At 43.8% G+C, this 54450-nt stretch overlaps 7 protein-coding genes, 1 long non-coding RNA gene, 1 other non-coding gene and 1 pseudogene across 10 annotated transcripts in view; 6 read left to right on the plus strand and 4 right to left on the minus strand.

The window, feature by feature from the left end:
* The first annotated feature begins 870 nt into the window (after positions 1-870).
* LOC117841876 (heme-binding-like protein At3g10130, chloroplastic) lies at positions 871-3410 on the plus strand. Its single transcript, XM_034722248.2, has 7 exons — positions 871-1311; positions 1417-1487; positions 1617-1718; positions 1824-1928; positions 2053-2188; positions 2906-3015; positions 3112-3410. The coding sequence occupies exons 1-7, from the start codon at positions 1041-1043 to the stop codon at positions 3190-3192; spliced, it is 876 nt and encodes a 291-aa protein (XP_034578139.1). The 5' UTR covers positions 871-1040; the 3' UTR covers positions 3193-3410.
* A 982-nt stretch (positions 3411-4392) lies between these two features.
* Positions 4393-10922, plus strand: LOC117855174 (alpha carbonic anhydrase 1, chloroplastic). The gene is made up of 6 exons (XM_034737469.2): positions 4393-4796; positions 5695-5903; positions 9432-9538; positions 9628-9730; positions 10501-10683; positions 10776-10922. The coding sequence occupies exons 1-6, from the start codon at positions 4718-4720 to the stop codon at positions 10920-10922; spliced, it is 828 nt and encodes a 275-aa protein (XP_034593360.1). The 5' UTR covers positions 4393-4717.
* Positions 10923-11251: 329 nt separating this feature from the next.
* TRNAC-GCA (transfer RNA cysteine (anticodon GCA)) lies at positions 11252-11323 on the minus strand. The gene has a single exon. It is a non-coding gene; the product is annotated as a tRNA-Cys (tRNA).
* Positions 11324-11895: 572 nt separating this feature from the next.
* On the plus strand, positions 11896-13150 carry LOC140222517 (uncharacterized). The gene has a single exon (XM_072293264.1). The coding sequence runs from the start codon at positions 12122-12124 to the stop codon at positions 12767-12769; it is 648 nt and encodes a 215-aa protein (XP_072149365.1). The 5' UTR covers positions 11896-12121; the 3' UTR covers positions 12770-13150.
* Positions 13151-15353: 2203 nt separating this feature from the next.
* LOC117852837 (uncharacterized) lies at positions 15354-16461 on the minus strand. The gene is made up of 3 exons (XM_034735120.2): positions 16006-16461; positions 15822-15920; positions 15354-15688 (listed from the first exon to the last, which is right to left on the minus strand). Exons 1-3 carry the CDS (start codon positions 16198-16200, stop codon positions 15662-15664), a joined length of 321 nt encoding a protein of 106 aa, XP_034591011.1. The 5' UTR covers positions 16201-16461; the 3' UTR covers positions 15354-15661.
* A 284-nt stretch (positions 16462-16745) lies between these two features.
* On the plus strand, positions 16746-20829 carry LOC117852825 (N-carbamoylputrescine amidase). Its single transcript, XM_034735105.2, has 9 exons — positions 16746-16931; positions 18782-18830; positions 18994-19085; positions 19189-19340; positions 19421-19467; positions 19608-19641; positions 19763-19929; positions 20081-20177; positions 20271-20829. The coding sequence occupies exons 1-9, from the start codon at positions 16840-16842 to the stop codon at positions 20435-20437; spliced, it is 897 nt and encodes a 298-aa protein (XP_034590996.1). The 5' UTR covers positions 16746-16839; the 3' UTR covers positions 20438-20829.
* A 236-nt stretch (positions 20830-21065) lies between these two features.
* Positions 21066-22284, minus strand: LOC117852832 (protein FANTASTIC FOUR 3). The gene has a single exon (XM_034735114.2). It carries the CDS (start codon positions 21931-21933, stop codon positions 21247-21249), a length of 687 nt encoding a protein of 228 aa, XP_034591005.1. The 5' UTR covers positions 21934-22284; the 3' UTR covers positions 21066-21246.
* Positions 22285-22853: 569 nt separating this feature from the next.
* Positions 22854-25606, minus strand: LOC117852845 (uncharacterized). Of its 2 annotated transcripts, none has more exons than XR_004639960.2 (2): positions 23832-25606; positions 22854-23264 (listed from the first exon to the last, which is right to left on the minus strand). It is a non-coding gene; the product is annotated as an uncharacterized lncRNA (long non-coding RNA). The 2 variants fall into 2 exon arrangements; XR_004639959.2 differs by having other exon boundaries at positions 22854-23314.
* Positions 25607-30388: 4782 nt separating this feature from the next.
* On the plus strand, positions 30389-34523 carry LOC117863546 (N-carbamoylputrescine amidase-like; annotated as a pseudogene).
* A 17903-nt stretch (positions 34524-52426) lies between these two features.
* The window catches only part of LOC117866337 (beta-fructofuranosidase, cell wall isozyme), a 4072-nt gene continuing 2048 nt past the window's right edge, over positions 52427-54450 (plus strand). The window contains exons 1-2 of the mRNA XM_034750530.2: positions 52427-52987; positions 53545-54398. Coding sequence (XP_034606421.2) covers positions 53550-54398 — 849 coding nt within the window. The 5' untranslated portion in view covers positions 52427-52987; positions 53545-53549. The remainder of the gene's footprint in view (positions 52988-53544; positions 54399-54450) is intronic.

Below are 54450 nucleotides of genomic sequence, written 5' to 3' on the forward strand. Positions count from 1 at the left end.
TTTGAAACATCATTGTTTTATTAGAAAAAAAGTCTAAGCTTCACGACCGTTTCGATGTTTTAAGTGACATATATTTTGAATTGAAGGGATTAAAGATAAAATGACAACATGTCAACATTAGCTCTCTACTACGCTGCAATAGGCTAAAAAATTTACCTCCTCTAACAAATAAAAATTACCATCTACTAATTTTTCTATTGCTTGTGGTTCGCAGAGGTTGGTTGCAAAAAAAATTCCTTCATAATTTGACTGCTCCAGTGTTCAAATCAAATGCTACTTCCCTCTCTTTTCAATTTGGAACAATGCAACACTCAATTTGTCCTTAAGAGTTAAATCGATCCTAAAAAATTCAAAAAAAAATTGCACACAATTAGCATCTATCTATCACTACAAGAGCACAAGTGATGCATTACCAGTATCATTAACCTTTTTTATATTATTTAATTTAATAACCAAAGGCACTTATGCTAGAAAGTATCATTGGTCTTCATATTACTGAATTAAGTAAGGCACATCTCGAAACCGGTCTGCTTGAGCTTTCCATTTAAAAAATGTGCCATTTGTACTTTAGATAAAGGATTGTCCAAGCGTCATTGTTTGGAGACTCCAAACTCTCTTTGGTGTAAATTTGATGTCGTTATATTAAAGGATTTTGTCGTTGCAAGAATCTGATATTTTACAAATTAGAGTTTGTGGTTTAATTAAAAATTGTATAACTTCAGCTCTTCCAACGGTTTTTTTAGCAAAAAAAAAAAAGCAAAACACCATCCAAATTCATGTCTTTGACGCCATCCACGTTGGCGGTCGCGGGGCACCTCGCGCTTGCCAAAGGCAAAGAGGCGAAAGCCCACCTCGGCACCTCGCGCTCCCGGCTCCCGCCATCCAGAAGCCCCAGCGTAAAAATCTGCCGCGGCATAGCAACACCGGGAGGAAACGCAGCCGTCCCTCTCTCTCCCACGAGCCCACCGGCCAGTCCACCACCGCAAGACAACAGGCGTAGCTCGCGGACACCGCGCCGAGAGGCGAGAACGAGGAATCGAATGGCGCCGCTGTGCTATGCTTCCCCGCGGCCGCTCGAAACCCCAGGCCAGCCTCGCCGCCGCGGCGCACGCCCGCCGCGGACGGTCGCCGTGGCCGCGGGCGCCCGCACCAACGGCGCCGAGGCCCGCGCGTCCCTGGTGCTAGCCCTGATCTCGCAGGCGCTCGCCGCATCGCAGCGCCGCGCCGCCGACCTCGCCGCCGAGGCCGCCAAGTACGCCTTCCCGTCCCGCCGCTTCGAGCCGCGCACCCTCGAGGAGGCCCTCATGTCTGGTCAGTAATTAATACTTACTAGCAAGCTTCTGCTCCCAAAATGGTGGAATCGCAGGGTTTCAGGGCTCGATTACCGAGTGAGATCGATGCGTGTGCATTTTGCAGTTCCCGATCTCGAGACTGTCCCGTTCCGCGTCCTGAAGCGCGAGGCCGACTATGAGATTAGAGAAGTGGAGGTAATTGTCGTTATCAGTTTTCACCCAACGGTTAAAATTGTGCATGAGTGTAAATGGAACCCATTTTGATATGATAGTACGTATCAGGCTCACTGAGTAATGTTGTCTTTTGTTCTGAACTCTGATCAGTCATACTTTGTTGCTGAAACAACGATGCCTGGAAGATCTGGGCTTGATTTCAACGGATCATCTCAGTCATTCAACGTGCTGGCGTCTTATTTATTCGGTAAGGTATTTGCCACGTTCCCATTATAGCTCAGCTGTTTCCTTGATCATTGTTTAGTCTGAATTGTAGGGAAAATACACGATGTTTATTGTTAGGATGCTTGTCTGCAGAACACAGCTTCTGAGCAAATGGAAATGACTACCCCTGTTTTTACTCGGAAGGGGGAGCCCAGCAGTGAAACGATGGAAATGACCACCCCGGTGATAACAAAGAAGGTGGGCGCTGTATGGCATGTGCTGTTTTGAGCTGTATTTGTTTGGTGATTCAGGATAATTTATTATTGGTTAGGAAGTGATGAAGTTTTACCTTTCCTTTTAATTTGTGTGTTCTCACATGCAGTCAGCTGGTGAAAATAAATGGAAGATGTCGTTTGTGATGCCAGCGAAGTATGGTTCCAACTTGCCTCGCCCAAAAGATCCTTCTGTGACCATCAAGGAGGTGCCCAGCAAAATCGTTGCAGTTGCAGCATTCTCAGGTCCGTATTTAGTACGTCTTTGTCATATCCGTCATCCAGTTCATGACTGTAGATTTTACTTCTGCTCTGGTTGATTGAGAGGCTATCTAGTTAAATTCAGAATCAAGCAGGTGATGCAAAGATGTTCTATGAACCTTTCCTGCTGTTGAAACTGAAGACCTTTTGCTGGAGAAATCATAGTGATAAATAATGAATCAGTGAAACATGTCTGTGCTGTGGTGCCTTGCATTATTACTAAACATATGCTTTTATTCAATCAGGAAATAATTTAGAATGATAGGACATGGGAGTTGTGATGTTCTTTCGCATTCGAGAACACTAATGCTATCTGTTTCATGATAAACACAAATACAACCAGATTTTTTTTAAAAAAGTTGTCAGGATAAAAGGTCTACCTATTTACAGTTTACCAAGTATCTTACCTGAGACCCTGTAGCGTATTTGTCCCCCCCCCCCCAAAAAAAAAAAATACTAAAAACACAATCAACTCTATATTATTACCATTTTACCCTCAGATTTTATTTCACTAGAGAAAGTATTCATGGGCGCAAGCATCTCCATTTTTTTTCAATGTTCTGAAGCTAAAATATGGACACTCTCTCCTAAGTTTTTAGGATATCATCACTTACAAACTCGTATGTCGTAACTATATGCCAATGTAATCTTTATCAACCATGCTGCCGTGTCATGATCCATACTCCATTGGTGTTGAAACAGGTTTGGTTACGGATGATGACATTAGCCAGAGGGAATCCAAATTGCGTGAATCTCTTCAGAAAGATGCTGAATTTAGAGTGAAACACGATTCAGCGGTGGAAGTTGCACAGGTATAGCTTCTAATAATATTATTATGAGCCACATTTTGACCCAAGTTTATATGAGGAATGTTATCAGAGCCTGATTCTCAGTTTTCTGAATTGCAGTATAATCCCCCTTTCACACTTCCATTCACAAGGCGTAATGAAATAGCATTGGAGGTTGAGAGGAATGATATAGCCTTCTGATGTCCTAGATTAACAAATAAATTGTTAGAATTTGAGAGTATATGCAAATGTCCATTGTCCCTGATGTGTATATATACCATATCTATGTTGCCTGTTTTGTATATATGTAGACATGTTATTTATCACATGCATATCTTACAGAATTGTAACTAAGTTTGTTTTAAAAATTCTGGTCTCTTCATTTCTTAGTATGATAGTATCAAAGCAGAAAGCATCAAGATTACTGTCATAAGGTCAATTTTGAATTTTAACCAGAAGCCTTTTTCTGGGCATTTGGTAAAAATTTGGGCCTGCCCTTTTCTTTCTCCATGTGTAATGCTTTTGACATTATATTGATGTGGAGTAACTTTTTTACCCAAGGAAGTAGTTAACAAGGGTGCCCATGGAGTGGCAGTTATCGGTAGTTCAGTATTCAGCTCTTCAATGTCCATAACTTTGTATGTTATTTCTTTAATCCAAACTCTGGATCATTTATAGTTGTGATCTTTGTGCAGCACTGGGTGCAAAGGGAATACATTCTAGCAGTTAAATGATTTACAGGATTCTTGTTTCTAAATCATTCTGTGATTGAGGAGAATAGTAAGTGCTTTTAAGTTTAACCTTGTTAGTTTTTTACCCTCAAGTTCTGGTTTCCTGTCAGCGGGTAAAGATAACTCTGCTTTTAAGTCTTAACACAACAGCCTCTTTATAAATCGATTGAGGCAATCTGTGTGTGACATATCTTCTTTTTTAGCAAATATTGCTGCAGCTTCAAAGTTCATTGGAAACTCTTATCCAATGTGAAAATCTCATATGATCCTAGGTCCCACTAGCCATCCTCGCATAATGATACTTTTCCAACTTAATCTCTTTATGACGTCACTGAACTAGTTCAGCTTTCATCTCATATATGTGCTAAGACCACTTGTTATATGTGTTAAGACCATTCATCTCATATATCGGATTGGTTTTGTAGATGCGTTTGTCAGCAGTTTTGCCTCCACCAGTCATAAATACACTTAGGATGCTTTTGTCTTTGAAAATACCAGTCGTGTGTATATACTCTCGTAGTTTGAGTTGTGACCACTTCCTTTTTGTTTGTGTGCGTGTGTGAACACATAATGTGCTATCTAGGTTTGGCTGTCAACATTGTTGATATCAACTTCTAAGCAAGCAAAATATGCCTACATTGTTTTCATCACGGTATAGTGATACATTTATAGTTACTAAGAATGGTTCTTATGCTTATGTCTGGTGGAGAAGTTACCTTCTGCTCGAGCTGACATTAGACTAGAGAAAATTATGTAATCATCTGTGATGCTACAAGAGGTATCTTGTTATTTCAACTAAATAAGGGCAACAGCACTTTGCTGGTGCCAAAATATAAAGCCATTGAACTGGTCCACTTATTATATCAACAGGTAGGAGTAAGCTGGCTTATACAACTCTGCTAGGCTTCCTATATATTTGTGCGCTCTGCTTGTGGTTTGAGCGCTTCTTGTTTTTGGTTCTCTGCATCTATAGGTAGGACACCAGAAGTTAACAGATGGCGACTGCCAAGAAAAGTGCTTTCTTTGCTGCACTATTGTATGTTTGCTTCCTTGTGAACCATGCATGTGACCATGGTACGTGCTCTATTTGTCCTGCATTCTCATAAGCAGCTTCATAACCAAAAAGTGTCATTTTGCAGCTAGTTCATTGTTTCTCTGTACTGCGTTGGTTTTTTTAAGCTAGCTAGTTGTTCTAGTTAGTTTAGCTGCGTTTATGGTAATCTTGGCGACCTTGCTGAGAGATCATCTGCCAGTGTTGAATATTAAAGCTCCAACTGTCCTTTGCTGTTTGTAGTTTCCTCCTTTTTACTATTTCATAAAGACCATTCTCCTGACGTTCCTATTGAATGGGAACATGAAGGTCAACAAAAAGAGCTGCTAAGGCTGTCATAGAAACTATAATAAAAAAGAAATGACTGATCCCCCTGTTTTTTTATCAAGATCATAATAGTTGCAGGACATTTTCAGAGGAAATCATTGAGAACCAAAAAAAGAAAAACTAAAAGAACTTAAAGAGATTGTGAGAAAGAAGAAAATCTGAAAGAGAAATGCTTTGTTTAGAGAGTCTTCATGAGCTGACAAAAATCTAGTTGAGCTGGCTTTATGTCTCGTTTAAAAACTGCTCCAGTTACATTCGTTTTTCTTCTAAATCAAACTTAAGGTTCGGTTCTGTTTGAAGTTGGCTCTCTAATGATACAGGAAGCTATATAAATAAGAATAAATAAAGTTCAAATAAGGCTCAGGAAAAAGTTGAATTGGCTCGTTATTCACCCTCAGGTGATGGCAGCCAAGAAAAAAATGTTTGGTAAAAGTAAATTCACACAGAACAGAAAAAATGGTGAAACTGAAAAATCAGAAGAGTGACTTTATCACTTGTGCTCATAGAATTTGCACGAAAAAGGCGAAAAGCCTAATAACCTAACAAGGTTTTGTGGTTGATATCTGATGAGGGCCTAGTTTTGACTTGAAGCAGATGGTGTGAGGTTTGCTTACAGTGGGAGTACTGGTCCAAACTATTGGGGGAGCTTAAGCCCTAATTTCACACTTTGCTCAAAAGGAATCAACCAATCTCCAATTGACATTGTGAAGGATGAAGCAGTTTACAATCCACAGTTGGAGCCCCTTGAAAGGGATTATACTGCTACAAATGCAACTATTGTTGATAACGTCTTCAACATCGCGGTTTGTTCTGACCCAAATAGTTACCTTTTATTGTGCCAACAACCTAAAAAATATACATACAACTATTGGCTAATCGTCACTACGGGAACATATCATTTTAGTTTTGCGGTCGATGGCAATTTCCATTTGTGCTATTCCTTCTGCATGTTATTGTGTTTTTTTTTCTCATTAGTGCATAAGGATTTGATCTCCACCGAAGAATTGTGATCTTTTACATATACTAGCAAATATGCCCGTGCGTTACAACGGGGAGAAAATTGACGACGTCGAGTCTAAACATGGTCGGCTCCTTTTGTGAGGCGAGCTCCCAAAGCTAAAATCACTCACTCTTCAGGTTAAGTCCTTCCGAGAGACCGAGACACTTTGTGTCACCAAGCCCCGATCTGACTCCCTCTCTCCAGAAAGGCCACAAAGTTCCATCTTCACATAGCAGGCTTGTGTCACCAAGCCCCTTTTAATTAGAGAGGCGGCATCGTCCTATGGTAAAACCACATCTTCCAGGGGCTCATCATGCCCTGCAAGAGAGCTGTAATTTTGACAGCTTGCTATGTTTTGTGCATGTTTTCATGATATAAATAAATCAAAACGAGTGGCCGCGCAGTCGTTAATCTTTCTTATGACGATACCCTCTTAACCGCCACAATCTACTAAGTACTAAACACATCAAGATTAGTCCATAATATTTTGATGCATATAACTCTCTATTGTGCATAATAAAATAATGCTTATTTGTTGTTAAAAGCAATAAATCATCATACCTTGGATCTAAGCTTCTTGGACACTCATATATTTGTGGTGAATTTTTCATGAATTTTGGACCAAGTTTGATTTTTTCTAAAATTCCAAATCAAATTCTAAATCTTTTTCAAGGCTCCTTTCTTAACCTAGGCCGTCATCTTGGCCTGTTTTCTTCCTCTCCATCTTTCTTCAGCCCAGTCCGGCCTTCTTTTTCCTCAGCCCAGTCCGGCCACTTCCTTTGAGCCCAACTTGGCCCACGCTTGCCTGCTCCTCCCTCACGCTCTAACCCCTTCCGGCTACCGCACGCCGCCGCCTCTCTCGCTGTCTCGCATGTGCGCGTGCTCCGCCATTACTCATCATGGAAAGCTCAGCAGCTGCAGGTCAGCCCCACTCCGCAGTTCCTCATTGACACGCCGATGATACGCTCTGTCCTATGCAGCACCCTTCACTGTTCGTTTGGCATCGACCGAACACCTTCGTCCTCGCCGCCATGCTGCCGTCGGGCTTGCGTTGGCTCGAGCTCGCCATCGGCCTCGTCCTCGCTGCCATGCAGCCTTCGACCTTGCGTTGGCTCGAGCTCGTCATCAGCTCGCGTTGGGACGTTGTCTCGAGCTTGACGGCTGAAGCAATTCTCAGCTCACCTTGCCGATCGCCCGCGCTCTCTCCTGTGTGTTGGACGCGGCAACGGTACGGTATTCCCTTTTGTTGCGGGCTAGGTTCACCGTCTACCTTTTCTCAGCGGTGGTGGCCGTCCTGGAGCTCGCGCTGCCGGCCTTGTGCTCGGTGAGTCGGCGTACTGTAGATCGATGTGGAGCTGGGGCGGTCCAAGAGGTTATCGTGCCGTCAACCTCGAGCTCAATGCCAGGAGCACCGACGCCCGCCCAACTCGCCGACCACGATGGCAGCAGCCAGCCCCGTCTCGTGGACCTCCTCTCCTTGCATTAACTTGATGTCGCGTACACAGACGTGCGGTATCTGAACGGGAAGGGGCGCATGCGCAGGGTGGACTTCAGCGTGAGTCGAAGACGCCAAGACGGTACGGGGAAGGTGCAAGTACGTGGACGGAAAGGAGTAGACTGGCTCGGTATGCATGATGTTTCTGAAGGAACATCATTCTGTGTGCATAGTAAATATCTGAAGGACAAGGTGTGGGTAGGTGGAAAGGATGATTGGCTGAACAGGTGGTCGTTAGAACTCGTGAACCTTGTAACTGGACAAACGGTTCCCATGCCATCGTTCTCCACGGCTGATAGGTTCAAATTCGACCAATACTCCAAACATTTAGTTATCTATGGCCCTTATATAGGATCTCTCCTTCGAGTTGTGCTATGCCAAACGCCGTGTAGCAGCACAGGCCACTTAGCAATTGTTTTATTCGATTGCGATGTGTTAGGGGGTGTTTGGGAGGAAGGGGTTAAACTTTAATCCTATCACATTAGATGTTCGGATACTAATTAGGAGGACTAAACATAAGCTAATTACAAAACTAATTGCAGAACCCCTAAGCTAAATCGCGAGACGAATCTATTAAGCCCCTAATTAATTCATCATTAGTGAATGGTTACTGTAGCACCACATTGTCAAATCATGGACTAATTAGGCTTAATAGATTCGTCTCGCGATTTAGCCTAGGGGTTGTGTAATTAGTTTTGTACTTAGTCTAGATTTAATACTCCTAATTAGTGTCCAAACATTCGATGTGACGGGGGCTAAAATTTAACCCCCTCCTCCCAAAAACCCCCTTAGCTTACACGTCCAAAAGTAGTGGCACATGGACCTTTCTTGCCCATCACTCTCCCTACAACTATTTTTCAGAGCTTTACATGGACGCCATAAAAGGGCAGGGTGGTAGCTGTAGTAGATACCGAAGGTTTTGTTTTTTCATGGCACATAGGTGACCAGGACGAGAATCCAGTGAGAATAACTTCAGCGGAGATTCGTTTCGATGAACTCCAATATAATCGCATCTTCTACTTAGCCAAGTCACCTGGTGACGAGCTTATACTAATCTGTGTGCAAGGGAATGGAGATTGGTTCAAGCGTCCATACTACAGGGTTCTCAAGAGTGCACTTGATAGGTTTGAGTTCGTTGATGAAATGAAACTATTCGAGTTTGATGATATAGGAGAGACGTGGCGATCGACCCATCCATACCGCTGAGATTGGCGCAACCCTATTTGTTGGTCTAAACTACCCATTCCACGGTACATGGAGTGGTATCAAGTCTAACAGTGTGTATGTGGTTAACATGATCGACAATGGTGTGGTCATATTCTGCATGCAGGATGAAGCATACGTGCCAATCGAGAAACACTACTATCCTGTCAAAAAGGATGCTCGTTTGTTTGTAAGACAATCAATGCGGACTCCTATAGTCCTATGTGGTTTCGTCCAACACTTCATGCAAAGCAACAACGGATGTAGTTTGATTTCTACTTTGTTAGATGAACAATAAGATGTTTTCTTTATTAGATTTTTATTTTTTTAATAAAGATTTGAATTTGGATTGTTAGTTATATGTTATTTTAGTTTCAATTTCAATAATAATATAGTAACCATTTATTATTACATTATACATGGTCATGTACGCAATCCTTTTTATATCACCTACGTGCCGCACTGCACTTCCAATAGTAACAGGTAAGATTAGGAACGACTATAACTCCAGAATCAATATATAAAAGAAGAGGAAATGGGGATATTATTCGTTCACATTTGTACATGTCGCCTTCGAATTCTTAGTTGTGGGCTCTTCAATATGAATCATTCGGTGGAAGTTGAATGATGCAGCTCCGTTACAATGACACTGCTGAGACCGTGAAGGTGGGTGGGATAAAGTATAAGCTGAAGCAATTGCATTGGCATTCGCCCTCGGAGCACACCATCAATGGCCAAAGGTTTGCATCTGCACCCTGATGAGTTGTACATCATGGATTATCTGCTGCACTAAGTGCATGCACCTATGCCTACTCTGAGTCCATGATAGGTTTGCAATGGAGCTCCACATGGTTCACGTGACCGACGACGGCAACATTACTGTTGTGGCGATCCTTTATAGATATGGCAAGCCAGACCCTTTCCTTTTCCAGGTAAATCTTTGTGATAGGAATAATGACTGGCTATAACATTTATCAAGATCCATGCGTGATATCAAATAGTGAGATTATGCAGTGTAGTGTAGGAAAGGGGAGACTAGTTTGACGATTTACCTGAGTGGGAGCGTTATATTATTTCCGTTATATGGTGAGATGTCCTTGGGGAATTCACCTTGTACTAGTTCATGTATTTTTTTCATTTTGGTCATAAAAAACAAAAGCATCCGGACTACAGTGAAATAAGGTACATATTCTAGGCAACATCAACATGAGGTCGATGTTTGATAGGCAGACTTGAACTACTCTGTATAAGGCTTCTCCAAAGATGCCATGTCAGCTAGCTCATAGGATTAAAATACAATATTTTGTCTAGGTGGAAGAGGGAGAAAAAAAAGAGAGGGGAGAGCTATCTCTTGATCAAGAGATATTCTCATGCACATATTCCAATACTATGTGGGGCTGGTATGTGGGTCCATTTATATTTTAAGCTATGTGCTAAGAGTTGGATTATTGGACAAGTTATCTCTTATATCATTTTTTATTGTATGAGCTAGTGGTTAACTCTAATTGTTAGAGGATGCCTGACCAGCAGTTTTTTTACCTGTTCACGAAGCCAGGAACTGATGAATGAACTGTTCGTGGCTAGTACCTCTCTCAAAAATTGACGGCTTGTTCATGATCTACCATTTGCATGTGAACCAGACCACTACTGCTTTGGTGCAGTTGCATGCTTGGTATTTGACTATTTATTTTGTGTGATTCAGATAAAGGATCAGCTGGCTGAATTATATTCGGAGGGCTGCAAGGCTGAGAAAGGCGATCCTCTCCCTGTTGGAGTGGTGGACATGACAGAACTGAAGCAGGGCGCGGATAGATATTACAGATATGTTGGATCCCTCACTGCACCTCCATGTACCGAGAATGTGATCTGGAACATCCTCGCTGAGGTAAAACCTATGTCCTCTACTAGACGCATTGTGGAGGAAATTCTTACCATTTAATTTGTGCTCTGGAAATTACGGATGCCTTCATCTTACAGGTGAGAGAGATGACCAAGGAACAGGCTGTTGATCTGATGGCCCCTTTGGAGGGGAGTTACAGGCGCAACTCCAGACCGCTACAGGCGTTGAATGGTCGCATGGTTCAGCTCTATGACAGGTCACTGAAAATCCGGAAAATGCTGTAGCCTACTGCAGCTGGATCCATTGATGATAATGCACCGGTGCCTTTTCCAGTCTGAACATCCCTCTCCACAAGAAATAAGAAAGAAAGAAAGAAAGAAGAGTGATGAAAAAAATATAAGTAGGAATCACTTGGCTAAATAGCGAGTGAGTAAAAATAAGTATGAATCACTAGGCTAAATAGCCGGATTAATAAAGAGAAAAGAATCACTTTGCTAAATAGCGAGTGAGAAACTATATATAAGTATAACCACTAGGCTAAATAGCCGGCACGATAATAAAGAGAAAGAAAGCCAAAATGAGAAAAGAGAAAGGTATAAAAAAATGAAAACTAAGGGCCCATCCGGGTTCGAACCGGAGACCTATCGATCTGCAGTCGATTGCTCTACCACTGAGCTATGGACCCTTGAGCGAGAAGCTTCTACTGAAATTTTATATAACTCTAATATAAATATACTTAAACATGGACTAGCTTATAAAGCTTTTCTGTCGATGTGAGCATAACTTCCACCCTGTGCCGTCTTAAGAGTTAAGACCCAGTTTCTTCCACGACAACACCGCTTAGTCTTCAAAATGGACATCATCATTTGTCCAAATTAAAAGAAGTATGCTACCAAAACATATGCACGAAACGCCAGGCCGATTCAAAACAAACCACCTCAATCGAAGCAGCGCGTCTAAAAAGGCAAGAGAAGCTTCCACTCATCGATCCTCATCTCGATCGACCACGGCTGGTGGCGCCAAGCACCCCTCCTTCCTCGCGCCCGGTACCCATCCAACAGACAAACCAAGAAACTAGGCTACTAGACATTTCATTATTAGCTAGGATGGCGGCTGCTGGCTGCTGGTAGACTCGTGCTGTCGTGCAGATGAATTAACCAAACTCGATTAGCTTAGCTCAGACAAGACAAGCACAAGAGCACGCGGCAGGGTTCTCGGGAGCACCCAAACACAGGTTAAATTACTCCAAAGCGACCAGCCAACCCCCCCGGATTAAGCTAAAGCCGCCCCCACCCAACCCGTGTCACCTTTTCAAATCCCCACCTCCAAACCATTGGCGCCTCCGATCCCCCTCGCCTCACCATGACGGCACGACACGACACCTCTTCAAAATCATACCCAGTTGCCCTCCTCCATTTTCACTGCCGCCTGTGCTTTGCAGACACACCGCACAGCCATTGAGTAGCCTACATTTTCTTGCGGGATGCCACCGCTCGACCTCGACACCCTCGTCTCGTGCGATGGCGTAGGCGGCGGTGACGCCGAGTTGAAGGCCGCGTGTGGTTGCGACGCCGCGCTGTCCGACGGCTCTGGCACCGAAAAGCGCGACGATGACGACCCGTACGCCCCCGCGCAGTCCCTCCGGCTGAGGATCGGGGAGGACATCGAGTGGAGCGACGTAGTCGGCGCCGCAGCGGTGCTGGAGCGGGACGACTCCACCAAGGGCGCCGGCGCCAACCCCAAGTGCGCCGCGCGCAGGAGCGTGGCGGCCGCCGCCGCCGCGAGGGGCTCGCTGCCGCCCGCCCCGGCGCCGAGGGCGGTGGCCGTGGTCATTGGCGGGCTGCCGGGCAAGGTCGCGCGGGAGCACGGCGGGCGGGGGCGCTCCCCGCGCCGGCTCGGCGGCCGCGCAAGGAGGGTGTTCGCGGCCGGGGAGGCGGCCGCGGACCGGCTGGCGGAGCCCGGGTCGCCCGAGGTATCCTGCCTCGGGGGCGTCCGGTCGCAGCCGCGTGCCGCGGCTGAGGGGTTCAGCAGTGGCCGCCGGTGGTGGGCGTGGCTGGTGGCCGACGTCGCGTCCTGCTGCTGGAACGACCGGCGCGAGAGGAGGCGGCCGAGGGGGAGCGAAGCCGACTAGCGACGGTACGGCAGTGGCCGGTGGCGGCGTCACCACCTGTGCTGGCCGCGCGGACGTGGCATCGGGGCATCGGATCACCAGATCGATTTGGTGGAGTAGGTCGGGCCTGTCACGTAGTGTCGGCCACATGCAGATTTTCGTCTTCTTCTAGTTAGCTCTGGATTGTTTGTGGCTCTCTCTCTCTGCTCTGTTCATGGTCGGCCCGGCCGGAGTAGCTCGTGCCTTTCCTGTACATGGGACCTTCACCAGGTGTTCAATTTGAATTTAAACTTTGTCATGGCCCTCTGCCTCGCTGCGTGTCCACTGTCAAAGCCGAAGGCACCTTGTTTTTTTGGATCCAGATTGCTGAGTAATGCTATTTGTTCACTGATTTGGAGCTTTTGTTGATGAGCAGCCTGTGTTTGTTGGGAATGTCCTCGTATGGACGTATGGTATTTGTCCTAGTTGATTGTGTTCGTGACCGTGATTACTGATCGTCCTGAGTAATCGGATGATGTATGCCGCGGTTCAAGCGAGTCCGACTTTGAAATGTCGTGTAATATGAAATGTTATTGAAATTGCCATCTAACTTATTTATCGGTTTCACAAACGGTTTTGGATTTGCGGGTGAAGAAGTTTTCCCAAACGGCCCCCTTCACGTAATCCAATTTCTTTTTAGAAAGCACGCACGTATTTCAAAAATTGTACAGCAGTGCTCTTTCAAAAATCTTGCTTTTTTAAAACAGAAAATGTTAGTGAGACATATCTTTTTAGACAGCACGCACATATTTCAAGCTGGGACCGACCGCGGAGGCGCAGCGCTCAGGAACTTGGGTTCTGTTTCGGCTGCGAGCCATGCCGGCAGTGGCATTCTGCACCGAGCCCGGAGCCACCGCGGAACGCATCCAGCGCCGTCCCTGGAGCGCGCCCGCCGCGTGCGTGACCCGGCCGAGCGCGCGGCACACCGAAGCGGTTGCGCTGCGACGGGGCACCCCACCAAGCTGGCACGGCGTCGCGTGGTCGCGTGGGGTGCAGCGCAGGCGATTGGAAGAACGAATGCAGCCGGCGGCGACACAGGATCAGTTCATGTCACTGCTGCGCTTCCCGTCAGATTGGCAAATCGCACACTGTTACCTTCTCCTTTTTAAACTGCACATTTATTTTTTTAACGGTGCCTTCAAGAGGGATAGTTACGTCTGGCTAACAGTAAAAGCAAGAAAAAAAGACTCAAAAAGACTATACAAAGGAAGCACGCTAGGAGGCCTGCAAGGCTTTTAGCCCCCGGCTGCGATCCACAGGCTCGCCTCACCCTTGATTTTTGCCAAAATATTTTTTGCTAAAATTGAAGGTACTGTTGATTCCCGATGCTAGAATACCAGGTACTGTTGATTCCCGATGCTGGAATACCACCTCCCAAAATTGAAGGTACTGTTGATTCTTAGTGTTGGAAGATTCTTGAGTTCCTTTCCTTCCATACCTCCTAAATTCCCGATGCTGGAATACCACCTCCCAAATTTATTGATTCCTAGTGCTGGAAGATTCTTGAGTTCCTTTCCTTCCATACCTCCTAAATTCCCGATGCTGGAATACCATCTCCCAAATTTATTGATTCCCAGTGCTGGAAGATTCTTGAATTTCTTTCCTTTCATACCTCCTAAATTCCCGATGCTGGAATACCACCTCCCAAATTTGAAGGTACTGTTGATTCCCGGTGCTGGAAGATTCTTGAGTTCCTTTCCTTCCATACCTTCCAAATGATCACTAACTTTCCTCCCAAATGATCAGTAGCGTATACTGCATCTGCATACCTCCTTTCGTGAAATTCCTGACATCGATCATTATTGTGATGTTAGACCACCACATTCCTCGTACTCTGAATACGAATCATTATTATGATGTTAGACCACCACATTCCTCGTACTCTGAATCCATTCGTATTCAGACTAAACTTTAATTCCTATCATTCGAAACTTTAATTCCTGTAACATCAAATGTTTAGATACTAAAAGTATAAACATAAACTATTTACAAAACAAAACTCATTACACATATGAAGCCTAAACGACGAGACGAATCTATTCATTACACTGATGAAGTCTAAATGGCGAGACGAATCTATCCAGATGAAGCTTAAACAGCAAGACGAATCTATTAAACCTAATTAGTCCATGAACTATTAAGCCTATAAGCCTCATTACACAGATGAAGCCTAAACGACGAGACGAATCTATTCATTACACAGATGAAGCCTAAACGACGAGATGAATCTATCCAGATGAAGCCTAAACAACGAGATGAATCCTAATTAGTCCATGAACTATTAAACCTATAAACCTAATTAGTCCATGATTTGAACTACAATAACGGGTTATTTGCTAACGTACTAACGATGGATTAGTCCATGAACTATTAAACCTATAAACCTAATCAGTCCATGATTTGACAATATACTGCTACAATAACGGATTATTTGCTAACGTACTAACGATGGATTAACTAGGTTAATAAATTCATCTCCCGTCCATCTGTGTAATTAGTTTTATAATTAAAATATATTTAGTCCTCCTAATTAACCTTCTAATATTTAATGTGACACGAACTAGACTTTAGCTCTGGATCCAAAAGATCCCATACTCTGCACATTTATTCATTATCGATGAACTATGTACATGTAAGAGGCTGAGCAAGCCTCCATTTGCCACGCCAAAGCACACACACCACCGCTTCAGAGAGTTCACAGTAGTGATGGTAGGGGGATTACACACCACAAGCAGAGTTTCAGACAAGCTTCTCTCCACAGTGCACAGCACGACACAGTACGAGTAGTAGTAGTAGTTCTATCTGCATGTAGCATCAGTTGTAGTCACTGTACCCACACCACGCCATCACACGAGCATCGATCTGATCCAGCGATTAGCTTGGATGGTCCTCCTCACCCTTCTGCAATCAACCCGACCGAAAAAGACCACAAGCAGATGATCAACACGGATTCCAGAACCCAAGGCAAATTTGGGGGGAAAATCACAAGTAATCAAGCTGGTGGCAAGATCGAAATCCCCGGCGTGTAGGTTACCTTCTTCTCCCCTTTGGCGGCGGCGGCCCTCTTGGCGGCCTCGGCCTTGTCCTTGTCCGCCTTCCTCCTCAGCTTCTCCAGCTTCTCCCGCTCCATCTTCTGCACAATCGATCAACCCAGTTCAGTAAGCACCAACCAAATCTCCCACCATCGCGCTGCTTAAAGTCAACGAAGCAGCCGTCACCTGTATGTAGACGTTCTCGGCGGCGCGCTCCTCCTCGCTGAGCAACCTGCCGGAGGCCTTGTCGCTGAAGTAGCGCGGCACGCGGCGGCCGCCGCCGCCGCCCTCCATCCTCCTCGCCACGGCCTCCGCAACCGCCGCCCACGCAGGCAGAGGAACAAGAGCTCTCCCAACGCCCACGGCCCTTCTTGTAGCCATCACCCCCGGCCCACGGTCTTTCCTCTTCTTGCCCCGCAAGAACACACACCGCACCACCGCGTCCTCTCTTATTTCTCCCCCAAGAACACGACGACGTCGACACGTTGCCGGTGACTCGCGGATCTGGATCGGCTCGCGCTGTCGATCTATTTCTAGTAGACGCCTTCGCCTTTTCTCCTATTTCTAGGAGAGTCTGTCAGTGTCCGGCCGATGATCCGAACCTGCCAGATTCTCACGTGAGTGAGGATAACCGGATAAGGATGAGCCACGGATAGCGGCGAACACGGTTTCTTGAAACCGCCAGACGAACAGTAGTATTCCGAGATCTACATTTTCCGATTTCCCCGTTCCTTCCGACGATGGGCTTTTGGGCTCAGCAAAACTGTACTGGGCCCTGCAGCCCCGTTAGACCGACCGACATCATATGTAGTCGTCTGCAGGCGTCCGGTGCTCTCGGCCCAACGAACCGCCTCAACAACCCCATGGGCAGGTGGGCCCCAAGGTGACTCTTTTTTTCTCCTTATAAATGCTGACCATTTTTCTCTGCTTCAGACGGACGACACAAGCAGAAGCAGCCGCAGTCCAAGGCTCAGCGGGGAGGGGGTTGGTGAAGTGGGAACGCACCGAGCGGACGGGAGGATGGCTGCGGCCGGCGGGAGGAAGGTGGCGGTCGCCGCCGTGCAGTTCGCCTGCACCGACGTCGAGGCCGAGAACGTCGCCACCGCCGAGAGGTATGGCCGCCTGCACGCCTGAACCCCTAGTTAATCCCGTTCCTGGACTCTGATTCCGGCCCCAAGAAGCCAAAAATCCTAGCCGTTTAGTTTAATCGCGGTCTCGCAGACGTTGAAGTTTGCTGGAGCTATGATTTCTAATAACATGTTGGTCCTAGTATGTTGGTGGTTTGTTGCCGAGAAGAGAAGGGGTTGATTTGTGATGACTTATGCTGAAATCTGCTTTCGATGCGCACTCCTAGCACCGTAGCACTTGATTAGCCCGCGGAAGTATACTTTCAATAACGGTGCGTTAACTAGTTCCTCTCATTGACATTATAGCCTTGTTTTACCATTACGTATATATCCCATCCTGCTAAACACTTCAGTAGCAGTCTAGACGAGTAATCTAGTCTGATCCCTAGTATCCACTAAATATAATTTGGTTTCGTTTAAGATGGCCTAAACTTTTAAGTACAAAACCACCTCGAAGAAAACTGTAATGATTTTATATCTCAACTGCCCTGTTTTTGCACAATGGATTTCTGTGCCTTCTACCTTTGGATTGGACAATCCTGTCAGCTACTTTATTCTCAACTCCCTGTTCCGTTGCCATTCCTTTTTTCTCGCAGCTACTTTATTCTTGCAGTGAATTATTGAGGCATCTGCCTTGTTGTTTGGATTCGGCTATGTACCTTTTCCTGGTGTCCTTTTAGATAATGCTATGAAAATATACATTTCTGTGAGTCAAAATTATAAATGCTCTAATACAATGATACTGCTGCCTGTGCTATTGAGAGCTTCTCCAAAATCTGGATGACAATTTGATTCTTATGTTTTCAATCTGTTCATTTTGTGAGGTTCAGCTTACTATGTTACAGGATCTGCTATATTCTAGTATCGCAAAGTGAAACACTTTCCAGTTGCACAAGTATTCTATCTTTCTACTTTATATGCTGATGACTGCAAAAACATATCCAATTACCGCAGACTTGTTCTCCTCTTCACATTTTAACCAATGTGTCTCAAGCCACCGGTGTAGTTCTAACTTCTAGCTACTGTATTAGAACTGAAGCATACTTTTTTATCACATTTTGGGTAAATTAGCAACATATATGTTTAATGAGTCAATTTTACACCCTTGCAGTGTTTACTCTTTTACCACCTTTCCTGCAAGTCACGTTGTCACTTTCCTGATGGGAATGACTCTATTTTTCAATTTGTAGGCTGCTACAGTTACAGTGCGCTATATTTCATTTGGGTATTCATGTTAGTGAAAGGAAACTATAAATTCCAAAAAAAAAGAGAAACTCCGTCTTAACTTTGTTCGCAATTCTATTGCACCTCATGCATCATAACCAAATTATGATTCATCACGCTGACCGGCAGTTCTTTATCTTACTATGTTTCCTGTTACTTCATTTTCATATATGTAGCATATTTGAAGGCATATCTTTATTTGAGTGCATCGTTGGATCACGAAGCTATTAGCTACGAGCTTGCTGGATTCTGTTCGAAATCTTTATTGATGGTTTTGATTTAGAACTCACCATAAGTGTTGGTGGCTTTCATTTACTTTCACTGCCATTCTTGGCTGGATAGTCCATCAGTCAAACTTCACTAGTTTTGGAATTATTTTGGACAGCATCTCGTCCTGTGTGTGCAAAATTCATCAGTTTTAGAAACTTTATTTCCACCAGCATTCCATTCTTGAAACAAATTCTGACTCTGGTAGGAAATTGAAACATGATTGATTAGAGTTGTTTTACTTAAAAATGACAGGAAGTGTATGCTTTGCAATTTGCTCTATCAATCTGTTTATCTTTGTTGAACAACCTGCAAAACATGGGGACTGATCACTTGTATTACAGGTTGATTAGGGAAGCGCACAAGAAAGGCGCAAAGATTGTACTCATTCAGGTAAATTTATATATGACAAATAAACATATTTAGCTATGAATCGACATTATTTACCTAAATGCTTTTTTCAAAACCTAAAGCAGAAAAAAAAGATATGAGTTCGTGCAGATATTCTTGTTTTTTGTATTACTTAACTTTACAGTTCTCTGTATTCTTGTCCTAGGAATTGTTTGAGGGGCACTATTTCTGTCAAGCTCAAAGGCTGGATTTCTTTCGGCGCGCGAAGCCTTATAAAGGCAACCCAACTATCATAAGGTAGACTTTGTTGTTCCTGCCAGCAGTCAATTACTAATGCATTAGTTCAATTTCTTTAACATTAACACTTACACCTTTGTGCCCCCATCCCCCGGGTCCATAGGATGCAACAGCTTGCAAAGGAATTGGAAGTTGTGATACCTGTCAGTTTTTTTGAAGAAGCAAACAATGCCCATTATAATTCGGTGGCCATTATCGATGCTGACGGCACTGATCTTGGCCTCTATCGTAAATCACACATTCCAGATGGACCAGGTAATAAATGTCATTTGTATTTTTCCTGTTCCACTATAGATTGGGTTATCTCATCTAAAGAAGCTACTTCTGTTTGTCAGGTTATCAAGAGAAATTTTATTTCAACCCGGGTGACACTGGCTTTAAGGTAATTGCTTATTGTTCTAGGTTGCACTCCAACTTTATGTGTATATTCCTCGGGAGAAAATATGAATTTATATATTGGAACTGGAAACGTGTTTGTTAACAGAAAAAGTTTACTAAATTTATTTACTGCTATTGATGCAGGCTTTCAGAACCAAGTATGCAACAATAGGTGTTGGTAAGTTATTTGTGTTCTGCAGTGATACTAGTGCTTATTCACTGTACGTTCAGTAGCACTAATAGTAATTAATGTGACATAATCTCACTCATAAGTAATGCCATCATTCGTAAACTTGTAGGGATCTGCTGGGATCAGTGGTTTCCGGAGTGTGCAAGAGCAATGGTGCTTCAGGGGGCTGAAATACTTTTCTATCCGACTGCAATTGGATCTGAACCCCAGGATGGTAACCTGGATTCCCGTGAACATTGGAAGCGTGTCATGCAAGGCCATGCTGGTGCCAATTTGGTACTATTTGTTGTTTTATATAGTTCATAATGCACTACCAACTTCATTGCGGAGTCATGAAGATGTTTCTTTGTTTGCTATTCCTCTAAGTGATACTGGTGAAACTGAGTCTTTTCTCTGATCATGTCATGATCTACCTTGAATTATCCAGGTTCCTCTTGTTGCTTCTAACCGGATAGGCAGAGAAACTGTTGAGACTGAGCATGGCAAGAGCACCATAACCTTCTATGGGAATTCCTTCATTGCAGGTAATCTAGCTTATGCATATCTTTATACTGGAAGATAGAAGAATCAAAGAATTAGAAACATGAGTTTAACTGAAGATATGTGGTTCTCTGCAGGACCAACTGGAGAAATTGTGAAGCTTGCTAACGACAAAGATGAGGAAGTGCTGGTGGCGGAATTTGACTTAGATGAGATAAAGTCAACCAGGCATGGTTGGGGAATATTCAGGGACCGCCGCCCTGAATTATATAAAGTGCTATTGACGCTGGATGGTGAGAAATAATCATACGCTCCACTTTCGTCTGTGCATCTATCCTTGAATAGGACCTGAGCTCCACATCATTGGGAAGGCACAGGCTCCCCGAGTGTTGCCACCACATCAATGTTAGATTTTCCCTATCTTTCCCTGTCCAAAAGTGCTTTGCTTGCATCTGTACAAGCCACCTGTGTGATTGGTGATATTTCACCATTTTCACATTCTGCAAAAATAAATAGTTTGTCATGCAATGCAAGGTTTTGGCTGAAAAAATAGAGATCCAATTATTAATATGCAATCGCATCAATGCTTTCTTGTTACTCTTCAATTTATTCTATTGTAAGTGCTCGGTTACTTGAAAAAATGAGAAGAGATCAATACAATGCTGAAGCTGCAGAATCAGCATATTTGATTCCAAATGCCACTCGGCGATCGCTTTAACTGACACCCGTCAGCTAACTTTCACATGTGACCTGTTCCTTTCCCATCAACACTAAGCTCAGGATTCTTGTGAACTCTGTTTTCTGTGTGCCCTAAAGTGCTCTGGTGCACAAAGCTGCAGCACCAGTGCCACGCGTGATGCTTAGTTTCTGTACTTGGTTACATTTTCTTTGATGATCCCTGCCACATAAGTGCTTGGACTGAATCAGCATAGTATTGCAAGCCGTAGCAATGGATTTGATGATTGGCGGAAGGGACACAAAACCGAACACAAATTCCGCTATATTTACATCTCTCTGTAAGTGAAAAACACACGCGCGCGCGCACTCACACCCTGGGCGTGTGGAACTTTGTTGGCGAGTGCTGATTAAACCTCAATAATCTAAAACCCTGTTCTATTCGTTCCCTTCCTGCCTTTTCTCTTGCACGATTGCATCTGCTGGTTCTTGATCGTGGCATTGGTGATGATGGACATCTTCTGGTTCTTCCTCCTCCGGCTGGGGCTGCGTGAACTGGAGCTTGAACCGGCCGCCCTCCCGGCGCGCCTGGAGCAGCTCCCGGGACGGTATCCTCAACTCCCGCAGCACCAGGCGGCCGCCCTCGCGGTGAGGCCGGAGGTAGAGCCACGGCTTCCCGCCGGCCCCGATCACCGAAATCGGCGGTGGGAACAGCGCCGGCCTCCCGCTCCTCGCCCTCCCCGGCTCGTCACCGTCGTCGTCGCGGTGCTGCCTCTTGCACGGCATCACGGCCTGCCTGAGTTCGGCGCCGGCGTCGTCGCCGTTGTTGTTGACGTCGTCGGAGAGGTCGCTGAGATCGATGTCGCCGGAGCTCTCGGAGCCGAGGCCCTCGGTGCAGATCCCGAGGTGCCGTGAAAAGAAGGACGGAGGCGCCTTGGACGACGGTCGTGGCAGCGGCGGCGGAGGAGGGGGAGGTGGCGGCGGTGCTGCTTCTGTGTCATCATCGAAGTTGATGAGGAACGGGCCCGGTGGTACCTGTGAGGAGGATCTCGCCGGCGCCAGCGGCGGCGGCGGCGGCGGGCCGGTCGTCCCCTGGTACCCGTATGCGCACGCGGTCGCGGCCATGCGCGCGCGCGTGGTGAGGCGAACTCGCTCTCTTCCTTGATGTGGCCGGGCCTGAGCCGTTGGCGTCCAGAGATATAGGAGGGGAGGCGATATGGGAGCCCGGGACTCGTGGCCGCGCCCTGGGACGCCTTGAAGAGGGCGGTGGCCAGTGGCGGCTGCTGCGGCGCCCCTGCGCGCGGGGCAGCGGCCAGCGCGGGGGTGGATGGGCCGGACTCGGGGTTACGATCAGATCAGATCGGGGCGCGCGGTTACGCCTCTCGCCAAGCGATCCCCCTGCTGGATTCCGGGCTGGAAAATCGCGTGCGGGGTCACGGTGATCCACTCGGTTTTGAGCTGTTTTTATCTTTCGGCAACGAACGTTATTACGGCGGATGTGGATCGGGTTCCTGGAGACCGGCAGGGTTTCGCGTGGCTCGCCTTTTGACCGGGCGCCCGCGGCGACGCGGCGTAGCGCAAGCAAATGCCAGTCGATGGCTGCCTGATTTTGCTCGATCTCGTCGTTGCACATGCCGGATTTAATTAGCGAAATCCGCGACCTGCTGGCCAGTTTGGGTTTGGCACCTCATCGTATCGACGGTTTGTATATCTGGGTGAGAGAGGTACGGAGCGAGGAAGGAAAGACGGATCGGGATTCAACATGGCAAGCAACTGACGAGTGGGGGAAGTGATGGTTCGATTCCTGATCCGAGGAATGGAGCTGATCGATGTGGGGCGCGGGTGGATAAAAATGGTCCGGCTAGGGGTTTTGCACCCACAGTTACCGTAGTGCTGTTGTAAAGGGAAATGCTTTCCCATGCAGCTCGCTAGCCCTTGACTTGATTGATAAGTGAACCAACTACCCAGATGATCGAGCCAATTGATCTTCTGGTTAGAACACGGTCATACAGAGGGATTGTACGATATAGCAGGAAAACATCTCATTTAAGCAATTGTGGCTGCTGGTATTTCATTTTATATTTTCATTCATACTCAACGCTGTGTATTTTCATACAAGGGGATACCCTCTACTAGAAACTCGGATGCTCAGGCACGCACATACTTTCAGCAATGATGGATCGATCCCTTGTTGGAACTTCCTGCAGAGGAGGTTCACAAGGCACAGAACGCCATCCACGGGCGGACCTTTTGCCGCTCTACCCTAGCCAATGGCAACCGACGAAGCACTGACCCGGCAACGCAGACCAATTATTGTATGTCTCCATCGACCCCGTCCAATTAATTTCGGATCTTCTGTTCACCAGAGTCAGAGCTCACCTTCGCCAATTACAAGTACTTTGACAACGAAGGAGGTGACTGTGATTGGGCAGAAGCTATCTACCGACCGATGGCACCTTTCAGTTTCATGTGAAATGGGGAGAAACATGAAAATGAGTCCCCTGAGCTGTTTATTTGATGCACAACTGAATTAGACAATCCTCTAAAAAACACGTTTGTACTTGTAATGTGTTTTCAAAAAAGATCTAAAAATTTAGAGCATATACAGAAAAATAGAGAGCTACTACTTTCCCAGGAAACATCTTGAGTAGCCAACATCTAGAAAATTATCAAGGTAGTTGTGCTCAATTTCAGCATTAATCTACTATTTACATGCAACTTTTGATGATGGATGATGTACTAGTTACACATGTTTAGACAAAAGATGCACCATACATGCCCTTAAATTGCCTAGAATGATAATCTTGTAAATTTAGTTATCTAATTGTGTAACTTGGTTAACTGATATACAGAAAAGGGAATCAAAAGAATCCAAGTCATATAGAGAGAAGTTAACATAATGTCACTGATCCAAAAAAGATAAAAATGTATCCATACAGAGAGGCATGCAATTTACAGACACATGGATAAAAACAAAAGCAAATGAACAGATCAGAGAAATGACACAAAAAAGTAGTTCCTACCTGAGTTCTCCCTCCCAGAAATCCTCAGCTCCTCTACATACAAGTATAGCAGTGATAAAAGCATATTGAGTCCATACCTTGTAAGCCAAGGCCATGGCAAGCAAAAGCACAGGCAGGCATACCTTGTATAGCAACCATTTATGTAAAAACTACATAAGCATGGAAATTACCAAGTACTTAATAAGTAAAAAAAAGTACACACTTATATTAAATTATTTCTCTTCATTCAAAATCACAAAAATAAATGATATTTCACCTAATTAGAACAAAAATAGCTTCATACTTTCTTAGTCGCAGCCAAATCAAAGATACGCAAGCGGATATTGTCCAGTCAGTAGGTTGGGCCGCTTAACAAGTATGACTTACATTTTAAATGAAATAAATCTTGAGAGTTGTTACTCACGAAATGGAGGCGAAGGAACAGAACATAACTTTTCTCAGAAACAAAGGTAAGATGTATTTTCTCCCTGCCAACCCCAAATTTGTGACCTGCTTGATTCATGCCCCCAACACAAAATTTTAGCTCGACTCCCTGGGAAGTAAAACAAACAGGCCCATCGACAAAATGTTCTGACAAGAACTCGAAACTGTATGTATCTGGTATAAACTTGAAATAAAGGAAAGATCAAAGATAATTTCTGTATCACACTAGACACAAATTAATCTGAACTCTTAACATTCACATGCACGAATCAGTCTAGCCTACATTGTTAAATGTACTCGTGAAACAACATTTACACTCGCATCTTCAGAAATGGGCGTGATATGATCACAAGAATTTGCAAATGTTCATGCTCATAGGCTGCAACAATGTGCACAGGTGATGTATAATAAACTAGCAGTCTCACCTCCCTTCCTCATCGTCTATTGATCTATCTTTCACTATCCATCCTCTTACACAGAGCAACGTCTAGTGGGAAGGCTCACAGTAGACGCTTCTCCCCACTTGCTTCTCTTGAAACTGCTCAAGTACTACAAAGAAGGGATGTCCTACAGGCAGGAACTACAGACAAATGATGTGGTGTTCTAAAAAGAACAAAAGATTTAGGAGTGCCATATCATAATCTTTACAGGAACAAAAGTATTTTCAGGGTAGCAGTTTGGTGCTTCCCTCCTAAAATTGGTTGAGACCTAAAGAACAGGAGAAGGCATTTGCACCCCATGGACAACATCATCCTCTGTGATTGCTAGTAACAACAGCAAAAAAATTCTGAAAGGAAAAAAAAATCACCGCTGCAAAAGGTGAATGAACTGGACTAACCTGACCTATCATCCCCAATTTAACACAACCTGACCTAGAATCAGACATAGTCTGCCCTAAAATTCCCAAATCGAACACCTACAAACCACAGATCCAACCTAATAGGCCACAGATCAGGCACAAACCGAAGAGTTCGACAAATCGAACACCAATGGGCCACAAATCGAACCATGAAAAACAAAAATTCCAACGAATCCAAGGGGAAAAACACCGTGCAGCAGGACGAGATGGAGATGAACTACCTGGTCTGCTCTGTTTGCTCAGATCAGATCCACCGCCGACCGCTCGTTCCCACGCACATAGCGGCACAGCCAACATACAATCACCTCCTTTGCTGGCTGGGATTGAGAAATGGTGGAGGAACGGCATTGAGATGTCTTCAAGATCGAGATGGAGTCCATGGAGGCGAACAGGGGAACACGAGCAACAGAGCAGCAAACGGGCACAACTCGACTCACAAGCAGACCCGATAACAGCAAACCGGCACAACATCGGACAGCTCACAACGAGGGTGTTCGAGAGACGGGGGGTTAAAACCTTCGCATTGGATGTTCAGTGCTAATTAGAAAGATTAAATATAAGTTAATTATAAAACTAATCGCAGAACCTCTAGGTTAAATCGCGAGACGAATCTATTAAATCTAATTAATCCATCATTAGCAAATGGTTACTGTAGCACAACATTGTCAAATCATGAACTAATTAGGCTTAATAGATTCATCTCGCGATTTAGCCTATGGGTTGTGCAATTAGTTTTATAATTAACATATGTTTAATACTCCTAATTAGTGTCAAACATCTGATATGACAGGGCTAAAGTTAAGCCCGTGTCTCCCAAACACCCCAACATCGACTGACGGATAAGCAAATTCTCACACACCGGGTGTTTGGTTGTACGTAGTCCCTGGCGTATCGAATGTTTAGATACTAATTAGGAAAATTAAATATGAGTTAATTATAAAACCAATTGCACAGATGGAGGTTAATTCGCGAGATGAATCTATTAATCATAATTAGTCTATAATTTGATAATGTGATGCTACAGTAAATATGTGCTAATCATGAATTAATTAGGCTTACTAGATTCATCTTGCGAATTAGCCTCTATCTGTACAATTAATTTTGTAATTAATCTATATTCAATACTCCTAATTAGTATCTAAATATTCGATGTAACAAGGACTAAAGTCCGTGGAACCATACACGCCTAAATCTCTAAAAGAAGTGCTATGGGTGTTAAAAGGTTGTTTTTTTTGGCTTTGACCGATGCTTGATCTAAGATAGCGTTTGGTTCGTAAGTCGTAACGTAATGCCGGTACAAATCCGGTTAAACACGTTTGGTTTGATGTAGTCAGTAATCAGGTACCCTGTAATCGGATACTGCGGTATTCATATCTGGTTCCCCCCGTCCACCGTTGTTATCAGTTCACGTTACCGCTCCGAGAGTCCGAGGCGCCGTCTCCACCATCTCCTGTTTGCTGGCGGCGCGAGGAGTACCGCCCGTGACCGCAGCGCTGAGGCTCAGGAATCAACCCTCCTCCGAATACGCCCGTCCATCTCTGGCGCGCGAGCAGCTCCGCCCCCTTCGTCTTCCCCTGCGCAAAAGCGGCTGCGCGAGGAGCTTCATGTGTGCAGTGCGCTGTCCCGCGGCAAGAGCAGCATCAATTACTTCTTCCCTCTTCGTTCAGATGTGTTTCTTCTACAAGGCCGGCTTCCTGCTACCTCGGTGGGAGCATCGATGCAGTGCAGTACGCAGTTGTTCCCCAACGAGCTGAGCAGGATTATGCAAGCATCTATCCTTTTTGGCAGTCAATGCCGGTGTGACATGAGGTGATAGACACTGTAATCTGATACTGTTACATTCTAAAACCAAGCACTTGTTTAATTTCTAAATTGGGAGTGGCAAAGTTTGCATTTTACCATAAATGTGCAACTGTAGCATTTCGTTTGTATTTGTGAATTATTATCCTAACATTGACTAATTAGGCTCAAAAGATTCGTCTTGCAAAGTACAACAAAACTGTATAATTAGTTTTTGATTTCATCTACATTTAGTACTCCATGCATGTACCGCAAGTTTGATGGGATAGAAAATCTTCCTTTTATATAGTGTCAAAGTTGGGAAAAAGAGGGAACTTACGAGGCCTAAACAAAGAAGGCCTAAACAAAGAGTGCAATAGAGTGCAACAGGTGATCACACGTCTGATTACGCTGCAACTTGATTCTATTTTCATTTACGTTACCGCTGGTTGAACCAAACGCCATTGAAAAGACGCATAAAAGTAGGTGCATAACTGCAGATAAGACAAATGTGCGAGAGCAAGACACAATTGCACGCACGCACGATTCATGAAACTAGGATGATCGAAGCCTGAGGTGAACAATTAAACGCAACGCATGTACAACCAGAATGTTAGGACTTAGGACCATAAGCAATTACGAGGATGGAGGATCTTTTATACAACTTCAGAATTTAGAGCTATGTTTGTAACCCCGCGTATAACAAAGTGTATTTCACGTTAAAAACAATAAATAAAAAGGCTGTGAGTTAACCTCCGAAAAAAAGTCTTGTACTGGATGATAACAATTTAAACAAGTGGTTGATAGTGTGGCGATTGTCTTATATAACTCGCAATGTAGAACATTGCATTTGCACCTCCTATTGTATCCTATAGATGAACATGATACGAGATGACGTGTTTGGTGCTTCATTATGTGGGCCCCACCGGCAGCAGCCTTGTGTCCTTGTGCTCAGTTTTCTCTGTGGGCTTCGTTCTTTTACAGGCATCACTAACGCGTTGCGAACGGACTTGTAGGCCGGCTTCACGTCAGTGCAATGTCGCTTGCACGTTGGCGAGGTGGGACTACCACAGAGGATAGGATGCTAGGTGCTGCCACTGCTCACTGCCGTGCTATACTACTGCTATGATGCGGGACAGGCAGACTCACGGGTGTTTGGATATTTATTCCGGAATAAAATTCATATCACATCGAATATTTGAAGACTAATTAGGCTAATTATACAGATGGAGGCTAATTCACGAGATGAATTTATTAAGCCTAATTAATCCATCGTTAGTTAGCACATATTTACTATAGCATCACATTATCAAATCATGGACTAATTAAGCTTAATAGATTCATCTCACAAATTAACCTCCATCTGTGTAATTGGTTTTGTAATTAGTCTATGTTTAATAATCCTAATTAGTATCTAAATATTCGATGTGATAGGAATTTTAGGAGCCCCTAAATAACCAAACACCCCCTTAGTTCACATGTAATGTGGCCCAGTGCCTGTGGTAGCCTCCATGCTTCAATGCGGGTGGGTGCGGCCCACTAGGGGTGTTTGGCAGCACTTCACTTTAGGAAAATTAGCTCCACTTCACCAACTCTAAAAACTCACAGCCAAACACGTCTAGCTCCACCAACTCCAGCTCCAGAAAAAAGTGGAGCTAGGGGTCAGATCCACGTTTTTTTGCATTACCTCAAGGGGTGCTAAAAACTCCAGTTTCAGACCTCCTCATGGAGTTAGTGAGTATTTACCTAACATTGCTACTCAATACACAACTTACCGGTTCGCGAAATAAAAGAAAAAATCTCGTGGCCCCCTCATCCCGTCGCTCCCCCACCTCCCACGAACCCTGGCAGCCTTGGCACGCTAGGCCATGGCAGCCTTGGCGACCTAGGCGCCGCCGACTGAGCCTCTTTGGGCGGGTCCAGGGGTGGCGGCGGCTCCTGCGGACTCCGGCCGTTACAGAGCAGAAGCACCTGCAGTGCTAGCACCATCTCGCCCAGGCGGCAGGCTCCATGGAGGTCCCTCATCGACGCCTGCTCCCACAACGGGACCTCAATTTGGCTGCGCCGGATCTCGATTTGGCTATGCCGAACCTCAATTTGGCGAGCTCGATGTGCAATGGAGGGGAGCCGGGTCGTCGTGTGACTGCGTGAGCTTGTTCCTGTGTGGGCACGAGGCATATGAGGACCCCCGCGCAGGCTCCACAAGCTGGTGGCAGCTGAATGATTGGTAGAAGAAGAATAAGATTTCATCTAAGAGGAAATCGAAAAAACACAAATCGATTTGAGGCAAAGAATCCACGGGGAAATCAATAGCTCCAAGAAAATAGAGATTGAAGCTAATAAATAGGATTGGGTGTAGGCCGTGGCCGTGGCTGCAACCTTCTAGGCATATGAACTAATTTGTAATGACGAGGTTGATTTTTGTACCGTATTTGTTGCGCCCTTTCGTTCGGTATAACATTATTTGGTTGAACGTTTTTAGTGAACATTATTGGATGGAACATCTCATTTTATATCTTGCCATGCTCATTGTTGAGCTAGTTTTTTTTCCCAGCGATAGTACTGTAACAGTGGGCAAAAAACAAAATAAGCACTATCCAGAATACTTAAAATACAACCAGCCATCCACTGTGGGCAAAATAGAACATTCCCACCAAATTCTCATATTTCTGGAGCTGGAGCACTACAATCTGTCAAATACGTACAATATCTTCATATTTTTCTGGAGTTGGTGGAGTAGAGCTGGGAAAGCGTGGAGCTAGTTTTTGGGAAGTTAATAATAGAAATTAGAATTCACGAGAAGCTGGCTCGTTTGCTGTTTTTTTTCCATTTCTTTCCCTTTTTCATGTTATTTTTTTCTTTGCAAGTCCCTACTTTTGGTTTGCCCAAGTATTTCATAACAACAAAAAATAATATTTATGGGTAATATATCAAGTCAAATGACACATTTCATGGATGAATATGTGCCAAGTCAAACATTATAAGTCTGATCCATCCACCTTCCTGGTATCATGCTACGTGATTATAACTAGGATATCATCTATTGTTAATATGGTTTTTAAATATAAACTACTAGTAGTTGAAATTTAGACTCATTTATATAGCATATATGTATATTTCAGCGAGCGTAGCTCAACTAGTAAGGTTTCTTATGGTGGAACCTGCTCATCAGGGTTCGAGTCCTCGACTCGACACTGGCGCTCGCATTTGCCTGTCGGCAGCGAGGCGTTAGTGGTGACTTCGTCAATCTCGAGGATTTGCTAGCTTAGTCTTTTGGATGTGTTTATAAAGGTAGGGTTGCGTGCGTGTGTTCATAGGGGCAAGTGTGCGTCCTGTATGTTTCAAAAAATATATGTATGTTTTCATAAGCTACCCAAATCCGAAAAGAATATGAAATCGACAATACGTATGACCGTAACCCTACCCAATCATATTACACCCCTACCTACCCCGTTTCCGATGGATCGTGGACCGAAAAAAAATACGAAATCGACAATACGTCTCTCGCTCGCCAGACTCCAGTCGAAACAGCAGCGTTCACCATAGCCGAAGCAGTCCAAGCTACCAGCAGCAGGTTCACACAGAGAGAGAAAAGGGAGGGAGGAGATGGCTAGGGACGGCGACGAGGGGAGGAAGGTGGCCGTCGCCGCCGTCCAGTTCGCCTGCACCGACGTCGAGTCTGACAACTTCGCCACCGCCGAGAGGTATGACTGCATCCGCAACCCATCCCTGTTCTGGTGTCTCGTCCCAAAGATCCAATGCCCCGTTCGGCAGCGCTAGTTGTGGCTACCGCTGCTGGCTTCTGCTGCTAGCGGCTGCATAAAACGTTAGCTGTCTCCTGTCTGGTTTAGCTGCATATCGGTGCACTTGCTTTGATTCAGTCGTGATTTGAGGACCCTATACGAAAATGCGGTTAGCACTATGCAAAAAGAAGATTCCTCATCACATCAAATTTGCGGTACATGCATAGAGTACTAAATGTAGACGAAATTAAAAACTAATTGCACAGTTTTGTTGTACTTTGCGAGACGAATCTTTTGAGCCTAATTAGTCAATGTTTGGACAATAATTCACAAATACAAACGAAACGCTACAGTGTGCTACAGTGCTGGCACAGTAATTTTGGCACTCCAAATTTTGGCAACTAAACAAGGCCTACGTGCTCCACTGCTCCTAGCCTCCTAGTATACCTTTTGGTGTTTCTGCTAGGATTTGCGACGATCTCTATGCTGAGGGGGTGTTGGGATACTTAGGTGCTAAACTTTAGTAGTGACACATCGAATGTTCGGATGCTAATTAGAAGGACTAAACATGATCTAATTATAAAACTAATTGCAGAACCCCTATGCTATTTCGTGAGACGAATCTATTAAACCTAATTAATCCATCATTAGCAAATGGTTACTGTAGCACTACATTGTCAAATCATGGACTAATTAGGCTTAATAGATTTGTCTCGCGAATTAGACTCCATCTGTGCAATTAGTTTTGTAATTGGCCTATATTTAATACTCCTAATTAGCATCCAAACATCCGATGTGACATGTGCTAAACTTTAGCATGGGGTATCCATACACCCCTGAACTACTGCTTTCGATAGCTGTGAACTTGTTTGCCTCGATATTCTGATTCTGTACATGTTCTGTGACTGGATAATGCAGTGAGAATATACATGCCTCTCTCTGTACCATGACTGCTGATGTTGTTGCAGAACAATAGTATTAACCAATGGCCTTGCTACTTTAGAACTATCCAAAATCCTGACACTAAGGGCGCCTCGAGCTATTTTAGCTCGTGTCACATCGAATATTCAGAGGTTAATTAGGAGGACTAAATATGAGTTAATTATAAAACTAATTGCACAGATGGAGGCTAAACGGCAAGACGAATCTATTAAACCTAATTAATCCATCATTAGCAAATATTTACTGCAGCACATTGTCAAATCATGGACTAATTAGGCTTAATAGATTCATCTCGCCGTTTAACCTCCATCTGTGTAATGAGTTTTGTAAATAGTCCACGTTTAATACTTTTAATTAGTATCTAAACATTCGATGTGGCAGGTGCTAAAAATAAGCAAGTGAAACCAAACGCTCCCTAAATATAGTGTCTCTGTTTTCATTTTCTCATTCTGTTAAGCTTTGACTTACTACAGTACAGGACAACTATGATGTATGACAGTGAAAGCGCCATCCATTTGCTTAGGTCGTTCAAACTCTATAGTATTGGTTTGTACGCTAACCACCACAGTGCATATCCAGCAAGCGTATACTTGTCTCCCTTACCGATCTCAAACTATTTTCTATTTCTCTATATATTTGAACAAATCTATTCCAAAACCTTGTACTGTTTTGACTTGGAGCCACCGTGAAAGAATTGAAGCGCATTTTCCTCATCACCTTCAAATAAAAGCCATTTACGTTGATGACTCAGTTTTGACACTCTGATAGGAACAACTCTTTTTCTTAAGTTCGTTTATGTCATTTTCGCAATAGCAGTTCCCTTTGAATTGTTGTTACTGTGCCCTGTCGTTTCCATTGTCATTCAACCCTGTGGTTCTAGTTACCTGTTACCCTGGGTACGGTGAACTTGCACACCTATAAGCTTGAAAAGTGAATGAAAAAAGCAGATTCGTTCATATGCCAATTACCTTCTTGCAACACCATTGCACCATGGATTTAATCGTATGGACATTTAACTTGCAATATTTAAAATTATGTTTCAACTATAGCTATTGGAAATCCAATTTCCATGATTTGAGCTGTTCGACAGAAAAGGACTAGGAGCAAGTTATCATGTACATTTCTTGCTGTTAACCTTTGGTCCTATCACAGTACCACCCTGTTTGCATTAAACAATAAAGGTTACTGGGTTGGTCATTTATATTGTAGGTTGATTAGAGAAGCTCACAAGAAAGGCGCAAAAATTGTACTCATCCAGGTAAATTATATGATAAATAACTTTATATTTAGTGATGAACCATTGAACTTCAGTCTGCAATGTTCTGTTTTTCTTAAAAAAAAAACCTTCACATTGGAAGAGCTAATGAGTATGAATGGAGATACTCTTTATATCTAAATCCCTATGCGTGTCCTAGGAATTGTTTTAGGGTAAATATTTGTGTCAAAGCCAAAGGATGGATTTATTTCGACATGCTAAGCCTTATAAAGGGAATCCAACAATTATAAGGTATATTTGCCTCTTCATGCTTGAAACATGTTGAAATTTAGCCAGTAACAGTTCATTATATCCTTTAAAATACACGCACATTTTCCCTCGTGGTCCACAGGATGCAAAAACTTGCTAAGGAGCTGCATGTTGTAATACCAGTCAGTTTTTTGGAAGAAGCAAACAATGCCCATTACAATTCGGTGGCTGTTATCGATGCTGGTGGCACTGATCTTGGCCTATACCGTAAATCACATATTCCAGATGCACCAGGTATGCCTGCCATTTTTTTTTTGGTCTGATACACTATAACTGGGATTGTGTCATCTAAACAAGTTATTTTGTTTGTCAGGCTACCAAGAGAAATTTTATTTTAACCCAGGTGACACTGGCTTTAAGGTAAACCTGCTATTTTTGAACTAGGCTACGCATCAGTTAGATGCATATATATCAGCAAAAACTTGTGTAATTGATGTTAATTGATTCAGGTTTTCAAAACTAAGTATGCAGCGATTGGTGTTGGTAAGTTAATTATGTGTTGTGGTAGTACTAGCTTATATTTCCCTTAGGCACAATAGGACTACAAAGAAGTCATTTGACATTTAGGTACCTCACTACTAATAATTGGTATCATAACCCATGACCTGGAAGGAATTTGTTGGGATCAGTGGTTCCCAGAATGTGCAAGGGCTTTGGTGCTTCAGGGGGCCGAAATACTACTCTTTCCCACTGCAATCGGGTCTGATCCCCACAATAGTGACCTGGATGTTGTAACAAAGGATTCCCGTGAACACTGGAAGCGTGTCATGCAAGGCCATGCTGGTGCTAACTTGGTACTTGGATAGCTCTCAGCTTCGTTTACGAATCATAAGTGTTTCTTCTATTTTCTGTAAGAATCCTTATTAGCAAAATAGTTTCGCGTTATTTCTCATGATTCACCTTTGAATTATTCAGGTTCCCCTTGTTACTTCTAACCGGATAGGCAAAGAAACTGCTGAGACTCAGCATGGCAAGAGTACTATAACCTTTTTTGGGAACTCACTCATTGCAGGTAATCCAGCTTCTGTGTCTGTTTTTATTGGGAATAGAGGAATATAACAACAATAAAATCATCATCATGATAAAAAAGATACATGGTTCTTTGCAGGTCCAACCGGAGAAATTGTTAAGCTTGCAAATGACAAAGATGAGGATGTCCTTGTAGCCGAGTTTGACCTGGACGAGATCAAGTCGACCAGGCACGGTTGGGGGCTATTCAGGGACCGCCGCCCTGATCTCTATAAAGTTCTATTGACATTGGATGGAGAGGGATCAGCATAAGCTCCACAACATTTGGACCTCTTTCTTTCCCATACTCAAGAGTGCTTTGCATGTGAGCTAGATCTATTTGATTACTGTTTTGTACATGTTATCGCACCATTTTCTTATTCCCAGCAATAAAAAAGATAAGTGACATGGTATGTAGTTTTTTAGCAAATTAAAAATTCAGACGTTAAAAAATAAATGCTCGTGTCCCCAGTTTCCTGCCAATCTTTATTTTCTTCAAAGTCAGGAATACCCCATTGTGTTAAAGAAACAGAATCACCGGATCGATTGGTTCAGTTTCAAAATATTTGCCAAAAGCTAATCATGTAACATCTAGCAGGTGAAGAAAATATATCATGCTACATTTACAAAGTATAAACTGAAAACAAGGCATACATATTGCGAGATTTTCCGTATTATCGATAATTTTTTTAAAAAAAATATATGGATAAAGTTTATAAAGTGGTCCAGAGCTCATTAATCCTATGCATTTTTTTGTAGAGTTACAAGTAAACCCAAATTATTTGCACTAGTCCATCAACCCGTGCTCCCGCACGGCTAATGTTTTTAAGTGTTATTGTATTTGAATGTTATTTAGAAATTAAACTCCTAACTAATAATCAAAATTGTTTACCTCCTACTCTCTCATTTTTTCAATACTTCGATCATTATCTTTGTCCAGTTATGATCGAATTTAATTAGTAATTACTCTATACACTTTTTCATCCACATTTATATTTTTTTTTCATTTTGTATCTCACCCCCATATATTGTGTTTAGTAAAAATCAATATTTTTCATTATTTCCTCACATACATGTATAAATGGTCTACATGGTGACACTTATCATATGTATATACCTTAACTTAGTATTTCTATATTAATAATGATATAAATAGGTAATTTAGAATCATATATTAGTTTACTTTTGTACATTTCTTGTATGATGCACACATGAGAATTAAATGAAGATTTAGGTGTACTTTAAGTTATTTTTATAACAACATAGGTGGGTAACTTAGATACAAATTTAGAATAGCATTTTAAGTTATGCTTTATAATGATATTCATGAGTAAATTAGATGAAGATTATAGGTTACTTTATATTATTTTTATAATAGCAGAGCTCGGTAATTTAGATATTGGTTTAGGGTTTATTTTATAATATTTTTATAACGATACTGGTGGGTAACTTTTTAGAAAATATAATAGACCAATGGCAATGATTATTAGAGTTTACATGATTGATGTTTGATGTTTCTGATTTTTTGAGAATTTCTAGAATTTATCTTTTTTTTTCTAACGTGTCTTGTAAGAACTAACGCAAAGTCTCCAATGAAAAAAAAAGAGATCACATTGCTACAAAACTATTACCTTGAGCTGTCTCATTTGTTTAATATTCAAATACAATACTAATATAGATATATACTTATTATCTTCATCCGATTGTGATAGATTTAGTTAGTAATTACTCTATAATATTTTCATCCACATTTATAATATTTAACTTTTCACTTTACATCGCAGGTATGCGCTTAAATGTTTTTAATGAACCCTAAGTTTGAGCTATAATTTGAACATAGAAACACATATTCTCATCACTTCCTCTATATCTTTATTGACCGAAGCTTCCTCTATATCTTTATAAATAGTGACACAGATCATGCATATATACCTTAATTATTATATCATATACCAATAGTGTAAGAAATAGATGATTTAGAATCACATGTTATATTGGTGTATATTTTTAGTTAAGGTGGTTTGGATTCAAATTTAGTGTTACCATATGTCATTTTTAATAATGCTATATGTGGGTAATATAGATGGAGTTACTTTAAGTTATTTTTTAAGCATTAGTGGTGGGCAATTTAGTTGCAAATTTAGGAGGTTATTTTAAATTATTTTTATAATGTTATAAGTGGGAAGTTTTTATGAAGATTAGGGGGTTATTTTAGTTTATTTTATATAATGGGAGAGGTGGGTAATTTAGATGTAAATTTAGGGATTTAAACTATTTTTATAATGGTATAGGTGGGTAATTATTTAAAAAATATAATAGATGCAATGAATATGATGATTTGAGTTTATCGATTGATGGTCAGATGTTTTGCTTTTTTGTGAAAATTTCTAGGATTTCTCTCTTTTTCTAGAGTGTCTACTTAAGATCCTGGGTGGCTTCACCTGGAGGCTCCAAGCCTCCAATTAGTAATAATAAGATGATGCATCTACCTGGTATAAAAGCCATTTGAGCATATCCATTTATCTGGCCAGCTATAATAACAGCTTATTATTACTTAATGCATCAGTGAAAGTTTCAAATTAATGTTATGAAGAAATAGCAACTTAAGTTAACATCGTGACAACAACATTAGCAACTTGCTAAATTTTGATGGCTCTTTTGTTCATTTAATTGAGATTTTAGAGTATTCTGTAATTGATCGTGCGGGAGCCTATCAAATCAACAATTACATAATACTCTAAAATAATTCGTCCAAACACACAGCTCTCTCATCATGATCCACGACCGCGAATATAATTCTTAGTCCTCCGGATGATCCACATTTTGCACACACACCCTTTTTTTTTTGTCGCGCACACTGCACACACACTAACTGAACATGTCTGATCAGTTGCTCTGAACGTACAAGACTTGTTTTTGAGAGAGATGCAAAGATGCGCAGTCTGGATTCTTGCCCTTTCTGGTCCAACAAAGCATCGTTTCAGGCCCAGCTAGGCCTTATTCCAAGCCGCATCACAGGCTTGGACATTCTAGTTGTTGAGTTGGGTTGACTAAATCCTGGCTGCTCCCAAGTTTCGTGACCGTGCCTTAGCACGTATTTCATTAAGAGGAGAAGAAAAATTTGGTTACAAGAACTTGCAACGTCATCTGGGATTAATGCTAGCGCATACGAGAATTAAGAAGAAATTACATTTGCACCTTGCTGCGACCCTACTAACAAGTTACCAGGTACGACGTTGGGGTGGATGGCTGCTGTAAATGGCGCCAGACAATGAAATCCTGCCAAAACTCAAGCCATCGCCTCTTCTATAATCTTCTGGAACAGCATCCCCGTTGTCATCTAAACATGATTGAAAGTTCTTTCATTTCTTTCCAACCAAATGGACCAACCCACCAGGATAATGAGAGAGTCTAACGTTTTCTTGGCCGACCTATCCACCCGTTTTCTCACTGCTAGCCACCAGTCAAGAAAGGAGGACTCAGAAACAGAGGGTGCCAAGTGCTGCCAATTCAGTTCCGATAGAATAAGATGCCACAAGTCCCTTGCATAGACACACCGAACCAGCAAATGGTTTATGGTTTCAGACTCCTTGGCACAGAGAATGCAAGTGTCGTCATTTTGAAGATTATGGGCCTGTTTTCTTCCACCTTGCTAAACTTTAGTTGCTAAAGTTTAGCAACTTTGAGCTGCTAAACTGCCAAACACCCTTGCTAAAACTTGCTAAAGTTGAGTTGCTAACTTTAGCAAGTTTTGGGTTGCTAAAACTTGCTAAAAGGTGGGTTGGACACCTTATACCCCTCATTATTGTCTGGCAATCCCGCACTCCCGCACTGGCACCCCACCCGCATACTCCATTCCGCCCTACCCCTCCCGCAGTCGCCAGCGCACGCCCTCCTCTGCTCCTCGCATCCACCCCCGTCCCTGCCACGCATCGACCGCCGCCGCCGTGATGCATCCACCCTCGCCGCCGCCACGCATGCGCCGCCGTCGCCACGCATCGACCGCCGCCGGCTCCTGGAGTCCAGCCCCGCCGCCGCCCTAGCCGTGACGCATCCATCGCCGCCGCCGCCATGCATCCACCGCCGCCGCCCACAGCATCGACCGCCACCGGCTCCTGGAGTCCAAGCCCGTCGCCGCCGGCTCCTGGAGTCCGCCCCATCTTCCCCCTCCCCCCACTCCCACCCCGGATCCGCCATCCCATCGTCCTCCTCCCCCCACTCCCACCCCGGATCCGCCATCCCATCTTCCCCCTCCCCCCACTCCCACCCCGGATCCGCCATCCTCGCCGCCGCAACTCCCAGATCCGCCATACTCGCCGCCCCTCCCCACCACATTCGCCACCTCCCCTTGCCCCATTCCCACCGCAGCCGCCAACATCCCCCTGCACCATCCCCATCCCCACCGCAGCCGCCAACATCCCCTTGCTAAATCCCCATCGCCGCCGCCAACTCCCCTTACCCCATCCCCACCGCAACCGCTCCGAGCAATGGCCGGATACCGTGATTGGTTATCGCAGGGTGCTTCATCCTCGGCGGCCCCTTCGTTCCCTAATCTTGCTGCCATACCCGATCCAGACGAGTTGGAGTTCCTGTCCCAAGGCCCGTCGCACGCTCGGGCGGCTCCATCTCTCTCGGTTGGGAGGGTTAACATGCAGGATCTTGACCTGAACTTCCAGGATGAGGCATTCCCCTACCTCGATGAGTACATCGATATTCTGGAGTCTGGAAGAGGACGCGGTGATGGTGGTCGTCTCGGCTCGTTTCAACCTCCCCGTCAGACCGATGGTGGTGTGCCAATCGGCCGGGGAAGGGGTGCCACCGCACGTGGTGGCCGCCGTGGCCATGGAAGGCGAGCTACTGCTTCACTTTCGCCGCCTTCAGGTACTTTGGCCGGTTGCTTCTGAATTGGTGGTTGTTGTTGATGATTTGTCGTTGCTGGTTCTGATTGTTGCTCCTCTTATATTTCAGATGCTATTCCTCCTATCCGGCAACATCTTTGGGGGAGGTTGGGACGAGGCCCAGCCCCTGCCGCCTTTTCTTCATCCATGAACACAGAGGATGTTGAAGAATTGGACGAGGAAACTGGGGACGATCCTTATGTAAGCGTCCTGTCCTCATAGTGTAGTGTGCTTCTCTCTGTTTTGTTTGTGTATTTATGTTTTCCATTTTCTGTTAGAACAAATTTGACAAAGCAAACTGGAGCGAAAAAAACACAGGATTTTTTTGTGAATTAGCTGTCGAATAAATCCGTATAGGCAATGTAACAGGTGGGGTGGTGAATTCTAGAGGTTTCAAGGAAATAGCTGCCAAATTCATGGAGAGGACTAACCTCAGGCATGAAATCAAGCAATTCAGAAATAGGTGGAATCAATGCAGGAAATTATATGAATTTTACAATTTGACGATGAAACAATCAGGTTTAGGTAGGAAAAGTAATGGAGCAATTTCAGCTGATAAAGACTGGTGCAAAAAAAACAGCAAGGTAGATAGTTTTTTTTGTTTGTGCTGTTTACTTTTTGTTTTGTTCCTGGAGTACATATAGTTTCTGAATTCCTCTGTCATTGGATTGCAGTCCCCAGAATGCCGTAAATTTAGCAGATTGCTACCTCACTACCTTGAGCTACTGTATGAGATGTACCACAAAAATGTTGTTGATGGATCAACATCGACCATACCTGGAGATGTGGATGAAGATAAGGAGGAGTTCCCTGAAGAAGATGACTTACAGGTGGATGAAGAGGAGTACCCTGAAGAGAGCCCTTTGAGTAATGGCAGCCGAAAAAGGAGTACCAATACAAATGATACAGCAACAAGCCCTCCAAAGAAGAGTAAAGGTCCTTTTTTCAGCATGTTCAAGGACCTCATAGACACTATGCAAGCTAGCAGCTCTGAAGATAACAATACCATGAGGGTTAAGATGGAGTTGCAGTTGAAGCAGAGGGAAATGGAACTGCAACAACAATTGAAGCAGAAGGAGCTGGAGTTAGAATTTAGAAGGCATTCTCAGGATAAAGAAGAAGATGAGTTGAAAGCAAGCCTTCTTTTGGCACAGGAGTGTGGAGCATCAGAAGAGTCAGAAGAGTACTTTGTTGCTATGGAGTTGTTTACCATTAGACTTAACAGAGTAGCTTTTGGCACATTGAAGACAAAGGAAGCAAGGTTGAAATGGTTGCAAACTAAGTGTGGGAAGACCTTTGGCTGGTCATGAATTGTAGGCAACAACAAGTAGCTGTCATGTAGTGTTGCTAGTCATGTTAGAACTTTTAATAAATTTGTGTGAACTATGTTTCTGTCATGTGTGGAAAATTTAGATGTTGTGTGGACTATTTGATTGTCATGTGAGATGTGATTTCCTGCCTTGTTGAGAACTATTTCATGGCTGATGTGTGGACTATTTGATTCTCTGTACAGGTTGACTTATTTGATTATGTTGATGACTGGTTTCTGAAGAGGAAAAGGATAAGAAGAGAACTTGTTGCCGTTGGTGCTTTGCTCGGTATGTACTATTATGACACATACTTGAACAGATCACAATATAGGGTTCCTACAGAATCAGGATATGAATGGGTTATCAAAACTTTAGGAAATAGATCATCTTGTTACAACATGTTCAGGATGAATAGGGATGTATTTGATAGGCTTCATAATCTCCTTGTACAGTCTTATGGATTAAAGTCTACAAGGAGAATGACATCAGTAGAGTCTTTAGCTTTATTCCTATGGATGTGTGGTGCCCCCCAAAGCATGAGGCAAGCCGAAGACTGTTTTGTTAGGTTAACTTGCACATGTAGTAGGAAGTTCGATAAAGTATTACACAGTATTTGCAAGCTAGCAGGGGATATCATTAGACCAGTTGACACAACATTTAGTACTGTGCATCCGAAGTTGAGATTACCACGGTTCTCTCCATACTTTGACAATTGCATTGGAGCTATAGATGGGACACACGTGCCTGTTGTTGTGCCAGCAGATAAGGTTGTCCAACATACGGGACGACATGGGTACACTAGCCAGAATGTGTTAGCCATATGTGACTTCGAAATGAGATTTACTTTTGTCGTTGCGGGATGGCCTGGATCGGTTCATGACATGAGAGTCTTCAAAGATGCATTGAACAAGTATAGCGATAAATTTTCACACCCCCCTGAAGGTACTTACTTCTTCTATGCTACAATTCTTCACGTAGTACGAATGTTTCTGCATATATGTAACACGAGTACTTTTGATATGCAGGGAAGTTTTATCTTGTCGACTCTGGATACGCAAACCGTCCTGGGTATCTTGCCCCATACAAGGGTACGAAATATCATCTACCAGAATTTCGAGCCGGACAAATTCCAAGAGGTAAAAAGGAGCATTTCAATTATGCACATTCATCATTAAGAAATGTCATCGAGAGGTCATTTGGAGTTTTGAAGAACAAATGGCGTATTTTGCGCGATTTACCAGCTTATCCAATGGCAAAGCAAAGTCAAATAATTATTGCTTGCATAGCAATTCATAATTTCATTAGAGAGAGTGCTATTGGTGATGTTGATTTTGAGAGTGCGGATCATGAGGAAAACTATGCTACACCTTCGGAAGAAGCATCATCTCAAGTAAATGAAGGTACTACCCAACATGGAGATGAAGATCAAAGCATGAACCAGTTTCGGGATTGGATAGCCGATGGATTGTTCAATAGGTCATAGGATCCTTTATTTTTTTTATGTAATAATGTAATTTTTGGGCTGCACAACAATTTTTGACTTCAATAAAAAAAATGGCTGCCAGCACCATAGCATTCCATTTTATTGTTTGGTGCAAGGTAGAAATGGCGCATGGCGCCAGGAGCGAATGCGCCAGGGAGAAATGGCGCATGGCGCCAGGAAGAAATGGCGCCAAGGCCCTGGAGCCAAGAGCAGGCGGTTCAACCAGGAAGGAGGAAGGAGGGATCCAGGGAGGAGGGAGAAAAGGTGGGATGAGAGAGAAAAGAAGGGTAGCATTCATTAGGGGTAAACAAGTCTTTATCCTTCTCATTGAATGCCTTTTAGCAAAGGGAAGCAAACAACTTTGGCTAAACTTTAGCAACTAAAGTTTAGCACCTTTTAGTTGCTAAAGTTTAGCATGTGCAAGAAAACAGGGCCTATATTTCTTGCATCTGGAGGCTGTCCAGCAGCATCCATGAATAGCAAGCCATATGAAGAATTTGCATTTAGACGGTGCTCGAGTCTTACATAAAGCCTTTGCCCCAGGTATTTCATACTGTCCAACGAAGAATGCATTGTAGGCTGACGCTGTTGAGAAGTTCCTGTCTTGAGTCCATTTCTACAGGACCTTGTCAGGGTATCCTCGTGTAACGTGATCTGTTGTAATTTGATCTAAATACTTATGTATTTAAGGAGAACCTGAACAGTCAATGCTCAGAAGACCTTGTCAGAAGACCTTGTCAGAGGTATCCTCCTGTAACATAATCTGCTGTAATTTGATCCAAATGCTGATGTATTAAGGAGAACCTGAATAGTCAATGCTCCTGTAATATCCCTGATCCATTTTCCATCTTGCAATCCTTTATTTACTGTCTTTTTTGCGAGTTCTAGAACCAACCGCCTAAAAGAGATATGGAGCAATCTCTGCAATGGAGCGACCGTCAATCCATCTATCCTCCCAGAAGGTTGTTCTTCCCGTTGCCTACCCAAGTTAAGTTTCAACTGGAAACAACGCGCGGCGTTGCGGCGCTTGACCAATGGGCCTGTGATGGGCGGCAACTCGGCAACATGGCGCGTCGGGGCTCCCGTCGCGGCCCTCGCCGCCGCCTCTGTCTCCGCCGCAGGCCGTGGTGGCGCAATGCATGCAGATCCACACCAAGGTGTCCGCGCTCCATCACCTCGCGGAAGAGCTCGTCGCCGGCGGCGACCGCGACGCCTGCGATGTCCGAGATCGCATCCGCGGGGCGCGCGCCTGGTGCGCAACATGGCGCGTAGGCTGGCTGACCCCGCCGCCGTCGGGCCCAGGCTGGCCACGGAATTACAGGCTGTGCTCAGGGAGTTCCAGTGGTTGCGTGGCGCTGACCAGCGATGCGGCAGACAGATGCAGCAGCAGGCAGGCAGCAACTGCTGGTAGAATCACGGTGGAGGCAGGAGCTGGCACTGGCCGCAAGACCCTTCTTCAAAGATGCTACGTCAGCAGAAGATCCAAAGCAGGGTTGGAAGCGGAAGGAAAATCGAAAGGAATCGAGGAGAGAAACTTAATGACCGGCGGTCAGGCACTGCCGTCGCCATCTCTCATAGCCAGCAAAGGGGATTACATCGCAAATGACAAGAGGAGATAAGGGGCCGGTGGCAGTTTACGTACCTAGCTGTTGCTCCACCAGCGAGCTGTGATCCGGCCAACACAACGTCGGCAGAGAGTGGATCAGTTTCGAGGGCAATACGGGAGCGCAAGGGACGATGATGGTTTTCGTCGGAAGGAAGAAGCCGAAGGGACAGCGGCATGGGCCTGCGAATTGGGCTGGTTCCTGAGAGCCGTAGAGACGGATGGAGGTTTCCGGAAGTGCAACGGACAGAGACTTAGGCAGCTGCATCATATCCATCGAAGCTGGATCGTACGGTTTCTCGAAAACTTGCTGTCGTCGTGGCCCTATGATAGCTGGGGAAATAACCCAGATTTCGTCACTAACAGATTAGTTTGGAAAAGGCACAAAACAAAACTGCAGACTCCTGATGACGTGGAGATTTATGATGTTTCAAGGCGAAAAAAGACATATTTGCGCCATACTTTCAATTTTCTTTGCAGTTTAAGACTTTAAGGTGATGACAACAAGCTAGAACTCAAAACTTGGTTAAGTAGACCTTACAAACCATATGTTTCATGTGTTCAAATCTAGGAATTTCAAAGCGCAATGCACACAAATTACTCCTCATCCGACCTGTAATAGTGTGGGTCGAACTTTTGGTCATATGAGAATGAGTGATTCGGACTTTTTTTACCCAATAAATTTGTTACTTAATATATAAGCAGGTTACGCCAAGATCCTAAATGGGATGTGAATCAGATTACGGGTAAGACTGTAAGATCACATGAGGCTGAAGTTAGAACATGGCTAGTCTGAAAAACATTTCACAAAGCAATTGGCTTTGAGAAACTTCATTCACCAACTTTATACCCATGGGCCATGGCGCATCCGCTAAACGCATGTTATCGTTTGACAATTTCACACCACCATGGGTCCCTGTTATCCTCAGAAATATGAAACTCAACACGGGATTCAAACATGCTAAAAGTGTGAGAATTTGTAGCCTAAAAGAGGCCTTTCAGCATTCATCTGTCATCTCATTATCTTTGCTAGCAACAATGTAGTACAACTTTCCGGATTTTCGCGAAAGAGATCATAGGAATCAAATTACCTAGGTAAATATAATGACACGAATTAAAAAAGGTATGTAGTTTTCTAGCAAATTAAAAATTCAGATGGCAAAAAAGATAATTATCGTGTCTCCCGTTTCTTGCCAATCTTTATTTTCTTCAAAGTTAGGAACACCCCATTGTATTAAAGAAACAGAATTACTGGATAGATTAGTTAAGTTTCAAAATGTTTGCCAAAAGCTAATCATATCATGTACTCAAATTATAGGTCGTCCCAAATTATAGGTATGCATCTAGATATATGTCATGTCTAGATATATAGTAAAAATTACATATCTAACCTTACTACAATTTGAAATGGGGGAGTAACATCTAGTAGATGAAGCAAATATATAAATTTACAAAGTATAAGCTGAAAACAAGGCATATATATTGCGAGACTTTCTGTATTATTGATAACTTTTAAAAAAAATTCTATGAATAACGTTTAAAAAGTGGTCCAGAGCTCATATTAATTCTATGCATTTTTCGTAGAGTTAAAGGTAAAGCCAAATCATTTCCATGATGCATCCACCTGGCATGAAAGCCATTTGAGCATAACCATTTATCTCGGCAGCTATAACCAACAGCTTATTATTACTCAAAGCATCAGTGAAAAATTCAAAATTAATGTTACAAAGAAATTAGCAACTTAAGGTAATACCGTGACAACAACATTAGCAACTTGCTACAATTTGATGGTTCTTTAGTATTCTGTAATTGATCATACTGGAGCCTATTAGATGAACAATTACAGAATAATCTAAAATAATTGACTCAGCCAAAAGACTAGATATATTTAGAGAAATCTAAACACTCGCAGCCTGGATTCTTTCCCTTTACGGTCCAATAAAGCATCGTTTCAGGCCCATCCATCCAGATAGGCCTTTCCCAAACCCCATCACAGGCTTGGACATGCTAGTTGTTGAGTTGGGCCGGAAGATCCTCGAAAGAAAAAGTTAGCCCATAAAAAGCACAAAACAGAACTTAAACTGCGAACTCCTAATTGCGTTGACATTCATGATGTTTCAAGGATTTTTGTTTCCCGGACGGAGAAACACCGACATATGTGCACCGTATTTTCACTTTTCTTTTTGACCAAAAATTATGGGGAAAATCCCCCTAGTGAGATCAATTTTCATTATAAAGGAAAGGAAAAAATAGAACAGACAGGCTGCTAGCAAGCAAGAAGCTAGCCAAAACGCACCCAAAGAAAGTAAAGAAAAACAAGAGAGAAAGAGAAAAAAGATACACTGCTAACCTATCAAAGTTAAAGAAAGACTAAACACACTATGCCTAAAGATCAGGAAACAATCCCAAGAGATAGAAGGATCGGGAAACGATCCCAAGAGTTAGACCTGTAATGGCAGACATTGTTTTACCTGATAAATTTGTTACTTAATATATATAAGCAGGTTATGCCTTTCGGAAATTTCATTCACCAACTTTATGCCCATGGAGCATCCGCTATAAGCACGTTATCGTTTGACACTTTGGCACTACCCTTGTATCCTCAAAAGTCTGAAACTCAACGCAGGATTCAAACATGCTAAAAGTGTGAGAATTTGCAGCACCTAAAAGTGACCATTCTGCATTCATCTCATTATCGTTGCTAGCAACCATGTAGTACAACTTTGAACCGTCAAGAAAATCAGCTGCCTAAAAGTTGCTAGTCTTAATAAAATACGTTCTTTTACAAAAAGAGAATGCGCATCCGAGTGCCTTGGGGACCTCGTTTTTGCATATAAATTTGTCCCTCAGCCATTTATTTTTCTTAAGGGCACCATGGGATGCATTCATAAAACTTTATGAATTTTTTAAATGTCTTTTTTTACCAATGAAGACAAATGATTTCTATAACAATATTTTTGGCTAAAATTCAGAAGACAATCTGTGTTGGTACTTTTAATGATAACATTTTACAAAGTTTACTCGTATCGGTGAAGACACTACAACTTTACGTGATATAAGTAGTTTAAGCACATGAGCCATGCATCGTTAAGATTCAATCGAATAAGAGACTGATGTGGACTGGAGTATAGAAAATAGTTGAAACTACTAGAGAAGACAGAGTGAAATCCTTCGCGGGGCGTATTTTTCATGGAAACAGTAGTACAGTAGTAGCAATTAAAAAAAGTTCAAATGCATGGTAAGATCATACTACAAGACGCTACTAGTCCACGTTGAGGGTTCTTGTGATTTTCCAGTATTTGTATACTACATTTTGTCAAAGCACAGTAGTACCTGTACTTGTTAATGGTCTGTATTTTACGCGTTGTCTAGTAAATGATACTACCTCTGTATCAAAATATTTGTTGTTGTTAAGTTTTGATCACAATATTTGATCATTCGTCTTATTCAAAAAATTATGTAAGTATCATCTATTTTGTTTGTGACTTCTTTACCATTATAGATATTTTAAGCATGGCTTATCTTTCTTGAATAAGATGAATGGTTAAACATTGCAACAAAAAGTGAGCGGCACCAAATATTTTGATACGGAGGGAGTACGTGAGTATGATGTTTGAGAACTAATTTTTCTACAATCGCGCCTTAGCACGTTTTCAATTAAAAGGAAGATGATCAATTCTTCCATAATATCAACATGTCAGTCATTCGTTGTGCATTCATAGTTAGGGTTTTCTAAAATTTCTTACTACAGTTTAACAAAGGAAAAAATTAGTAGTTATACATAATATTGGAAGCAAGCTTCAAATAAAGCCATATAACCTTGGCTTTACAGTAATAGTCTTTTGAAGAGTAATGAACTACACGAAAACAGGCATCACCAATCCGTATCTACAGAGAATAATTATCTTATCTGACGTCAACGGTACATAGATAACAAGGATCTTAGCCGCGAAGACAACCGTACATTGTTGGTTACGTAATTATCTACTTACTGACCCTATGATTAAAAGTTTAGAAATAGAGTTAACTATAGTGGCTATACCTCCATAAGCCGCTAATGCAGTATATGTACATGTTTCCGAGGACCGTGCATCCTGCTACCTTAGCCGCCAGGTCAACGGCTATTATTTACCACGAAATCTTCCATGATACTTAGACTAAGCCATGTTTCGAAATATAACCCTATCCTACCTTTGTCTGTTTGCCAGGTAGTAGTATAATGTGATCTACAACTTCCTGCGCCTGTACTTCACCAGATAACCTGCTTTTCGTTTTGGTACACTCTGGACAAACAAATTAAAAGATTTCCTCGTTACTCCCCTTCCAAACTAGATTCATATTTTTTTATTATGTATTTAGACATAGTGTATATTGTATAGTGTATATTTAGATGAATAACAAAATCTATAAACCTATAAATACTAAAACAATCTACAATTTATTATGGAGGGAGTATCGTTTTAACCATTCACAATGCTCAGCCTCTCATTAGAGCCTGGTCGAAGACCTCGGAAGATACAGACCGTCAAGCCCACAGTCTCTACAATTTTTTATTTTCTGAATTTTTTTCCTAAATTTTTAGATTTTTTTGAGGTATTTGTGAATTCTGAGCTATTTCCTGCACAATTACAACCAGGGTATGGACGGGTCTCCTCTTCAATCTGCCTCCCAAACAGCAACATCGGATAAGGGGCGGGTCTCCCCTAGCTGGAGTGGGATGCGTATGTCCAGGGATTTCCCCTGTGGGAATGTACTGTCCCGGGGCTGGTCGGCCGATGCTTCCAAAGGAGGCCCAATAGTATTTTGGTGTTTCATGTTTCAAAGTTTAGCGATGTCATAATTCCCCAATGGCCCCATCCAAAATGGGCATTACGAATATATTCAAAGTTGTTGAATCATGGAGCGGCATTTCTGCGTGCTGAGGTACCTTGTAATTGATGCAGCCAGCAAACCGGGAGCGCTGATGGCGCCATGAAGGGGGGAGCAGCCGCTTATTGCCTCGATTCATTATTCGGACCGAAAGAGGAGCACGAGCGGATTTTTGGGATGCAGCGTATGCAGAAGCTGTCTGCGCAAGACCGCGCTCCATACGTCAGAACAAGCAGAGGCTGTCCATAGCAAGCCAAGCCTGAATCAGGACGTGGGACGGACACCTCACCTGTCGCTCCAGCCACAGATCCGGAGGTGGCTGATCTGCTCGGCATCCCCGGTGGATAAAGCAATCAGATGGTCAGCGGATCAGGGTGGATCCTGTCGATCCTGTGCTCGTCACTACTTCCTTGCCGGCAGATCGGATATTGCATGGCAAGCTGGACGGTTCTATTCTACCTCCCCTCTTCCGGTTGATACGATCCAGCTCGAGATTAAAAGAGTGGGTGTTTGATTCCATGGACTAAGTTTAGTCCCCGTTACATTGAATGTTTAGATACTAATTAGAAGTATTAAACCTAAACTAATTACAAAATCAATTAATTAATTCATGATTAGCACATATTCTGTAGCATGACATTGTCAAATCATGAACTAATTAGGTTTAATAGATTCGTCTCGCGAATTAGCCTCCATCTGTGCAATTGGTTTTATAATTAGTTTATGTTTAATCCTCCTAATTAACTAAACATTCGATGTGACAGGGACTAAACTTTAATCCGTGGAACCAAACACCCCCGTAATCTAGACGACTATGCACTGTCGAACTCGTACTTTCAATTCATTTCAAAAGGTTTCTAATTTCATCAAAATGCTAGACTCGAATTGTACTTGCAGAAATGTGTAAACCCAGAGACTGAAAATGCCGCTATCAGTTGCAACGGTATATACGTGGAGCAGTATTTCTTCTCATTCATAATAGCTCACAGTAGCGCGTACGTCGCTGCGTTGCAAGCCTGTGCCAATCAAGTCGTCTCGTACCAAATCTGTTGGGGAAAATAAGTTGCATTGTACAAGCATTTCTTTTGCTTGCAAGGGATGGCAAAATATTCTTTGCGTAATATTTCTTCCCTTGTCTAGCAAATAATGGGGAGATATAAGTCAATAATGCAGCACTTATAAAACAATGGGAAGCTGTTATCCGGACAAAAAAAAAACGCCTGAAATGAAGAGATAAGCTACATAAAAAAAGAAGTATGTGGAGCGAAAGACATCTCAACAAATTTTTCTTTGTTTTTTTCTTACCTGTACATATCCAGTATGTCCCATCAGGATCTTTCCTCTTTATTAATATAGTGCAGCTCTCCTACCGGCTCTTTTTTTTAAAAGAGACATCTCAACGCCTGAAATTTTTGTCTTTGTAGCCGTTCGGATGAAGTGTTGACTTTTTCATATATGATGCGGAGCATTAATTTTCTCAATCTATAGAAAATGGTTTTGTTTTGCTGGATGGAACCTTTTTCTTGCATTTCTGCTGTTTTTCGTCTTGTTGGCTTTCCGTAGTCCTCTCAATATCTTTCCACCATTCTATGGTTTGGTGTCAAGTTTCTACACGTGACACCTAAACAACGAGTCAAATTTGCACTTTCCACCAGAACACAAAAGAAGCTTATAGTTGGCACCGGAACAAATTAAAATGAAAACAAAAACTTTACATGCCAGTCCATGCATCACGTTGTTCCCATGATTGCAAGATCTTGAATTGATGCTCCACACACTGCCTTTTTCATTTTCAATTGTAGAGGTAGAATTCACGACTGAAACACGATCTCGCTTGAGAACTGCTTTGCATTTCGCTATAAATAAAGCAGAAAATCCCTTCACTGTTTACCGGAGTTGGGAATTTTTTTAAAAGGAAAAGTTTAATGTACGTTCCTACAGAAATCGTTCTATAACTAGTAACAACGTATTACAAGTTTATGATTATGCTTAACTTGGAATATAGTGCGGTCAAATATGTATATTTAAAAAAAAGAGAGACGTGAAAATTGAAGGGTAGCTAGGCCGAACTCCAAAGGACATTTGAACACTCGATCGTAATTTTTTCTTCTTGTGGATTTTCTCGGATAAAGGGTTGACTTTTCCATGTAAGAGTCCGGTGGACTTAGAGCATTTAATTTTCTCTATCCACACATAGTGATTTTCTATGTTTCCCTTATTCTCTTGCATTTCGATTGCTTTTGGACTTGTCGGCGCCTCTCAATTTTGTACACGACACCTAAAAATCCAGTCAAGTTTGCACTTTCCACCAGGAGGGAGAAGAAGCATAATTGGCATCAAATCAAAATGAAAACAAAAACTTTACTTGAACACCCCCCCCCCCCCCCCCCCCCCCCCCCCCGTTTGATGTTCCACACTGCCTTTTTCCGCTAAAGAACAGAAATTTCCTTTGCTGTTCCCTAGAGTTGGGAGTCCTTTTTTCTTTTTTGCGTTTTGGTGGCAGGCGGTAGGCAGGGCACCGACACGTCAATTAGAGCAGCATACGATCGTTGATCCTCTTGTTCAACTGGGAGTTGCGGAAGGAGCGGATCTTAATATTCTGCTGCAAGGTCAGTTAAGACTTACTTGATTGGTTCTTGCTAGTTTAAGCCTCTTTAGCCGCCAGGTCCACGGCTTGGAGATCCCAAGGTCACAAGAGACGACGCGCGGCTGCTGCCTGCATTCATTACTCGGAACGAGGAGGGCGAAAAGAGACAGGATCGGAACTCCAGATACTGCAGCGGTGGCTGCTGATCTGATCGGCAGCGTCCTGGTGGCTCAAAGAGAGACAAATGAGACTGTCAGCGCCGCTGCTGTCGTGCTCGTCGCCGTTTCCTCGCAGGCCGGTGGCAGCAGATGACATGTCGACGGCCACAGGGGACCATGCGGCGTGCTATGCAGTGCCTCTGACCGAGAGAACTCGACCGGAGCAAAATGCATGTCGTGGACTGGACTAGCTGATGGACTGACGCGGACGTAGCGGAGTATGAACATGTACAGTTAGTTGCCCACGGCCATCGGTGCTTGATGATGTTCTACAGTGAGCAAGTGCCTATTCATTTCTTCCCCTCCCCTGTTTTCGCACTGACGATTCAGTCAAGCAAGTACCAGGCCAGGCTTGAGAGCCTCGGCAGGCCGATCCATCGGATCAGGCCAAGCCCAGGAATAGAATGGGGGAAATGTATCTATATAACTTTTGAATATATAGTATATATTCCAACTTAAATTTCATTACGTTATCTAGCGAACATACACACATATATATTTTTTTAAATAGTTCTAGCCCGCTCACAGGTTTATAGAGTAGTTTTAACCTAGTACTCAAAAACCGCATACAAAATTTTTTATTCTCTCACACGCTTTCAACTCTTGCATGTAAATGTTAAGGTACATCCCAGGAGCAAAAATAAGCACAAGAAACTACTCTGTCTTTTCATAGGAGCAAGTTTCCCTACTCCCAATGGATTACCACTCTCTTTGATGACTTCCTTCCTTATCTCTAACTGAAGTCTCCGCAGGAATTTCTGAAGTCAAATCAAGTTGCGGTAGTTAAATTTGTTTCTTCAGTGACGAGGATGCTCAACACAAGAAAAAACCCGCCTCGGTTATTGGGTTGGCGCCCAGTGGTTGGGTTTGGAACACGATGCACACGCTGCTCCAATCGCAATCAGCTTTGAACTCAAATTAAAATATTGGGAGTAATCAGTGGTCTTACGCGCTAAACATGTAAGTTTTTCCCTATAAAAACCCATGACCGGCGCCTGGTCTTCTCACCACCCATCCAAAACCAAAACCATCCCTGTCTCTTGTCCATCTTCCTCCTCCTGCAATCTCAAAACGTGATGGGGACTCCGCAGCGGGTCCTCGCGCCGTGGGCGGTGCTGCTGCTGGCGCTGCAGCTCGCCGGCGCCTCCCATGTCATCCACCGGAGCCTCGAGGCCGAGGCGGCGCCCCCGTCGGTGCCGGCATCCATTGTCAGCCCCCTGCTCAGGACAGGATACCATTTCCAGCCGCCTATGAACTGGATCAACGGTATGGCAGCTACCTCTCTTGAACTGCCCCCTCCGGCCAGCTTCGGCTCTTTCTGTGCCTCGCTCTTCTAATCTCTCTCTGTCTTCAAGCCACCCATTCAATTCATAGCTCCCCAGTCCCCATGCTGGTAGTACTACGAGCAATTGAAGTGTGTGTGTGTCAGTCAGATCATGGACAGAAATGGTAGTGAACAGAAAATTAGGAATGGAGATCATATATGCCAGTAATATGAAGCTAATATATCGGTAAAATCATTTGTGTCTTAAGAGAACAGCAACAAACAGCCTGGTAGGAGAGGGATCAAATTAATCTTGTCTAGCCTCGGTAGTTAACAGGGAGCTCTGCAGTTTTTTTCTTTGTCCTGTCTTCAGAAAAGTCTAGGCTGCAGCCTGTTAAGTTGACAGTAGCTGACGGTGACAAAGACTTGCAGCTAACCAAGCCGGGGTGGTGGTTATATACAATAATACAGCTGCTAGCTAGCTCTTTGTTCAAGTGCCAATAAACTAATTGCTCTTTTTTGTTCTTTTGATGCTGATTGCTGTAAAAATTTGGGTTCTAACATGGTTTTGTTTCTTGTTCTGTTCTTGTGGTCGGTTCTGATTGCTGGGACGGTGGCGAAACTCATCGGTGACAGATCCGAATGGTATGATGCCTGTCTCTTGTAGTTATCCCTGTCTTGTGCTGCCTACCAGATCTATATAATGTCTGCAAGTATCATGAACAGCTGTGTTTCTTAATTGTGGGATGATGAATAGCATATTTTTAAAGGGAGCTAGTAGCAAAGGACATTTCAGCATTCAAATGGTGCATGCCATGAATCCTGATGCCCCGCAGACTACACGTGAGGAGGCACTGCATAGGGATAGGGATGTCCTTTTCCTCTGGGCTCCACGATCTCTATGGTTCCAGCTTGCTATTTGCTAACACTACGTGGACTAAGACGTAGCTGAATGAGCCGAATGGGAGCAATAGAATTAATGTGCATGCACTAGCAAGAGTTTGACTGACTTCAACACATGACTTAAACACGCTGAGAGACAGTAAACAAAGAAAAAGAACAGGAACTGAGAAGCATGCTTTGTTAGATTCTGTTATTGGAAGTTTTTTGATAGAAAAAGAATACTACACAATATACCAACAAAAGCTAATCTTGAAGTTGAAGCTGACATGCTCATGCTGGGAATGATTTTGAAACTGCAGCTCCGATGTACTACAAGGGGTGGTATCACCTATTTTACCAGTACAACCCCAAGGGCGCGGTGTGGGGCAACATCGTGTGGGCGCACTCGGTGTCGCGCGACCTCATCAACTGGATCGCGCTGGAGCCCGCCATCTACCCCAGCATCCCCTCCGACCAGTACGGCTGCTGGTCCGGCTCGGCGACGCTCCTTCACGATGGCACCCCGGCGATCACCTACACTGGGATCAGCCGCTCGGACATCAACTACCAGGTCCAGAACATCGCCTTCCCCAAGAACGCGTCGGACCCGCTGCTCCGGGAGTGGGTGAAGCCGCCGGAGCTGAACCCGATCGCCGTGCCGGAGGCCGGCATCAACGCGACGCAGTTCCGCGACCCGACCACGGCGTGGTTCGCCGGCCGCCACTGGCGGATGCTCATCGGCGGCGTGCGTGGCACCCGCGGCCTGGCGTTCGTGTACCGGAGCCGGGACTTCAAGCGGTGGACCCGCGCCAAGCACCCGCTGCACTCGGCGATGACGGGGATGTGGGAGTGCCCGGACTTCTTCCCGGTGTCCGGTGCTGGGGCGGAGAACGGCCTCGACACCTCGGAGCACGGCGCCAAGTACGTGCTCAAGAACAGCCTCGACCTCACCCGGTACGACTACTACACCGTCGGCAGCTACAATGGGAGCAATGACCGGTACGTGCCCGACGACCCCGCCGGCGACTACCGCCGGCTCCGGTACGACTACGGCAACTTCTACGCGTCCAAGACGTTCTACGACCCGGCGAAGCGGCGGCGGGTGCTGCTCGGGTGGGCCAACGAGTCCGACAGCGTTCCCGACGACAAGGCCAAGGGCTGGGCTGGCATCCAGGTACGTGCGGGGCTGTAGCTCGCATGCTGTCAGCCACACGCATTCATTCGCG

Source organism: Setaria viridis, chromosome 1, assembly GCF_005286985.2.
Source record: "Setaria viridis chromosome 1, Setaria_viridis_v4.0, whole genome shotgun sequence".
Taxonomy (NCBI): Eukaryota; Viridiplantae; Streptophyta; class Magnoliopsida; order Poales; family Poaceae; genus Setaria; species Setaria viridis.

Bases quoted from the DNA above. Each gene is read 5' to 3' on its own strand.
- LOC117841876 (XM_034722248.2), top strand. From the start codon at position 1,041: ATGGCGCCGCTGTGCTATGCTTCCCCGCGGCCGCTCGAAACCCCAGGC. The intron at 1,312-1,416 runs GTCAGTAATTAA...TGCATTTTGCAG, and splicing joins CGAGGAGGCCCTCATGTCTG to TTCCCGATCTCGAGACTGTC. The intron at 2,189-2,905 runs GTCCGTATTTAG...GTGTTGAAACAG, and splicing joins TGCAGTTGCAGCATTCTCAG to GTTTGGTTACGGATGATGAC.
- LOC117852832 (XM_034735114.2), bottom strand. From the start codon at position 21,933: ATGGCCGCGACCGCGTGCGCATACGGGTACCAGGGGACGACCGGCCCG.
- LOC117855174 (XM_034737469.2), top strand. From the start codon at position 4,718: ATGGCGACTGCCAAGAAAAGTGCTTTCTTTGCTGCACTATTGTATGTT. The intron at 5,904-9,431 runs GTTTGTTCTGAC...TGAATGATGCAG, and splicing joins ATAACGTCTTCAACATCGCG to CTCCGTTACAATGACACTGC. The intron at 9,539-9,627 runs GTTTGCATCTGC...AGTCCATGATAG, and splicing joins CACACCATCAATGGCCAAAG to GTTTGCAATGGAGCTCCACA.
- LOC140222517 (XM_072293264.1), top strand. From the start codon at position 12,122: ATGCCACCGCTCGACCTCGACACCCTCGTCTCGTGCGATGGCGTAGGC.
- LOC117852825 (XM_034735105.2), top strand. From the start codon at position 16,840: ATGGCTGCGGCCGGCGGGAGGAAGGTGGCGGTCGCCGCCGTGCAGTTC. The intron at 16,932-18,781 runs GTATGGCCGCCT...CTTGTATTACAG, and splicing joins AACGTCGCCACCGCCGAGAG to GTTGATTAGGGAAGCGCACA. The intron at 20,178-20,270 runs GTAATCTAGCTT...GGTTCTCTGCAG, and splicing joins TGGGAATTCCTTCATTGCAG to GACCAACTGGAGAAATTGTG.
- LOC117852837 (XM_034735120.2), bottom strand. From the start codon at position 16,200: ATGGCTACAAGAAGGGCCGTGGGCGTTGGGAGAGCTCTTGTTCCTCTG. The intron at 15,921-16,005 runs GTGACGGCTGCT...TCGATTGTGCAG, and splicing joins CCGAGAACGTCTACATACAG to AAGATGGAGCGGGAGAAGCT. The intron at 15,689-15,821 runs GTAACCTACACG...GGTTGATTGCAG, and splicing joins CCGCCAAAGGGGAGAAGAAG to AAGGGTGAGGAGGACCATCC.